Source organism: Salmo trutta, chromosome 1 (genome assembly GCF_901001165.1).
Source record: "Salmo trutta chromosome 1, fSalTru1.1, whole genome shotgun sequence".
Taxonomy (NCBI): Eukaryota; Metazoa; Chordata; class Actinopteri; order Salmoniformes; family Salmonidae; genus Salmo; species Salmo trutta.
This window is the reverse complement of record NC_042957.1, coordinates 15,888,898-15,959,389: the sequence shown is the minus strand read 5'-3', so window position 1 is coordinate 15,959,389 and position 70,492 is coordinate 15,888,898. Positions and strand designations below refer to the sequence as shown.

At 43.7% G+C, this 70,492-nt stretch overlaps 4 protein-coding genes across 10 annotated transcripts; 2 read left to right on the top strand and 2 right to left on the bottom strand.

The window, feature by feature from the left end:
* Window positions 1–19,540: 19,540 nt before the first annotated feature.
* Window positions 19,541–22,660, bottom strand: LOC115169840 (ADP-ribosylation factor 6-like). Of its 7 annotated transcripts, none has more exons than XM_029726315.1 (3): window positions 22,499–22,660; window positions 22,237–22,347; window positions 19,541–21,543 (listed from the first exon to the last, which is right to left on the bottom strand). In XM_029726315.1, the coding sequence occupies exon 3, from the start codon at window positions 21,513–21,515 to the stop codon at window positions 20,988–20,990; it is 528 nt and encodes a 175-aa protein (XP_029582175.1). In that variant the 5' UTR covers window positions 21,516–21,543; window positions 22,237–22,347; window positions 22,499–22,660; the 3' UTR covers window positions 19,541–20,987. The 7 variants fall into 7 exon arrangements, with proteins under 7 accessions (XP_029582175.1, XP_029582263.1, XP_029582094.1 ...); XM_029726403.1 differs by having other exon boundaries at window positions 22,237–22,324; XM_029726234.1 differs by having other exon boundaries at window positions 22,029–22,322.
* Window positions 22,661–25,773: 3,113 nt separating this feature from the next.
* LOC115169650 (pre-mRNA-processing factor 39) lies at window positions 25,774–35,781 on the top strand. The gene is made up of 15 exons (XM_029725523.1): window positions 25,774–25,910; window positions 26,929–27,062; window positions 27,275–27,859; window positions 28,340–28,465; window positions 28,678–28,796; window positions 28,973–29,140; window positions 30,398–30,578; window positions 31,114–31,221; window positions 31,526–31,690; window positions 32,154–32,280; window positions 32,502–32,770; window positions 32,925–33,109; window positions 33,771–33,845; window positions 34,007–34,121; window positions 35,205–35,781. The coding sequence occupies exons 1-15, from the start codon at window positions 25,898–25,900 to the stop codon at window positions 35,295–35,297; spliced, it is 2,463 nt and encodes an 820-aa protein (XP_029581383.1). The 5' UTR covers window positions 25,774–25,897; the 3' UTR covers window positions 35,298–35,781.
* A 312-nt stretch (window positions 35,782–36,093) lies between these two features.
* Window positions 36,094–41,161, top strand: LOC115169781 (ubiquitin-like protein FUBI). The gene is made up of 5 exons (XM_029725761.1): window positions 36,094–36,195; window positions 36,784–36,865; window positions 37,043–37,187; window positions 40,714–40,769; window positions 40,937–41,161. The coding sequence occupies exons 2-5, from the start codon at window positions 36,791–36,793 to the stop codon at window positions 41,060–41,062; spliced, it is 402 nt and encodes a 133-aa protein (XP_029581621.1). The 5' UTR covers window positions 36,094–36,195; window positions 36,784–36,790; the 3' UTR covers window positions 41,063–41,161.
* A 2,756-nt stretch (window positions 41,162–43,917) lies between these two features.
* On the bottom strand, window positions 43,918–46,156 carry LOC115169704 (peptidyl-prolyl cis-trans isomerase FKBP3). The gene is made up of 7 exons (XM_029725642.1): window positions 46,007–46,156; window positions 45,472–45,573; window positions 45,253–45,351; window positions 44,947–45,082; window positions 44,700–44,767; window positions 44,426–44,523; window positions 43,918–44,125 (listed from the first exon to the last, which is right to left on the bottom strand). The coding sequence occupies exons 1-7, from the start codon at window positions 46,109–46,111 to the stop codon at window positions 44,071–44,073; spliced, it is 663 nt and encodes a 220-aa protein (XP_029581502.1). The 5' UTR covers window positions 46,112–46,156; the 3' UTR covers window positions 43,918–44,070.
* Window positions 46,157–70,492: the final 24,336 nt, after the last annotated feature.

Sequence of the window (70,492 nt, the reverse complement as noted above, 5' to 3'; positions counted from 1 at the left end):
TGTGTGTGTATGTGTGTGTCTCATTAAACTAAAGTGGTTTCCTCTCCCATCAGCATTCATATGAAGGCACACTGGGTATATGTGAAATCTTGACTATATTGTAAGATTCCATGCTCAAGTGTCAGGATAAATGAAAAGAGATAGGAAGCTATTTTGAGTACTGAGATGCATCCTGGGTGATGTCACACCTGAACAGGATGGCAGGTGAGTAGAATGGGCAGATAATTACTAGTCATTGATCAGAATACCTGAAAGTTCTACAGCTGTGCCATCGATTGGAAAGCTGCCACGGTCATCCCCCTCTTCAAAGGGGAGACATTCTAGACCCAAACTGCTACAGACCTATATCTATCCTACCCTGCCTTTCTAAGGTCTTCGAAAGCCAAGTTAACAAACACATTACCGACCATTTCGAATCCCACCGTACCTCCTCTATGCAATCTGGTTTCCGAGCTGGTCATGGGTGCACCTCAGCCACGCTCAAGGTCCTAAACGATATCATAACCGCCATCGACCTGGCCAAGACTTTTGACTCTGTCAATCAGCACATTCTTATCGGCAGGCTCAACAGCCTTGGTTTCTCAAATGACTGCCTCACCTGGTTCAGAGTTCAGTGTGTCAAATCGGAGGGCCTGTTGTCTGGACCTCTGGCAGTCTCTATGGGGGTGCAACAGGGTTAAATTCTCGGGCCGACTCTGTTCCCTGTATACATCAATGATGTCACTCTTGCTGCTGGTGATTCTCTGATCCACCTCCACGCAGACGACACCATTCTGTATACTTCTGGCCCTTCTTTGGAAACTGTGTTAACTAATCTCCAGACGAGCTTCAATGCCATACAACTCTCCTTCCATGGCCTCCAACTGCTCTTAAATGCAAGTAAAACTAAATGCATGCTCTTCAACCGATCGCTGCCCACACCTGCCCACCCGTCCAGCATCACTACTCTGGACAGTTCTGACTTAGAATATGTGGACAACTATAAATACCTAGGTGTCTGGTTAGACTGTAAACTCTCCTTCCAGACTCACATTAAGCATCTCCAATCCAAAATTAAATCTAGAGTCGGCTTCCTATTTCGCAACAAAGTATCCTTCACTCATGCTGCCAAACATTCCCTCGTAAAACTGACTATCCTACCAATCCTTGACTTCGGCAATGTCATTTACAAAATAGCCTCCAACACTCTACTCAGCAAATTGGATGCAGTCTATCACAGTGCCATCCGTTTTGTCACCAAAGCCCCATATACTATCCACTACTGTGACTTGTATGCTCTCGTTGGCTGGCCCTCGCTTCATATTTGTCGCCAAACACACTGGCTCCAGGTCATCTATAAGTCTTTGCTAGGTAAAGCCCTGCCTTATCTCAGCTCAGCTCAATGGTCACCATAGCAGCACCCACCTGTAGCACGCACTGTGAGTAATTCCGCTCCGATGCCCATGGAGCTGGGAGGTGCTGCGCTTAGGGCGACCGGAGGAGGGGCCATTCCCTGCACCATCTGTGGCCGCAGAGGGCACACTGTTGGTCGGTGCTGGGGGGGTTCCTCAGGGAGTCGAGGCAGCAGGCAGGGCACTATCGTGTCACCCCAGGTGAGTCAGCACCAGGCTCACCCAGAGCCCCCTGTTGCTCACATGTATGTGTTTATTACATTTCCTGAGTTTTCCCCGCATTACCAGCATAAGGCGCCCGTAGATTCAGGCGCAGGTGGGAATTTTATTGATAGGGCATTTGCCCATTGTTTAGGGATCCCCTTTGTTCCTGTGGATATGCTCTTCCCTGTGCACGCCCTAGTCGACCATTAGGGTCAGGGCTGATTAGGGAGGCCACCACTCCACTAGACATGGTTACACAGGAGGGTCACAAGGAGATAATCAGTCTCTTCCTTATTGATTCTCCTGCGTTTCCCGTGGTGCTGGGCCTACCCTGGTTGGCCTGTCATGACCCCACTATTTCGTGGCAACAGAGGGATCTCAAGGGGTGGTCACGAGAGTGCTCAGGGAGGTGTGTGGGAGTTTCCATCGGTGCGACTACGGTGGAAAGTCCAGACCAGGTCTCGACCGTGCGCATCCCCTCAGAATATGCCGATATGGCTCTTGCCTTCTGTAAGAAGAAGGCGACTCAATTACCACCCCATCGACAGGGGGATTGTGCGATAAATCTCCTGGTAGATGCAGCACTTCCCAGGAGTCACGTGTATCCTCTGTCACAGGAGGAGATGGCGGCTAAGGAAACATATGTCTCCGAACATTCGGCCCTCCACTTCACCTGCCTCCTCGAGTTTATTTTTTGTAAAGAAGAAGGATGGAGGTCTGCGCCCGTGTGTTGACTATCAGGGTATCAATCAGATCACAGTGAGGTACAGCTACCCGCTGCCCCTCATCGCCAGTGCGATCGAGTCAATGCACAGGGCGCGCTTCTTCACAAAATTGGATCTCAGGAGCGCTTACAACCTGGTGCGTATCCGGGAGGGGGACGAGTGGAAGACGTCATTTAGTACCACCTCAGGGCACTATAAGTACCTCGTCATGCCATACGGGTTGATGAATGCTCCATCAGTCTTCCAGGACTTTGTTGATGAGATTTTCCGGGACCTGCATGGGCAGGGTGTAGTGGTGTATATCGACGACTTTCTGATATACACCGCTACACGAGCCGAGCATGTGTTCCTGGTGCGCATGGTGCTTGGTCGACTGTTGGATCATGACCTGTACGTCAAGGCTGAGAAATGTCTGTTCTTTCAACAGTCCGTCTCCTTCCTAGGGTACCGCATTTCCACTTCAAGGGTGGAGATGGAGAGTGACCGCATTTCAGCTGTGCGTAATTGGCCGACTCCCACCACGGTAAAGGAAGTGCAGCGGTTTCTAGGGTTTGCCAACTACTACCGGAGGTTTATCTGGGGTTTTGGTCAGGTAGCGGCTCCCATTACCTCACTGCTGAAGGGGGGGACCGGTGCAACTGCAGTGGTCGGCTGAGGAGGACAGGGCTTTTGGTCACCTGAAGGCTCTGTTTACCTCGGCTCCCGTGCTTGCTCATCCGTATCCCTCTTTGGCGTTCATAGTGGAGGTGGACGCGTCCGAGCCTGGGATAGGAGCCGTGCTCTCTCAGCGCTCAGGCACGCCACCAAAGCTCCGCCCCTGTGCTTTCTGTTCGAAGAAGCTCAGCCCGGCGGAGCGAATCTATGATGTGGGGGACCGGGAGTTGTTGGCTGTTGTCAAGGCTCTGAAGGCATGGAGACATTGGCTTGAGCGGGCTAAACACCCTTTCCTTATCTGGACTGACCACCACAATCTGGAGTACATCCGGGTGGCGAGGAGACTGATCCCTCGCCAGGCAAGGTGGGCCATGTTCTTTACCCGTTTTGTTTTCACTCTGACCTACAGACCAGGTTCCCAGAACGCTAAGGCAGACGCACTGTCCCAGATGTATGACACAGAGGAGCGGTCCATGGATCACACTCCCATACTTCTGGCCTCTTGCCTGGTGGCACCGGTAGTGTGGGAGCTGGACACGGACATCGAGCGGGCATTACGCACAGAGCCCACTCCCCCCAGTGTCCAGCTGGGCGACTGTACATTCCGTCTGCTGTCCGTGCCCGTCTGATCTATTGGGCCTACACGTCACCCTCCTCTGGTCATCCTGGCATCGGTCGGACGGTGCGTTGCCTTAGTGGGAAGTACTGGTGGTCCACCTTGGCCAAAGACGTGAGGGTTTATGTTTCCTCCTGCTCGGTGTGTGCCCAGTGCAAGGCTCCCAGGCACCTGCCCAGAGGGAAGTTACAACCCCTACCCGTTCCACAACGGCCATGGTCGCACCTGTCGGTGGACTTCTTGACGGATCTTCCTCCCTCACAGGGCAACACCACGATCCTTGTCATTGTGGATCGGTTTTCTAAGTCCTGCCGTCTCCTCCCTTTGCACGGTCTCCCTACGGCCCTACAGACTGCGGAAGCCCTGTTCTCTCACGTCTTCCGGCACTACGGGGTGCCTGAGGACATAGTCTCTGATCGGGGTCCCAAGTTCATGTCCAGGGTCTGGAGAGCGTTCATGGAACGTCTGGGGGTCTCGGGCAGCCTCACCTCAGGTTTTCACCCCGAGAGTAATGGGCAGGTGGAGAGAGTAAACCAGGATGTGGGTAGGTTTCTGCGGTCATATTGCCAGGACCGGCCGGGGGAGTGGGCGGCGTTCATCCCCTGGGCAGAGATGGCCCAAAACTCGCTCCGCCACTCCTCCACTAACCTCTCTCCCTTCCAGTGCGTACTGGGGTATCAGCCGGTTCTGGCACCTTGGCATCAGAGCCAGATCAAAGCTCCTGCAGTGGACGAATGGTTTAAGCGCTCGGAGGAGACCTGGGACGCCGCCCATGTGCACCTGCAACGGGCCGTGAGGCGGAAGAAGGCGAGCGCCGACCGCCACTGCAGTGAGGCCCTGGTGTTCACATCGGGGGCCCGGGTCTGGCTCTCGACCCGAAACCTGCCCCTCCGCCTGCCCTGCCGGAAGCTGGGTCCGCGGTTTGTGGGGCCATTCAAAGTCCTGAGGAGACTGAACGAGGTATGCTACAGGTTACAGCTTCCCCCAGATTACCGTATTAATCCCTCATTCCATGTGTTTCTCCTCAGGCCGGTGGTGGCTGGTCCACTCCAGGAGTCTGAGGTGCGGGAGTTTCCTTCGCCCCCTCTGGACATGGAGGGGGCCCCGGCGTATGCTGTTCGAGCCATCCTGGACTCGAGGCATCGGGCGAGGGGCCTTCAGTACCTCGTGGAGTGGGAGGGGTACGGTCCGGAGGAGAGATGCTGGGTGCCGGTGGAGGACGTCTTGGACCCTTCGTTGCTGCGGGAGTTCCACCATCTCCACCCGGATCATCCTGCGCCTCGTCCTCCGGGTCGTCCCTGGGGTCGGTGTTGGTGCACTGCTGGAGCCGCGCGTCAAGGGGGGGGAAGTACTGTCACGACTTCCGCCGAAGTCGGTCCCTCTCCTTGTTTGGGCAGCATTCGGCAGTCGATGTCACCGGCCTTCTAGCCATCGCCGATCCACTTTTCATTTTCCATTTGTTTTGTCTTTGTCTTACACACCTGGTTTCAATCCCCCAATTACTTGTTCATTATTTAACCCTCTGTTCCCCCATGTTTGTTTGTGAGTAATTGTTTGTCTTGTATACGGTCCGTTATTGTGGGCTCGGTATATTGTGTGGTATTTCTATATACTTGAGTAAATACGTTGATTACTCATATCTGCTGTCCTGCGCCTGTCTCTCTACACCAGCTACACACAGGCCGATTACACCGCCAGATCAGATGCAGTAGGGATGACCAGAGCTTTTCGCGAATTAGACCATTTTCCTGTCCTGCTAAGCATTCAAAATGTAATGAGTACTTTTGGGTGTCAGGGAAAATGTATAGAGTAAAAAGTACATTATTTTCTTTAGGAATGTAGTGACGTAAAAGCAAAAGTTGTCAAAAATATAAATAGTACAGTAAAGTATAGATACCCCCAAAAAAGACTTAAGTAGTACTCTAAAGTATTTTTACTTAAGTACTTTACACGACTGGTAAATCAGGCCTACTACTGTGGTGTCTTCTGCAAACTTGATGATTGAGTTGGAGGTGTGCGTGGCCATGCAGCCATCGGTGAACAGGGAGTACAGGAGGGGGCTGAGCATGCACCCTTGTGGGGCCCTTGTGTTGAGGATCAGCTTTGTGGGGGTGTTGTTTCCTACCTTCACCACCTGGGTGTGGCCTGTCAGGAAGTCCAGGACCCAGTTTCACAGGGCTGAGTTCAGACCCAGGGCCCCGAGATTAATGATAAACTTGGAGGGTACTATGGTGTTGAAGGCTGAGCTGTAGTCAATGAACAGCATTCTGACATAGGTATTCCTCTTGTCCAGATGGGATAGGGCATTGTGGAGTGCGATGGATATTGCATCGTCTGTGGATCTATAGGGGCGGTATGCTAGTTGAAGAGGGTCTAGGCCTAGGGTGTCAGGTAAGGTGGGGGTGATATGATCCTTAACTATCCTCTCAATGCACAGTTTGTTGTTTTGAAAGTTTTCAATGTCTCTGAAAAAGTGTTCTATTTAAAAAGTTTGGTTACTAGCTACCTTTAGAATTTTGATCCCGTGACGCGGTTACAATCAGTTGCTGGGACCACTAATATCTGTCCAGGGATCCTGCAAACCAAAAGTCTGAAGAGCTGCTTGGCGAAACAGCTAGCCTAGCTAGCCTACCAAGCTAGCAAGGTTTCCTGAAAGCTTGAACACAGCACGCAACGCGGTTAGACGTTTTGGCTGGGACCGCGGATTGTCCCTGGCTTGTGGCTGTCTAAATCCCTGCTGTTTGTTGTGGTTTCCATTGGCCCTGTAACCTGCCCTGTCTGGAACTGCATGGAGTTCCAGCGTTGGCATACATTCCTACCATGACATCCAAAACCAAAGCCGGTGGGAGTAACGGAGAAGATAGTGTTTCTCTATCACAGGTGAATGATCTTTTAAACAACAAAAAGGGTTCTACAAGCAGTTGTTACAACAGCTTCGTCCCCATAATGACTGACTCAACTAGCAAAAGAATGGACAATCTGAGTCGAGATGTCCAGGACCTTAAGAACAGTTTGCAGTTCTCCCAACGAGAGGTGGATGTCCTGAAAGAGACTTGCAGCAAGATGACAACAAACTGTAAGTCCACGGGAGATGACATAAGCACTGTCTGTGAATCATTATTAACAAAGACTGGGAAAACAGACTATCTAGAGCCCTCAAACTCAACTCTGGACCTCAAAGCCAGTTCCACTGTGTTTTTTCATTGTTCCCCTCCCACTAATCAGGGACTGATTTAGACCTGGCTCTGATTAATGATCAGGTAGAACAGAAAACCAGCAGGCTCCGGAACTTGTAGAGTAAGAGTTGAATACCCCTGATCAGGAGGGACAATCCATGAGGAATAACATCGTTGTGGATGGCATACCAGTCTTCGAGAACTGAGCCGAGTCTAAAAAGAAGGTAAGAAAAAGGATCACTGAAAAGCTGCAGATGGATCATAGGAGATTGAGGTGGAGCCACGCCCACAGGTCTGGAAAACCTGTAACCAGCCCAGGTGACAGACCCAGGCCGATAGTGACCAAGTTCCTCAGGTTTAAGGGTAATAGAAAATATATCCGTTCCGGAAAGCGCCAATAACTTGTAGAGGAACCAACATCTTCCTTAACGAGGACTACTTATTATCCAGTAACTGGAAGCTTATTATCCTAGCATTGAAAGCTGCCAGAGAGCATGAGGACATTGTTCACAGTTACTTCCACTGTGACTGGGAGGAGTGAGAGGGCTTAGTTCCAAAGGCTGGGCCTAAAATAGTGTACAAGAGATCCTACAAAACGTTTTGTACTGATTCCTATGTTTAATATGAAAAAAAATATTTGTTGGTCTGATGTGTGTAATGAGGAGCATCTGGATGCTGTAAATCAAATCAAATGTATTTATATAGCCCTTCGTACATCAGCTGATATCTCAAAGTGCTGTACAGAAACCCAGCCTAAAACCCCAAACAGCAAGCAATGCATGTGGCTAGGAAAAACTCCATAGGAAAAACTCCCTGGAAAGGCCAAAACCTAGGAAGAAACCTAGAGAGGAACCAGGCTATGAGGGGTAGCCAGTCCTCTTCTGTCTGTGCCGGGTGGATATTATGACAGAACATGGTCAAGATGTTAAAATGTTCATAAATGACCAGCATGGTCAAATAATAATAATCATAGTAGTTGTCGAGGGTGCAACAAGCACGTCCGGTGAACAGGTCAGGGTTCCATAGCCGCAGGCAGAACAGTTGAAACTGGAGCAGCAGCACGGCCAGTTGGACTGGGGACAGCAAGGAGTCATCATGCCAGGTAGTCCTGAGGCATGGTCCTAGGGCTCAGGTCCTCCGAGAGAAAGAAAGAAAGAGAGAAAGAGAGAATTAGAGAGAGCATATTTAAATTCACACAGGACACCTGATAAGACAAGAGAAATACTCCAGATGTAACAGACTGACCCTAGCCCCCCGACACATAAACTACTGCAGCATAAATAATGGAGGCTGAGACAGGAGGGATAAGAAGACACTGTGGCCCCATCCGATGATACCCCCGGACAGGGCCAAACAGGCAGGATATAACCCCACCCACTTTGCCAAAGCACAGCCCCCACACCACTAGAGGGATGTCTCCAACCACCAACTTACCGTCCTAAGACAAGGCTGAGTATAGCCCACAAAGATCTCCGCCACGGCACAACCCAAGGGGGGGGGGCGCCAACCCAGACAGGAAGACCACGTCAGTGACTCAACCCACTCAAGTGACGCACCCCTCCCATGGACGGCTTGGAAGAACACCAGTAAGCCAGTGACTCAGCCCCTGTAATAGGGTTAGAGGCAGAGAATCCCAGTGGAGAGAGGGGAACCGGCAAGGCAGAGACAGCAAGGGCGGTTCATTGCTCCAGCCTTTCCGTTCACCTTCACACTCCTGGGCCAGACTATACTTAATCATAGGACCTACTGAAGAGATAAGTCTTCAGTAAAGACTTAAAGATTGAGACTGAGTCTGCGTCTCTCACATGGGTAGCCAGACCATTCCATAAAAATGGAGCTCTATAGGAGAAAGCCCTACCTCCAGCCGTTTGCTTAGAAATTCTAGGGACAATTAGGAGGCCTGCGTCTTGTGACCGTAGCGTACGTGTAGGTATGTACGGCAGGACCAAATCGGAAAGATAGGTAGGAGCAAGCCCATGTAATGCTTTGTAGGTAGCAGTAAAACCTTGAAATCAGCCCTTGCCTTAACAGGAAGCCAGTGTAGGGAGGCTAGCACTGGAGTAATATGATCAAATTTTTTGGTTCTAGTCAGGATTCTAGCAGCCGTATTTAGCACTAACTGAAGTTTGTTTAGTGCTTTATCCGGGTAGCCGGAAAGTAGAGCATTGCAGTAGTCCAGCCTAGAAGTAACAAAAGCATGGATTAATTTTTCTGCATCATTTTTGGACAGAAAGTTTCTGATTTTTTGCAATGTTACGTAGATGGAAAAAAGTTGTCCTTGAAACAGTCTTGATATGTTCTTCAAAAGAGAGATCAGGGTCCAGAGTAACGCCGAGGTCCTTCACAGTTTTATTTGAGACGACTGTACAACCATCCAGATTAATTGCCAGATTCAACAGAAGATCTCTTTGTTTCTTGGGACCTAGAACAAGCATCTCTGTTTTGTCCGAGTTTAAAAGTAGAAAGTTTGCAGTCATCCACTTCTTTATGTCTGAAACACAGGCTTCTAGCGAGGGCAATTTTGGGACTTCACCATGTTTCATTGAAATGTACAGCTGTGTGTCGTCCGCATAGCAGTGAAATTTAACATTATGTTTTCGAATGACATCCCCAAGAGGTAAAATATATAGTGAAAACAATAGTGGTCCTAAAACGGAGCCTTGAGGAACACCGAAATTTACAATTGATTTGTCAGAGGACAAACCATTCACAGAGACAAACTGATATCTTTCCGACAGATAAGATCTAAACCAGGCCAGAACTTGTCCATGTAGACCAATTTGGGTTTCCAATCTCTCCAAAAGAATGTGGTGATCGATGGTATCAAAAGCAACACTAAGATCTAGGAGCACGAGGACAGATGCAGAGCCTCGGTCTGACGTCATTAAAAGGTAATTTACCACCTTCACAAGTGCAGTCTCAGTGCTATGATGGGGTCTAAAACCAGACTGAAGCGTTTCGTATACATTGTTTGTCTTCAGGAAGGCAGTGAGTTGCTGCGCAACAGCTTTTTCTAAAATTTTTGAGAGGAATGGAAGATTCGATATAGGCCGATAGTTTTTTATAATTTCTGGGTCAAGATTCGGCTTTTTCAAGAGAGGCTTTATTACTGCCACTTTTAGTGAGCTTGGTACACATCCGGTGGATAGAGAGCCGTTTATTATGTTCAACATAGGAGGACCAAGCACAGGAAGCAGCTCTTTCAGTAGTTAGTTGGAATAGGGTCCAGTATGCAGCTTGAGGGTTTAGAGGCCATGATTATTTTCATCATTGTGTCAAGAGATATAGTACTAAAACACTTTAGTATCTCCCTTGATCCTAGGTCCTGGCAGAGTTGTGCAGACTCAGGACAATGGAGCTTTGGAGGAATACGCAGATTTAAAGAGGAGTCCGTAATTTGCTTTCTAATGATCATGATCTTTTCCTCAAAGAAGTTCATAAATGTATTACTGCTGAAGTGAAAGCCATCCTCCATTTGCGAATGCTGCTTTTTAGTTAGCTTTGCGACAGTATCAAAAATAAATTTTGGATTGTTCTTATTTTCCTCAATTAAGTTGGAAAAATAGGATGATCGAGCAGCAGTGAGGGCTCTTTGATAATGCACGGTTCCCAGAGTGCTAAGAACCTTGGCGTGACCCTGGACAACACCCTGTCGTTCTCCACTAACATCAAGGCGGTGACCCGATCCTGTAGGTTCATGCTCTACAACATTCGCAGAGTACGACCCTGCCTCACACAGGAAGCGGCGCAGGTCCTAGTCCAGGCACTTGTCATCTCCCGTCTGGATTACTGCAACTCGCTGTTGGCTGGGCTCCCTGCCTGTGCCATTAAACCCCTACAACTCATCCAGAACGCCGCAGCCCGTCTGGTGTTCAACCTTCCCAAGTTCTCTCACGTCACCCCGCTCCTCCGCTCTCTCCACTGGCTTCCAGTTGAAGCTCGCATCCGCTACAAGTCCATGGTGCTTGCCTACGGAGCTGTGAGGGGAACGGCACCTCCGTACCTTCAGGCTCTGATCAGGCCCTACACCCAAACAAGGGCACTGCGTTCATCCACCTCTGGCCTGCTCGCCTCCCTACCTCTGAGGAAGCACAGTTCCCGCTCAGCCCAGTCAAAACTGTTCGCTGCTCTGGCACCCCAATGGTGGAACAAGCTCCCTCATGACGCCAGGACAGCGGAGTCAATCACCACCTTCCGGAGACAGCGGAAACCCCACCTCTTTAAGGAATACCTGGGATAGGATAAAGTAATCCTTCTAACCCCCCCCCCCCAAAAAAGATTTAGATGCACTATTGTAAAGTGGTTGTTCCACTGGATATCATAAGGTGAATGCACCGATTTGTAAGTCGCTTGCTTCAGAGCTCGTGTATTTTATGTATACCAGGGAGCTAGTTTCTTATGACAGATGTTTTTAGTTTTTAGGGGTGCAACTGCATCTAGGGTATTGCGCAAGGTTAAATTGAGTTCCTTGGTTAGGTGGTTAACTGATTTTTGTACTCTGACGTCCTTGGGTAGGCAGAGGGAGTCTGGAAGGGCATCAAAGAATCTTTGGGTTGTCTGAGAATTTATAGCACGACTTTTAATGCTCCTTGGCTGTACTTGATGTATTTATTAAATTGTTTCTTCCAGTTATTAATAAGCATGAACCTATTATGAAACAAACTGTTAGAACTGTTAAGGACCTGTGTATTGATGTGGAATTGAAAAGCTGTATGGTGGGACAAGGCAAACGGAGTGGTGAATAAGTCTGGCTGCACATCTGATTGGCAAACTTACTGTGAATTGAGACATTATGTGACTAAATTAAACAAAATAAATTGTGTTATGAAACCAAGATAAATGACAAAGTATACTTTAACTAAAATTATGGGCAGAAAGGCTAATTCATCTCCATCTTTCATTGAATCAGATGGCTCATTTATCACAAAGCCTTTTGATGTTGCCAATTAATTTAATGACTATTTCATTAGCAAAGAAGGCAAACTTAGGCATGAAATGCCAACAACAAATTGTGAGCCATCATTTTCATGCATAAAATGTCCTCAGACCTGGAGGGAAGCCAAAGTCATTCCGCTACCAAAGAATGGTAAAGCATCCTTTAAAGGTTCTAACAGCCAACCAATCAGCTTGCTGCCGACTCTTAGCACACTTTTGGGAAAAAATGGTGTTTGACCAGATACAGTACAATGCTATTTCTCTGTAAACAAATTAATAAAAGACTTTCAGCATGCTTATATGAAAGGGCAATCAGCATGATCTGCACTGTCACAAATGATTGATGATTGGTCTAAATACATTTAGAATAAGAAGATTGTGGAAGCTATACTGTTAGATTTCAGTGCAGCCTTTGATATTATTGAGCAAAACCGATTGCCAAAAACGTTTTTTCAACCTTTTCCATATCGTGGATTCAGAGCCATCTACACTGAACAAAAATATAAACGCAACATGCAACAATTTCAAAGATTTTATTGAGTTACAGTTTATATAAGGAAATCAGTCAATTGAATTAAATTCATTAGGCCCTAATCTATGGATTTCACATGAATGGGAATACAGATATGCATCTGTTGGTCACAGATACCTTGAAAAACAAGGTAGGGCCGTGGATCAGAAAACCATTCAGTATCTGGTGTGACCACCATTTGCATCATGACACATCTCCTTCGCAGAGAGTTGATCAGTCTGTTGATTGTGGCCTGTGGAATGTTTTTTTTTTTTTTTTTTTTAGGCATTTAGCAGACGCTCTTATCCAGAGCGACTTACAGTAGTAAATACATACATTTCATACATTTTTTCCGCATACTGGTCCCCCGTGGGAATCGAACCCACAACCCTGGCGTTGCAAACACCATGCTCTACCAACTGAGCCGCACGGGACCAATGTTGTCCCACTCCTTTTCAATGGCTGTGCGAAGTTGCTGGATATTGGCGGAAACTGGAACACGCTGTTGTCCATGTCGATCCAGAGCAATCAAACATGCTCAATGGGTGACATGTCTGGTGAGTATGCAGGCCATGGAAGAACTGGGACATTTTCAGCTTTCAGGAATTGTGTACAGATCCTTGAGACATGGGGCCGGGATCTCCAGCGTGCCAGTGGCCATCGAAGGTGAGCATTTGCCCACTGACATCGGTTACGATGCCGAACTGCAGTCAGGTCAAGACCATGGTGAGGACGACGAGCACGCAGATGAGCTTCCCTGAGAAGGTTTTTGACAGTTTGTGCAGAAATTCTTTGGTTGTGCAAATCCACAATTTCATCAGCTGTCCAGGTGGCTGGTCTCAGGCAATCCAGCAGGTGAAGAAGCTGGATGTTGAGGTCCTGGGCTGGCGTGGTCTCTAAAACAACATTGGATGTGGCTTATGATAGAGAAATTAACATTAAATTATCTAGCAACAGTTCTGGAGACATTCCTGCAGTCAGCAAGTCAACTGCACGCTCCCTCAAAACTTGAGACATCTGTGGCATTGTGTTGTGTGACAACTACATTTTAGTAGCCTTATATTGTCCAAGTACAAGGTGCACCTGTGTAATGATTATGCTGTTTAATCAGCTTCTTGATATGCCACACCTGTCAGGTGGATGGATTATTCTGGCAAATGGCAAATGCTCACTAACAAAAGAAACAAATTTGTGCACAACATTTGAGAGAAATAAGCTTTGTTTGCATATGAAACATTTTTGGAATCTTTTATTTCAGCTCATGAAACATGGGACTAACACTGTACATGTTGCGTTTATATTTTTGTTAAGTATAATAGAACACAGAGTTTTCTTTAATAATGGAAGCTCCTCCATTGCTAAACATGTAAATTGTGGTATACCGCAGGGCAGCTCTCATGACCATCTACTCTTTTCTATTTTTACTAATGACCTGCCACTGGCATTAAAACAAAGCCTGTGTGTCTATGTATGCTGAGTATTCAACACTATACGCGTCAGCAACCACAGCTATTAAAATCACTGCCACCCTAAACAAAGAGTTGCAGTCAGTTTTAGAATGGGTGGCCAGTAATAAACCAGTCCTGAACCTCTAAAACTAAGAGCATTTTATTTGGTACCGTACAAATCATCCCCTAAGTTCTAGACCTCAGCTGAATCTGATAATGAATAATGTCGCTATTGAGCAAGTTAATGAGACTAAATTACTTGGTGTTACCTTGGATTGTAAACTGTCATGGTCAAAACAGTATTGATTCAATGGTTATAAAGACAAAGCAAGTCCTGCAGGCTATAGTTTTAGTTTCTGATCTTGATTATTGCCCAGTCATATGGTTAGGTGCTGCAAAGAAGGACCTAGAAAAACTGCAGCTGGCCCAGAACAGAACGACATGTCTTGCTCTTCACTGTAATCAGAGGGCAAATATCAATACTATGCATGCCAGTCTCTTTTGGCTAAAAGTAGAGCAGAGACTGACTCCATCACTTCTTTTTATAAGAAACGTGTTGAAAATTCACATTTTTTGCATAGTCATCTTACACACAGCTCACACACACACACAGCTCACACACACACAGCTCACACACACACAGCTCACACACACACAGCTCACACTCCCCCACACGCCACCAGGGGTCATTTCAGTCCCCAAATCCAGAAAATAATCTGGAAAACGTGCAGTATTATATAGAGCTATGATTGCATAGAACTCCCTTCTACAGTGAGGGAAAAAAGTATTTGATCCCCTGCTGATTTTGTACGTTTGCCCACTGACAAAGAAATGATCAGTCTATAATTTTAATGGTAGGTTTATTTGAACAGTGAGAGACAGAATAACAACAACAAAAAAATCCAGAAAAACGCATGTAAAAAATGTTCTAAAATGATTTGCATTTTAATGAGGGAAATAAGTATTTGACCCCTCTGCAAAACATGACTTAGTACTTGGTGGCAAAACCCTTGTTGGCAATCACAGAGGGTCAGACGTTTCTTGTAGTTGGCCACCAGGTTTACACACATCTCAGGAGGGATTTTGTCCCACTCCTCTTTGCAGATCTTCTCCAAGTCATTAAGGTTTCGAGGCTGACGTTTGGCAACTCGAACCTTCAGCTCCCTCCACAGATTTTCTATGGGATTAAGGTCTGGAGACTGGCTAGGTCACTCCAGGACCTTAATGTGCTTCTTCTTGAGCTACTCCTTTGTTGCCTTGGCCGTGTGTTTTGGGTCATTGTCATGCTGGAATACCCATCCATGACCCATTTTCAATGCCCTGGCTGAGGGAAGGAGGTTCTCACCCAAGATTTGACGGTACATGGCCCCGTCCATCATCCCTTTGATGCGGTGAAGTTGTCCTGTCCCCTTAGCAGAAAAACACCCCCAAAGCATAATGTTTCCACCTCCATGTTTGATGGTGTTCTTGGGGCCATAGGCAGCATTCCTCCTCCTCCAAACACTGCGAGTTGAGTTGATGCCAAAGAGCTCCATTTTGGTCTCATCTGACCACAACACTTTCACCCAGTTGTCCTCTGAATCATTCAGATGTTCATTGGCAAACTTCAGACAGGCATGTATATGTGCTTTCTTGAGCAGGGGGACCTTGCGGGCGCTGCAGGATTTCAGTCCTTCACAGCGTAGTGTGTTACCAATTGTTTTCTTGGTGACTATGGTCCCAGCTGCCTTGAGATCATTGACAAGATCCTCCCGTGTAGTTCTGGACTGATTCCTCACCGTTCTCATGATCATTGCAACTCCACGAGGTGAGATCTTGCATGGAGCCCCAGGCCGAGGGAGATTGACAGTTCTTTTGTGTTTCTTCCATTTGCGAATAATCGCACCAACTGTTGTCACCTTCTCACCAAGCTGCTTGGCGATGGTCTTGTAGCCCATTCCAGCCTTCTGTAAGTCTACAATCTTGTTCCTGACATTCTTGGAGAGCTCTTTGGTCTTGGCCATGGTGGGAGTTTGGAATCTGATTGATTGATTGCTTCTGTGGACAGGTGTCTTTTATACAGGTAACAAACTGAGATTAGGGGCACTCCTTTTAAGAGTGTGCTCCCAATCTCAGCTCGTTACCTGTATAAAAGACACCTGGGAGCCAGAAATCTTTCTGATTGAGAGGGGGGTCAAATACTTATTTCCCTCATTAAAATGCAAATCAATTTATAACATTTTTGACATGCATTTTTCTGAATTTTTTTGTTGTTATTCTGTCTCTCACTGTTCAAATAAACCTACCATTAAAATTATAGACTGATAATTTCTTTGTCAGTGGGCAAACGTACAAAATCAGCAGGGGATCAAATACTTTTTTGCGCGGTGCACACTGACACGGTCACCAGGTGGACGGTGTTTCCTCCGACACATTGGTGAGGCTGGCTTCCAGGTTAAGTGTGAATTGTGTCAAGAAGCAGTGTGGCTTGGTTGGGTTGTGTTTCGGAGGAAGCACGGCTCTCAACCTTCGCCTCTCCCGAGTCCGTACGGGAGTTGCAGCGATGAGACAAGACCAACTACCAGTTGGATACCACGAAATTGGGGAGAAAAAGGGGTAAAAAAATAAATATATAAATAAGGTGTGTCTTGTAACAACTGCTGCTATGTTAATGGTAGTGTTGGAGTTGGGTTAATGTGTGTATAGCTGTTTCATAGGTAGGCTTGAATGAGGCTGTCATGTGATGAACATCATTAACACTTTTATTAGTTACCCCAGTGAACACAACAAACATCCCCTTTACCAATACTGTGTGATGTAAATGTACAGTCCATAAATAACCAAAGTAGCATTGCATTTGGTTGTGGTGTCTATAAATAGTTATGTTTTGTTCAAGAAAGAATTGTTGTGTGTGTGTGTGTGTGGGGTTCAACACAGCAGTACTAAGATTAAAAGCAGGGAGGGACGCCTGAGTAAAGTAAATTACAGGGAACTGGCAACAAGGTCCATTAAACATTTTTGTTTTAGTTCACGCCTCCAAAACGAACACAATAGATCGGTCCACCCCCACCCTGCAGCAGACAATGGTCCGGCTGGGGGCTAAATCCACTCAGCAAAACCCAAGCAGGTTCTCTTTGCCTTTCATTCAATCATACTAACTATATGTGCCTCTAATAACTTTCTATTCTAAACCCTTCTTTAAGAAATGAGAGGAAAGTGAGCAATTCAATAGTAGTTCCCCTAATCTTGATGTAAAAATATTAGAACCAGAAAAGCAGGGAATACAACTTCAATGTGTGTTTCGCAGACCTACATGTGTCTACTAACTTTAAAAAGAGGTCTTTCAGACAGACCTTCATGATAAAGTTCAGAAGCCTTACACTGCAGAACACAAACTCTTTAACATGTAGCCACAGGTGAGACAGACAGCAGAGGATGTTAGCTATTGTCTATTGTACATCCGGCACAGAGTGCAGTGACAGCTGTCGAAAAGCCTCTGACACGTGTGCTTCTGAGCCTCTCTAATCAAACACTATAGGGCTGCGCCTCAACAGTCTAAAATGGCTTCCTGTCCTTGGGTCCTCTCTTTCGTCTGAGCTGATTTGGAGAGAAGTGGACTGGTAAAAGCAAATACCAACACAGTGCTTTCGCATCTCATATGTTGTCAGATTATTGAAGTTGAAAGATGGTAGAGAAGGAGAGGATACAAGGAGAGTAAGCGACAACAGTCGACTGTGACGTAGCCAGAGTTCAACTCCCCTCACCGTGTATGCTGGGATCTCTAGTGTGCATACCAGGCAAATGGAGACGCTGCTTATTCAAACATTTGCCATACAGCTAGCGAGAGGGACAGCAGGGGGAAGTTTTACTTTGTAAGCTTAACTACATTGTAGAAAGACAGACAGTTGCAAAGGCATCAGCTGTGAAAGCAGGTTGATTTGGACGAGACAGCAGGCGGCTGCATTTGATCTCCCTGGTGTGGACTTGAACTACACGTCCTTGGTCCAGATAGCCTGAGTCACTCAATCCTTTCAACACAGCGACACCCAGGTCAAACTCCAAACCAACAGACGCAGAACAAACAACACAGCAAACACTGCAGCCATGCCTCCATTTAATCAGGGAAGGGAGTGAGAGACAAGAGCAGGACTGACATTCCTTCACAGACTCAGGGGTGGGCACTTGCTGCCTGATTAGTTTGAGTGGGTAATACAAACTGCCACAAACTGTAGAGTAGAATACTACAATTATATCCAATACCCTAAACCGCTCCTTGTTTTTTTCTTTATCAGAAAGGTCACACTGAACCTCATCTAAAAGCAAAAGTGAAGCGTCACACTTGGCTGGCTGTCTTAGCACTCGGGGACGGCCGGGCCACACCCCAAACAACAATCACACTGACGTGCATGGGAGAATCGCAATTTCATACTCCTCGCCTCCTTCTCAAAACCCATTGGAGGAGATCGTCAGAGGGGGGGACCTCTGGCTTTCTCGTCCAATGGGTTTTAAGATGGAGACGAGGAGAGCCGACAGGAGGAATATGCAATTGAGATCTTCCCTCTGTCTTCTTCTAGCATTTTCTGATTTCAGTCGCTGATGTCACACCAATAATTCACCCTGCCTCTCCATCTGTCAGAAGATTAACTTGCCCATAGACACTGACCTAAGATCAGTTTTGCAGTCCCCCACTCTAATGGTTAAGGAGCAGTAAACTCAAATCAAATCAAACTTTATTTGCCACATGAGCCGAATACAACAAGTGTAGACTTTACCGTGAAATGCTTACTTACAAGCCCTTAATGAACTGTGCAGTTCAAAAAGAAAATATTTACCAAGTAGGCTAAAATAAAAAGTAATAATAAAAAGTAACACAATAAGAATAACAATAACTGATACTAGATCAGGGCGAGTTGCCAGCCAGGCTGGTTGGGGCCTTTTGTGCGGCTGACACCCTATTCCCTATACAGGTCAGACAAGCATGAAGGATGACATCACCCTCCAGCCCAGTCGCCAAGCAAGTTCTCATTGGTGTGAACTGAAATGCATTACAGTACACTTGCCAACAGATTTGCCAATACAGTAACTTACTTTGAGCAACTATGAGAATGATCAAATGTGACTGACTTTTTCCCCCCTTGCCTTATGTATTATTTAAATCTGTGGATCTATATAGTTATACAGGTCAACATACATACTCAAACACACTGAGTTGTTTGTTCTTGAGGACAAAGCCTTGTTTGATTGACCCACATCAATTAGATTATCTATTCGCTATGTACACAAGTGTCAGTGAGTTTCATAGTCGATGTCTCTCAACTGTGGCCATTTGAGGGTAATCCCCTAAGTGGTGGGGTTCAATATATCAATCTGCCAGCAGTCTCCTATGTTCTCAAACCAACACCAACTTTAGGACTCACTTTGCTTAAAACTTCAAGTTTGACAAAGGATGAAGAAACAGAGTTCTAAAACAGAACCCCTTACAAATTCACAAAAGAACAACGGCTTGGGCATGATTAGCTTACACGTCACTAAATGTTAAAAAAAGCACTTTGGGTTGAATACACCAGAGACTCCTACTACAGTATTCTAATGATGGACTAAGAAATACATAGAGGTCTTGAGGTAGGCCTGGAAAGTTGGACCTAAGCTACCTGCCAATCACTACCCTGAAACCAGAGATCTTACCATCACTTATTCACAGCCGGTGACTCACGAGCACAACGGAAACACACCAAACTGACTTCACAGTTCACACATCAACTTTTTTCCCCCCTTCTAACTCTTATAAAAAGCCCAATTTCATTTCCTCTTTCGTGACATTTCAAATCCTTTAGGCAAGTACATGCTCATTGATAATGTGAAATGTTGCAGGGTTCATATTGAAAAATCTCCACTTCCATGTTGATCTGGATACATATTTTTATTATTTCATCAGCATAGCAAATGGAACAAAAATAATAAAACAAAGCATTTTCATATCTATAACTTATGAACAGAACATGTAGTCTTGTCTGACTGCATGAAGAGCTGTACAACTGATGTGAATGGATTAAACGAACTGAGCAGGAGGCCCCATTTACCGGAGAGCAGAGCACCATGAAAGTGGTGTTGGGTTGAAAAGTAAACACTTGCTTACTTGGGCCCAAGAGTCAGTCAGAGAGTCAAGTGTGCACTTTTAGTCAAGGGGCCCTATAGTATTGTGTTTCTCCCACCCCCTTGTGGATAGGGTAGTCCCCCCACCCCCTTGTGGATAGGGTAGTCCCCCCACCCCCTTGTGGATAGGGTAGTCATTCCTTACCCCCTTGTGGATAGGGTAGTCCCCCCACCCCTAGTGAAGACTTAGCTATGAGGGTGCTTTCCACCACGCTGTCTGTCTTTCTGTTGGTGCACCTGTAACTCAGGGCTTCCCAAAAGGCAGCCGGAACTACAAATACTCAACTGGAAATGGAAGCGCTTGGAAGATTAGAGGCAAAAAGAGATCAGTGGTAACAGACTCTGACCCGAAACAGAACAAAAATACAATGACATCCATCCATGTCGCAGTGTCCATAGTGTCTTCTCAGAAAACCTCCCTAGCAGACATGGGATGGAATCACTGTTTAAGGAATTAAGTACTAACACATTTTCCTCAATCATCTCAACAATTTTGTACAATCAATCAAAAGTGAAAACAGTACTTCTTCATGAGGTCCTTACATGTCCGTAATACATATTCTTAACTCTTTAAAAACCATGGTGGCAGTTTGGAACCATGAGAACTGATATTCTGAATCTGGCCCTTGGTTTCCGGTGCAGATATGAGCGGGTAACGTCCACACAGGGGCATTGGCCTTTCCCATCCTTTGGGTGGAAATTGGGTCATGAGAATACTGTATGAAAACTGAATAGAAGGCTGTCTGTAATGTATCTATAACTGAGGGACAAAAAAATAGCACAGCCTAACCCTGCCACCGCAGAAATAAATCATACAAGAGAAAAAAAATGTTATCTGCATCTTTCAGAGCTTCTGAAAATAATATTTTGTGAATTATTAAGTGATTAGACTGTGAGTGAAGTATACTAGAGTCAAAGCGAACAAAAAATGAAAGAAAAGCCAGCCAAAAAGAATTGTATTTTGTTTATAAAAAAACATGGGTTATAGGGGCGTCATTCACCATAATCAAAAAAAAAAAAAATGGAGGATTATAATCAAACTTCTCTTTTATATAGGCCTACTCATCTGAGAAGTCATGTTATTCATTCATTGCCTCAGGTTGTCATTTTTTCCCATCTGTTGTTCATTTCACTTCTTCTCTTTTGCTTGTTATTGTAACTAAACAGTCCAGGCTGAGCGTAGAAGTGATGAACATTAAGACTTGTAGTTTGAGGTGAGCCAGGTGAGACCCTCGTATAGTCCATCACCGGTGGAAGCACACGAGGGCTGTACGTACCAATTCCTATCTCTGATCCGGGTCAGGCCCAGCTTCTCCTGGATCTCGTGGGGCTTCATGGCGTCGGGCAGGTCCTGCTTATTGGCAAAGATCAGGATGATGGCATCCCGCATCTCCCGGTCGTTGATGATCCGGTGGAGCTCCTGGCGGGCCTCGTCTATCCGGTCCCTGTCGGCGCAGTCCACCACAAAGATGAGGCCCTGGGTGCCAGTGTAGTAGTGCCTCCACAGCGGCCGGATCTTGTCCTGGCCCCCCACGTCCCACACGTTGAACTTAACGTTCTTGTAGGTGACTGTCTCGACGTTGAAGCCGACTGTTGGGATGGTGGTGACAGACTGGCCCAGCTTCAGTTTGTAGAGGATGGTGGTCTTGCCAGCAGCATCAAGTCCAAGCATCAATATCCTCATCTCCTTGTTGCCAAAGATCTTCGAGAGCATTTTCCCCATCTTGTAGGCTGTGCATAAATATTACTTCCTTGGGGGGGGAAAAGTAAATTACTTCCCTGTGATTTCAAGAGAGCAGAAATGGTTCTTAAAAATCAAACATAACAGATTTTTGTTTCTAATGCTGAAGCAGGTTGCCTGACAGCATAAATCCACGTGAGTCTATCAGTGGTGGCTTGACAAGTATAAATTAAGGTAGCAGTTACAAAAATTAGTTCCAGATAACGTTTCACTTGTGTCTAGAACGACGGTCAGTCAATGGAAAATGATCCACTGAAAGATATAAATATCCCGTTACACTAACAGCTGTCAAAAATAGCTGGGTGCTAGCATATTCGAGAGGATTCAAAGGGAAATTGAAGTGCTCAAAAATTGGGCGTCTCAGTGCACGGGAGAGGGTGGGGAAATATTTTCGTAATCAACAACACTCCGATTCAAACACTGTCTCTTTGATTAAAACGATTAGTGCACCGTCATCTTTAAATCCCAATGTCAGTTCCCGGTGCGTAGGCCTACCTTTGTGTTTTTAATAATGTAGACAGAGAAATACAAAAAAATATATAGCCTAATAGTTGCGTTTAAGAAATTAGGCCCTCTCAAAAGCCCGTGGTAAATCCGACTTCCTCCTTGTCTGCCGGCTGTCCACTTGCCCTTATTCCAATCGGCGGATTCAAAAGAACGATTCTATTCGGTAGTTCATTGTAACAGAGACAGATAAGATCACCCCCGGTCGTATCTTCGCCGAGACATCCAGGTCTGGAATGCTCAAAAGGTCATTGATTCCTCCGACTTTCAGCTCTTCCTCTCTCTCTCTCTGTAACACAGGAGCGGAGCGCTTCAGAAAAGGGAGGGGTGTCAGACAGACAGAGTACAACTTTAATCGGCTACCGTTCTGTCTAAAGCGCATTATTCTAGGCTGAAAATAGCGCGTAATATAAATCAAAAGCTTACACAAAAAGAGCCACGTTGGAAAATGCGATAGGTACCTGCAACTTCGGCAACCCCCCGGTCCCCAGGTTAGTTATCCCCGCTCTTGCCTCTCTACCTCTCTACAGTCGTTCAGTCACAGCGGTGGCAGTGCTGTGTTACCGGAAAAGGTGCGGACCCAGATCACCCGCCACTTCCTCTCGATTGCTCATGCACAGATGCACTACGCCATTTGGCATGCGCACACAGAGAGACTCAGCAGCAAACCGATCATATGATAGTTGAAATGGACGCCATTTGAGCCCTGTGTCGCTCCGGGTTTTGTCTGTCTCGAAACTAAATAAAAAATGATTGAGTTGCTTTGGTATTATTTAGGAATATCTCGTGTGTAATGATAGAAAACAACACGTTTTAAAATAGTCTTGTGATTCTGTGTTTTACACATCGAGAAACTGATCTCCCTATTGATTACGTCATTTTCATTGTCTGCTCATTATATGACGTCGTGATTGTTCATTGGCTGTAATGTGAGAATTTGCAATGCCCAGATTGAGAGAATGCAGGTAATTTTTCCATCTGTTAACTTGTTTTTAAATACTGTATTTGAGCCCTTCCTTTTACAACAGCAACGGCATCAATAATAAGGCAACAATAAACAAAATAGTATGCCATATATATCACGGGCGGCTGGTGGCACCTTAATTGGGGAGGACGGGCTCCTAGTAATGGCAGGAATGGAATCAATGGAATGGTATCAAGCACAGTAAACACATGGTTCCATGTATTTAAAACCATTCCGTTCTCTCCATTCCAGCCATTATTAGCCATCATCCCCTCACCAGCCTCCTGTGAATTAGAATTTTCTTAACATTACAGTACAAACAGACAACTTGTGGATATGAGATACATTTAGTATTTGGTTCATAAAGCCTTTAGAATTATTTTTAATCATGATCAGAATCAGAATCCATTTTATTCACCAAGTACATTTACACATACCATACTCAGAATTGTACTTAGTGATATGGTGCTGCTAGTGATAGACTAAGAGACAGAATACAGACAACAGAGTTTAAACAAAGTTTACATACATTATATACAACTAGCTAGAGTGAGCATAGAGCTATAAGAATGAGCAGATATACAAATATACAGTGGGTATACGGTTGATATACAGTAGATGTACAAATTTACAGTATCAGTATGAATCAGTGGAGGCTGCTGAGGGGAGGATGGCCATTACCATGAGCCCATCCTCCCCAATTAAGGTGCCACCAACCTCCTGTGGTATGAATATATCTAAATGCAGAGAGATTAACAGAGTGCAATTGCAGTATAGCCCGGGGGAAGAAACTTTTAAGGTGGCGGGAGGTTTTGGTCATGAGTGACCTGAACCGCCTGCCAGAGGGGAATTTTTGGAGGAAGGGGTGACTGGTGTGGGATGGGCCGGCAGTGATCTTTGCTGCACGCTTCCTTGTCCTGGAGTCGTGCAGGACCTCGATGGAGAGAAGATGGCAGCCGATGACCCTCTCTACAGCTAAAGTCCACAAACAATATCCTTGCATATATACATGCATATATACACCAAAAATATATACTAAGAATGCTATGTACAGCAGCAGATATATTACAGTGAGCTATGTCAAGAATCCAGTATTTAAATATGCAGTGTGTATAAACAGTGTAACAAAATGCAATATATTGAAATGAGCTATGTGAAAAATACAGTATACACAGTAAAACTTTTCACTGTAAATGTACTGCATTATAGTGGCACCAGAGTTGCCAGCTTAATGCTGTCATTTTGATTTAGTACTATTTTTCTTACTGTAAAAACATATTACAGCATCACTGCTGTAAATGTACAGTGGTTTACAGTGTGAAGAACAATGTAAAGAAACGGTCCAGTGTTTAATGTCTCTATAATGTCTGTGTGTGTGTGTGTGTGTGTGTGTTTGTGAGTATGGGAGTATGCGTGTGTATGAGTGCATATGTGAGTACAGGGGTCTGCTTGTGTATGAGGTGTGTGTGTGTATCTGTTTGTGTGTGTGTGTGTATCTGTTTGTGTGTGTGTGTTTGTATCTGTTTGTGTGAGGGAGTCTATCTTTGTCTCTTACTACAGGAGATTGTGTGATGGCTGTTCAACAGGCTGGTGGCCTGGAGATAGAAGGTGTTCAACAGGCTGATGGCCTGGAGATAGAAGCTGTTTTTCAGTCTTTCGGTCCTGGCTTTGATGCACCTGTACCTTCTCTGTCTGCTAGATGGTAGAAGAGCGAACAGACCGTGACTCGGGTGGCTGAGGTCCTTGATGCTTTTCTTGGCCTTCCTTTGACACTGAGTGCTGTAAATGTCCTGGAAGGCAGGCAGCATGCCCCTGGTGATGCGCTGACCGCACCACCCTCTGGAGAGCCATTCGTTTGAGGGCGGTGCAGCTGCCATACCAGGTGGTGATGCAGCCAGACAGAATGCTTTCAATCACACATAGGCTATTGTTGGATTTATATGTTGCCTACATTTACATTATTCAACACTTCAATGTTAAATTCAATGTTAAATGATGATGTAAAATAGTGTCAACTATTTACAGGAAGGTTATTCTCCTATCCTCTTATTCTGAATGGCAATGGTAACTCTCACCTTTTGCATAAATCAGTGACTGCAGCCTCTACTGGATTCATTACAGACAGACACAAGTAGCTGGATATATTTAAGAAATAAGGCCAGAGGGGGTGTGGTATATGGCCAATATACCACGGCTAAGGGCTGTTCTTATTATGCACGACACAATGCAATGCGGAGTGCCTGGACACAGCCCTTAGCCAAGGTATATTGGACATATACCACAAACCCCCAAGGTGCCTTATTACTATTATAAACTGGTTACCAACATAAATAGAGCAGTAACAATACATGTTTTGAAATACCTATGGTATACAGTCTGTTATAAACTGGTGGTTCGAGCCCTGAATGCTGATTGGCTGACAGCTGTGGTATATCAGACTGTATACCATGGGTATAACAAAACATGTATTTTTACTGCTCGAATTACATCGGTAACCAATATATTAGGTTGGTAAGCCATGGTATATTTAAGCAATAAGGCACCTAGGGGGTTTGTGCTATGTGGCCAATATACCAAGGCTAAGGGCTGTGTCCAGGCACTCCGCGTTGCGTTGTGTTTAAGCACAGCCCTTAGCCGTGGTATATTGTCCATATACCACACTTCCTCGGGCCTTATTGCTTAAATATACCACGGCTTTCAGGCAATCGGCTTTCAGGTCTCGAACCCAATTTATACCATTCTTGGTTACTTTATAGTGGACCCGCCCCCATGACACTACAGTACGCATGTGCGTCTTCTGTGCCCTTCCTCGAAGTTGTCGCTGGAGAATGAGAGTAGAAACGCGGTTACATAAGTTTGAAGTATCTGAAATACACATTTGTCTCATCTAATTTCCATGGAAGATATTGGTAAGTTGTCGCAAACCTCCTCTTTGCGCAAATGTTGTATTTCATTTCGCGAATTTACCAGTTCGTTTACTGTAACAACGTGAAGATGGTGGACGTGTGCGGTCTGGCTAGCTAGCTAGCTAACTAGGCCTAAACCGAGGCAAGGTTGAAGCCCTAACTTTAAGACAATTATTTGGGATTAGAATTAAACGGTCACCTTTCCCTAGTTACAATCTTTATCACAACACGCAGTAACGTTACTAACGTTTTATTTTCGAGGATGCCTACAGAGTGGGTAGCTAGTTTGGTAATTCAAACATCTCTAACTACGCTAGCTAGCTAACATCATTGAGTGTGTACTGACCAATAATGTAGCTAGTTAGTTAAATACTAACCGACTGCAGTAGGTTGCTAAGCCAATTTTACAATTGTGTGCCGTTCGTGAATGATGACCAAAAGTTCTAGCTAACTATAAAAAAAAATAGTCTAACTAGTTAGCTAGTTATTTCAGTAGCTAACTAGTTGATTGACCGGATTAAATGTTGTTTAACTAGATACATAACGTGCTACTATCACCAGCATGCGCACCTGTAGTCAGCTAGCTAGCATGCTATACAACTCACTGCTCTTAACAAGTCAACAGATGCGGTAAGAGTGAGGAATCTTTGGCTCACAGTTATTTGAATAATCGCAGTTGAGTTTGACTTGAATGGTTTAAGTTAATATCTGGAGCACGTATGATAAATACATGTATATACGTTACCTATCTAGCCATATCTGGATATGTGGGCACATTTGGATCAGCCATACAGATTTTATTGAATGTCAAACCTTGGTTGATAAGGATTTTTTTTCGTGCACTTGTAGATATGCCCAAAGAACCCACAATAACCCAGTTATGTGAATATTGTCTGGATCCACTCCAGATTCTAAAACACTTTCCTGTAAGCCAAAGCTAATAGTTACCCTCAACCCTTTTTGATGTTGTGTTGTCGATTGATGTGCAACTTGTGTCCCTTTCCAAACCTGCATCTCTCAGACGAGCCCATGACGGGGATGTTGGACACAGACAGCTCTGAGAGTGGGGACTCCCCAGCCATGGAGGGCAACGGAGATGGTTTCCTCCCAGACCTGCCTGTCCTCACGCACCCTGCTGAATGGACCATGGACCAGGTCAGTGGTGAAAATAGACAGGTTTGCTCTAGGAAATTGAGAAATGCCTCTGAGCGTAACCATAAAGACAATGCCCTGTCATCATTACTCTAAACACCACATAGCCAATGTCATGTTTTTTTGCTTGCAGTCCGAGTAAACCACAATGCTTTCAACTTTAAATAATGTTGTCGTTTCAAACAGTGCCCTTTGCCTACTTTTCTTCCCACCAGGTTCCTCCTGACAACCTCACCACAGTTATCCACGACACTGACTCAGAGTCAGATCAGTCGTCACCGGAGGTAATCAAGCAGCACCAGGACCAGCAGTCTGATCTGGGATCAGTTGAACAAGCAGTGCAGCACTTCCAGCTAGCGAGTGCCAAGCTCTTCCAAGAGGAGGATTCAGATGATCAGTTTTGTTCTCCCCCGGTAGAACAACAGAACCAAATGGATGCGTCGTCAGAGGAAGAAAGCAAGGATGGACAGAACAACCAAGCGAATGCCACAGAGTCTTTGATGCAGGGTGAGTCTTTGATGCGGGGTGAGAAGATGTCAGAGGCTGTAGAACAGCAACGAGATCCAGCCCAAGCCCAGCCACCAATTGTTGCAGAAGATGGAAGCCCAGCTAACATGGAGCTGGAAGAATCCAAAGAGATGACCGAGCAGGGGGAACCTGTTGAGGTACCAGCTGAGGAACCGGCTGTCCCCACAGAGCCCCTCATCCCTGCTGAGTATGAGAAGCTGGTTAAAGGGTGTGAGGAGAACCCTGAAGACTTCAATGGTTGGGTCTACCTGCTGCAGTATGTGGAGCAAGAGGTGAGCATGGAGAAGTCCCGGAATCTTTATGTGGACCCTTGTATTGTGAATAGGTGTAATCTGCTCTCATAGTCTTCTGTATTGAAAACTACATTTTAAAATCTCAATGCGACTAAACCTGATTGATTAAAGGGTTAGATCAGGGCTCCAATCCTGTTCCTGGAGAGCCACCATTTTTTCCCCCTCCAACTTTAATCCATCACACCCGATTCTAAAAGAATTAGCTGCTTTAGTCAGTGCTATCAAGGACTCCTTGATGTCCCTACCCTAACTTTAACCCTTACCTAACCCTTTTACCTTTCAACTTCAATGTGGTAGGGACGTCCTACGGATCGCAGATAGCACGGATGGAACAGGAGAGTAGCTCTCCCGGAACAGCATTGGAGAGCCTGTGGTTCGATGAATATGTGGTTTGGTTAAATTCACATTGATAAAAATTGTCTGGCAGGAAGCAAGTTATAATTGATATTTTTTCCTCAGAATCATCTTGGTGTTGTGAGGAAGGCGTTTGATGCGTTTTTCCTGCACTACCCCTACTGCTACGGCTACTGGAAGAAGTTTGCTGACATGGAGAAGAAGCATGGCAATGTGCAGGTGGCAGAGGAGGTAAGTGTGAAATGAGCTTGTCTTTCGCCGCTGATGTAGTCAATAGTGTAAATGGACTTCTCCACCTATTCTCTGTGTTGATCTGAAAGGATTTGCCAGGGTTAGTTTGTTCTGTCTGCTTTGTTCTCTCTACTTTTTGGGTCCTTGCTGTGGCAGTCATTGGCTTTTCAGTCCGTCTCATTCATCAATGTCCTTTTGTCTCCTGTCCCCAGGTGTACCGGCGAGGTGTGCAGGCCATCCCCCTCAGTGTTGATCTGTGGCTTCACTACATGTCCTTCATCAAGGACAACGCTGACCATGAAGACCCAGAGACACCAGGACGCATTAGAGCGTGAGTAAAGATCCTTGTCTTCACTGAAAAGTGAAAGACCGAATCTCACTCACCTCAACACACACTCCTGTAAAAGCTTTGTGCATGGTGACACTTCAACAATCAAAACGACATGTCTTACTGATCTATTCAGGTCAGACTACATGATTAACAGTGCCCTATGTTCTTTCCCACAGTGCGTATGAGCATGCTGTGTTGGCAGCAGGGACAGACTTCCGCTCTGACCGTCTGTGGGAGGCCTACATCAACTGGGAGACGGAGCAGGAGAAACTGGCTAACGTCACGGCCATCTACGACCGCATCCTGGGCATCCCCACCCAGCTCTACTCACAGCACCTCCAGAGGTACGAGGGGTCAGCTCATTCACAATGGGTTTTGATAAATCATCCATGAGGGTTATGGTTATAGAATTAATACAAAGTGCTTGGAGACACTAACCGTGGCAATTCAATTTGTAAACTCATGGCTGCCTGGTATTATGATGCAATAATTTCCATGGTCATTTGGGATGCTCGCTACTGATGCTGGATTGTCATGGAAATGTATAACGATGTTAACTGATCTAGCTCATGGAATCTATTTGTTTTAACGTCATTTGAGATGACTCAACCAGTCACAGATTGAAGGGTCTATGCAAACTCCGCGTCCTTGGGACCCCCCCCCCCCCCCCCCCCATTGAAGTTGACATTTTAAAATGTTAAGGTAGGGAGGTCCCAAGGATCCCAGAAAGTACTGACTAGATTGAAGGGTATACCTGCTTTTACTTTCTGGCATGGGTACACTCAAAATGGCTGCCAGTCCGCCCATTATGCCATCATTGACTTGAATGGGGACGTCCGTTCTATTCATTCTATTTCTGTTATGGTCAACATCTTGGGTAGTGGGTAGCTAAGAGAAATCAAATACTGAACACTGGCAATAGTTGTACCCTTGTCAGCCACACTCACTTTCGGGCATGCTATGGCAACTGCTTAGCTTTCGATGGCAAGGTGCGACAGAGGGTAGTTCGTACGGCCCAGTACATGGCTGGGGCCGAGTTCCCTGCCATCCAGGACCTCTATACCAGGTGATGTCAGAGGAAGGCCGTAAAAAAATTGTATCCCCCCAGCAACCCAGGTCGTAGACTGTTCTCTCCGTTACCGCATGGCAGGATTCTGAACCGCTTCTACCCCCAAGCCGTAAGAATGCTGAATAGTTATCCAAATACCTACCCGGACTATCTGCATTGACCCTTTATGCACTAACTCTTTCGACTCATCACATACGCTGCTTTTACTGTTTATTATGTATCCTGTTGCCTAGTCACTTTACCTCTACCTATATGTATACATCTACTTCAATTACCTCCTACCCCTGCACATTGACTTTACTGGTACCCTGTGTGTATATAGCCAAGTTATCATTACTCATTGTGTATTTATTCCTTGTTGTTATTTTAAATATATTTCTATCTACATTTTTAGTAAGGGCCCATAAGTTAACCTTTCACTGTTTGTCTACTCCTGTTTACGAAGCATTTGACAAATGCAATTTGATTTGATTTTGACTTCTCTGGTAGTAGTTTTGGTTGTCCTAGTGATGTATTGAATGTCTCTTCGCAGGTTCAAAGAGCATGTGCAGAACAACAACCCCAAACACTTCTTGTCAGAGGAGGAGTTTGTCCAACTGAGGGTGGAGCTAGCCAAAGCCAACGTAGCAGCTGCAGCCAATGGGGAAGGAGAGGAAGCAACACCTGCTGAGGAGCTCCCGCCAGGCACCGAAGACCTCCCAGATCCTGCAAAGGTACGACTCTACCTCCTCACCCTCGAGGAGGGGTTGATATGCCACAACATGCCAGAGAGTTAGGAAAGAGGCCCTCGCCTCATCATCATCCTTGGAGAGAAACACAAATCTGTGCAGGTTTGAAGAGGTGTCTTTCCGTCAGCAGCCAGGCCAATGAGTACGTGGGGGATTCAAGTTGGCATCATCCAGTCAGGGACTCGACTTAAAGTGGGTCAGGAATGGATGGATCGTGGGCTGGCTGGCCAAGTCGAGTGACCCCTCGTCCTTTCCGGTCCCCAGCACCAGGGCTGGCCTACAGGCAGGGTGCATACGGTACATACCCTGCCCCGGGTCGGGTCTCGTTCCCTGGGTCGGCCCCCTCGCCTTCGACAGGCAGGGCCCCTGCTAGTCTCTGGCTCTCTCGGCCTCATGGTGATGTAAATAATCTTGGCAGCTGGACATGCAGTTTGCACATCAGTGGAGAATGAGATTGTAAAGGAGATTGTTTTAAAGTGAAGTGAGGAGGTTAACATTGAGTGTCTTGTGTTCTGTGTAGAGGGTGACGGAGATTGAGAACATGCGACACAAGGTGATCGAGTCGCGCCAGGAGGTGTTCAACCAAAACGAGCAGGAGGTCAGCAAACGCTGGGCCTTCGAGGAAGGGGTGAGTACTGACACCTATCTTTTTAATGATCAGAATATCATCCAATTTATATTTCATATTGCTAAAAGGAATAGTTCACATACCTCTAAAGTGGGCTTTGTCAAGCTGGGTTGAGATTGGATGGTGCCACTCTTTCCCATTCATTTGGGATTGAGGCCTGCAGATGTCTACAAAATAGATGGAATAGGATGTATAAAAATATCGGACAATTGTGGATTTTGGGGTAACTATCCCTAATTCTCCAAAGTGGTTATTTTTGTCCTTGCATCATTTTGAATGCTCTGTTTCTCTTCTCCCCCTGTAGATAAAACGCCCCTACTTCCATGTCAAAGCCCTGGAGAAGACCCAGCTCAGCAATTGGAAGGAGTACCTGGACTATGAGATCGAAAACGGCACTCCCGAACGTGTGGTCGTTCTGTTCGAACGCTGCCTCATCGCCTGTGCTCTTTACGAGGACTTCTGGACAAAGGTAACCCAACCCTTAACCTTTGACACCACAAAAATAATGAACCCCCCCGCACTTCCCCTATCAACGATTTCATCACTTCCTGACAACAGTAAATCGTCCTGCACATCTCTTCTTTGCGTGTATCGTTGATCTGTGACTCACTGTATCTGTTGTATTAGGGGATGGCCAGCTTTGCCACACAAGATTTGACTCCAGCATTTGCCAACTACTACGTTGCATCTTCTCCGTCTCCCACTACCTTACAGAAACTTATCTTATTGGTTCCATGAAGGTGCTGATGGGTTTACAAAGAACATTTCTAAAAACACGATCTTGTCAATGAAGAAATTCACTGGTTGAGTAAACTGGAAATGGGTGTTTAAAATGTTGTCGTCCCCATCCTCTCCTCGTCTTCTCTCTCCACCTTCTTTCCATCCACCCCGTCCCCCTATTCCTCCAACCCTCCTCTCTTGCTTCTCTGAAGTATGCAAAATATATAGAAGGCTACAGCATTGATGGAGTGAGACATGTGTACAAGAAGGCGTGTACCATCCACCTGACCAAGAAGCCCAATATTCACCTGCTGTGGGCCGCATTCGAGGAGCAACAGGGTGAGTGGTGTTTCTAGATCCCTCTTGACATCACATTCACGTCATTGGACCTTTAGCAGATGCTATTGTCCGAAGTGATTTACAAACAGGTACATTCAAATGAGGCTGAGCCAATCACGTAATACATGTTCAAAAGGATTGGTAGCCTCTGTCTACAAAAACTAGTTAGAAACATTCAACCCAGAAGTGGAACTGAGTTTCTGTCATTTGTTTCCTTGCAGGGAACATAGCGGAGGCGCGCCGCATCCTGAAGGCTCTGGAGGCTGCGGTACCAGCCCTAGCTATGGTGCGTCTGCGGCGGGTCAGCCTGGAGCGGCGCCACGGCAACCTGGAGGAGGCGGAGGCCCTGCTGAGGGAGGCGATTGCGTCGGGGAAGAACACCAGCGAGATGTCGTTCTACGCCGTGAAGCTGGCCCGGCAGCTGCTGAAGGTGCAGAGAAGCCTCGCCAAGGCCCGCAAGGTGCTGCTGGAAGCCATAGACAAGGACCAGGTAAGAGCGCAAAACTAGATGAGGAATGGAGTCACTTGGTACAGGATCTTGATATTGAGATGTGTTATTGAGACGCATGGTGCCGAAGGGAGTTTGATTTGGAGAAACCATTTGAGTTCATCATTAATCTGCTTTGTGTGTGTGCCTCTCCTAGGCGAGTGCTAAACTGTATCTGAACCTGCTGGAACTGGAGTACAGTGGGGACGTGCAGCAGAACGAAGTGGACATCTTGGCCTGCTTTGACCGTGCCCTGAGCAGCCCGCTGCCTCTCGACTCCCGTCTCACCTTCTCTCAGCGCAAGGTCGAGTTCCTCCAGGACTTTGGCAGCGACATCAACAAGTCAGTTCACCTGCAGTACCTACTTTCAAATACAATGAATGAATGTTTCAGGACCAGTGTTCAAATTAGTCTGTGAATGACTGAGCCCTTTCCACTTGGAGCTACAATATGTACGTTTCTGGGCGACCCGACCAAATTCACATTGATCTTTGATTTATAGGTCTGTCATTCTCATGGAAAGCAAGTCTAAGAAGCGGTAGATCTGTTGCATTTGCTATGCTTCCTGTTTAGTTTTTGTGTCGTGTTACTTTCGGTTTAGTACACCAGCTGAACTTTATTATTGGTTATGGAAAAGATATTTCACAGCGGTTTTGGATAGTGCAATGATTCTTTACACCACGCGTCAAACTCATTCCACGGAGGGCAGAGTGTCTGCGGTTTTTGCTCCTCCCTTGTACTTAATTGATTAATTAAGGTCACTAATTAGTAAGGAACTCCCTTCACTTGGTTGTCTAGGTCTTAATTGAAAGGGAAAAAACAAAAACCAGCAGATACTAGGCCCTCCATGGAATGATTTTGACACCCCTAGTCTACACTAGACTTGTTTTGTCACAAACTGAAATTAGGCAAACTAGAATTTTTGCAACCAGGAAATGGCGGAGCGATTTCTGCATAGTGAGTCTTTTTAATCTCAACCATGTATTATTTTTAACCCTTACAGGTTAGTGACTGCGTACGATGAACACCAGAAGCTTCTGAAAGAAAACGAGTCGGCAAAGAGGAAAGCAGAGAATGGGTAAGATTTTAGTTCACTTCCCTCAGCTTAACATTGACGTCATTGAGTACAAAACAATAGGATTGGTAGAACACTTCATAGCTCGTTGTGAATCACCATGCTTGAATTGGTTATTTGGGTGCTCTTGATTGACCTGAACCTGTTCCTTTGTGTCCCTGCAGCTCACAGGAAACCGAGTCGAAGAGACAGCGTACAGACGAGCACTCAGGCTCAGGGCACATGATGCAGGGAGATGTGCAGGGTAACAACTCTGCCTACAACTACAACTGGTACCAGGTGAGTCCTATGATAAAGAGCAGTGTCAAACACTGTTTTACACCCAATTTGTTGCAGTGAGCGATATACCCAATTTATTAGGTGTACCACCCCGTTCATGAAAATGGTTCGCTCCGGCAGACAGTCATGTGGCCGTGGCTTGCTATATAAAGCAGGTAGACGGGCATCAAGGCATTCAGTTACTGTTCAATTAAATGGGCAAAACGAGTGACCTAAGGTACTGAGCGTGGTATGATCGTCAGTGCCAAGCGGGCCTGTTCCAGTAAATCCGAAAAAGGCCGGCCTCCTGGGCTTTTCACACACGACCATGTCTAGGGTTTCCTGTGAAAACCTTCCAGTCAGCAGCAGTCCTGTGGTAGAAAACAGCTTGTTAATGAGGGAGGTCGAAGGAGAATGGCATGAATCGTGCAAGCTAGCAGGCAGGGCACAAACAGGCAAATAACGGAGCAGTACAACAGTGTTGTGCAGAACGGCATCTCGGAACACACAACTCGTCGATCCTCGTCACGGATGGGCTATTGCAGCAAGCAGACGTCCACACCGGGTTCCACTCCTATCAGCTAAAAACAAGGACATTTGAGGAAAGGAAAACATTGCCTCGTCCGATGAATCCCAGTTCCTGTTGCGTCCTACTGATGGCAGTCAGGATTTGGCTTAATAAGCAAAAGGAGTCCATGGCCCCATCCTACCTGGTGTCAACCGTATAGGCTGGTGGTGTAACAGTGTGGGGAATGTTTTCCTGGCACATGTTAGGTCCCTTGATACCAATTGAGCAATGTTTGAATGCCACACCTTGTAGAATTCAGGCTGTTCCGGAGGTGGGGGGGCTGACCTGGTACTAGATGGGTGTATCTAATTAACTGGCCTCTTGAGTATTTTCACCATACTATGCCTAGGTGACAAATGTCATACCATCCCTGACACAAGACTCGAGGCAAAATTTGCTTCTCAATGAGTAAAAAATGGGAGAATGATAGTGTTGCACTCTATTCTCTTCATCTGGTGACCCTAACGCTGGAATGAGATTCAAAGTATTTGAAGGAATGCCAACTAACCCTGTCTTTCTTTGCTTTCCTTCTCCAGCAACAGTACAACAACTGGGGACAGAACTCCTGGGGACAGTACAACCAGTATTCCCAGCAGTATAACCAGTACTACCCCCCTCCACCCACATAAGGTCTTGCAGACAGAAAGAGAGATGAGAGGAAGCATCCTTTCTACCCAGCCCAATTGCTCATCTCAGCTAGCCCCGCCTTCTGTATGATGTCATTTGTTTCAGTTGGCCATTAGATTGCCACATTTACTGTCATCACCATTGTCATTCATTCACTGGCCGGCTGCTTTTTGTGTTGCTTGCGCATATGTGTTGATGCGGACTTCATATGAATTTTATTTTCTCAGTTGAAAAGACTCAATGTTTTCAATTTTTTGATTGACTGCATAATTTGGTTCCTCTTTGAAATCTCAGTGGGTGGAATCTAGTTATGTTTGATACAGATTATATATTTGTATGGAGGTAGTGGTACCAGCTATGCTCCTCCCTGAGCCTCTTCTCTGCTTTCCTAAAATGTGAGCTTTTTAAGATGGTTTTTGTTTCCTGGGACAAAAACAGAAATGAATGAAAATGTTTTTATTTCATAATAAAGAATGAATATCATGTCATGTTTGTTTTGTAATTCCCTGAATTAACCCATATTTGTACGATATTAACGTCACCGCCATTGCGGCGAAATTAAACCAAACGGGAACATATTGAAGCGTATTCACATGTAGATACTCATGGAGTGTATAAGGTGTGGTCCAGAGCTAAAAAGCTGATTCTGTTTACTCTCTAGATCCAGCGGTTGAAACAGCATGATGTATCATATCATTACATGTTTCCGTATGACAGGCAAACATTTACAATGATATTTGTATACAAAATTATAGAAAACTTTTATTCATGAATACAATTCCCATAGGATTTTATGGTAGTGCCCTCAGCCTTATCTGCGTCACACGTCGACACATGCGCACCGCCTACGCTCCGAAAGTCCTTTTTTTGCATAGTGTTGAACGACTAGCATCAACCGAGGTAAGGCCTGTGCAAATGTATTTAAAATATTGCATATTATACACATTAGAGACTATAAGCTCGGAATAAGTACTTCACCATCCACGACGAATAATTATTATATTGCCTTATATTGAGCATTTTTTTTATATAGTTTTTCCGGAACCGCGTGCACCATGTGGCTAGCAAGTTGAGTTATATGGCTGACTAGTTAATCAAACGACCATGGATGCGTAGCTATTAGTTATGGTCGTAACTATAATACATCCTCGTGTTGCTGATTTGCAAACATATTGCCTGCTTAGGTATGTCTAAATGCAACTTTAGCTAGCCAGTCAACTTCCAAACCTTACAGCTATGTTAGCTAGCATTGCTCTGTCTTTGCTGCGTAGTGGTAGTTATTGGTTCCTAAATTACTTATTTCTATTGGTATCTAACATATGTGCCACCTAGGCAGGCAATATGACAATGCGTCGTCATCCCTAGCTCAGTCGTCGTTGCTTTTTACAGCGGATTCAAGATTCAAGTCACATGTGGACCAATGACACCCCGTTTGCTGCCAACTGTTCTCATACTAAAAGCTAACGAACCATCTCTTCCTATCCACAGCATCAAGATGCAGCTCTTCTTGCGTGCCCAGAACACTCACACCCTTGAGGTGACCGGACAGGAGACCGTCAGAGAAATAAAGGTGAGAGGCCACGCTTGGATAAATCAATGATTATTGTGGTGTAATTGGTTTACTGTCTTGAGTCTACAGTTCCACCTGGTCTTGTTACATTGTCTTGATTTGTCACATGCATGTAAATTGTTTGGATGTATCCATGTCTGGAGCAAACCAGTAAGTGTGTCTTTTGGGTTATTTCAGCTCCATGTCCAGACTCTGGAGGGTCTCCTAATGGAGGACCAGGTGCTATTGCTGGACAGTTCCCCCTTGGAGGACTCTTCCTCTCTGCTGGACTGTGGCATCTCTGAGTACTGCACCTTGGAAGTGGCTGGCCGACTTCTGGGAGGTCAGTACTCGGGCAGCAGGTATCCTAGCGGTTAAGAGCACTAGGCCAGTAACCAAAAGGTTGCTGGTTCGAATCCTTAACCTCTCTGGGGTATGTGGGACGCTAGCGTCCCACCTGCGGGACATACTATTCAACAGCCAGTGAAATAGCAGGGCGGCAAATTCAAAACAACAAAAATCTCATAATTCAAATTTCTCAAACATACAACTATTATATCCCATTTTAAAGATACACTTCTCATTAATCCAAACACATTGTCCAATTTCAAAAAGGCTTTACGGCGAAAGCATAACAGATTATGTTAGGACAGCACCTAAACAAGAAAAACCACACAGCCATTTTCCAAGCAAAGAGAGGCGTCACAATAACCAGAAATACAGCTAAAATTAATCACTAACCTTTGATCTTCATCAGATGGCACTCATAGGACTTCATGTTACACAATACATGTATGTTTTGCTCGATAAAGTTTATATTTATATACAAAAACCCCATTTTACATTGCCGTGTAATGTTCAGAAATGTTTTGCCTCCCAAAACGTCCGGTGAATGAGCACATCAATTTACAGAAATACTCATCATAAACGTTGATAAAATATTCAAGTTATTTAAAGAATTATAGATACACTCCTCCTTAATGCAACCGCTGTCAGATTTCAAAAAAGCTTTACGGCGAAAGCAAATTTTGCAATAATCTGAGTACAGCGTTCAGACAGGAAACCAAACCCGCCATTTTGTGGAGTCAATAAAACTCAGAAATAATATTATAAATATTCACTTACCTTTGATGATCTTCATCAGAATGCACTCCCAGGAATCCCAGGTCCACAATAAATGTTTGTTTTGTTCGATAAAGTCCATCATTAATGTCCAAATACCTCCTTTTGTTCGCGCGTTCAGTCCACTACTCCAAATGCAGGAAGCGTGCGCAAATGTCACGATGAAAAGTAAAAAAAAGTTACATTTACGTTCGTAGAAATATGTCAAACGATGTATAGCATCAATCTTTAGGACGTTTTTAACATAAATCTTCAGTAATATTCCAACCGGACAATTCCAATGTCTCCAAAAAAGAAAAAGGAACACAGCTAACTCTCACATGAGCGCGCGCCTCTGCCCCCTCTTGTTCGCTCCATATTCACAGTAGAAGCATGTAACAACGTTCTAAAGACTGTTGACATCTAGTGGAAGCCTTAGGAAGTGCAAAATGAACCCTAATTCACTGTATACTGGATAGGGAATCACTTGAAAAACTACAAGCCTCAGATTTCCACACTTCCTGGTTGGATTTTTCTCAGGTTTTTGCCTGCCGTATGAGTTTTGTTATACTCACAGACATCATTCAAACAGTTTTAGAAACTTCAGAGTGTTTTCTATCCAAATCTACTAATAATATGCATATCCTGAGCCTGAGTAGTAGGCAGTTTAATTTGGGCACGCCTTTCATCCGGAAGTCAAAATACTGCCCCCTACCCTAGAGAAGTTAAGCTGCCTAGGTGAAATCTGCCGACGTGCCCTTGAGCAAGGCACGTAGCCCTAATTGCTCTTATAAGTGGCTTTGGATAAGACTAAAATGATGGACAACCAAATACAGCATGCTACAATGGTTTATGAAGTCCTGTACATGATCTCAATATGTGTCCTGATTTGAATACTTTGAAAATGTATCCTTCCTCCATTGAATATAATCACAGCTATGAGAGGATTGGATTTTTGAAAGAAATAGGGTTGGAACCCTTGACCTTTTCCACATTTTGCTATGTCACAGCATAATTCTAAAATGTTTCCTCTTTTTTCTACACACAATACCCTATAATGACAGAGCAAAAACCAGTTTTTAGACATTTTTCAATAATAAAAACATGCCTTATTTACATAAGTATACAGAACCTTTGCTATGAGACTCGAAATTGAGCTCAAGTGCATCCTGTTTCCATTGATCATCCTTGAGATGTTTCTACAACTTGAAGTCCACCTGTGGTAAATTCAATTGATTTTGAAAGGCACACACCTGTCTATATAAAGTCCCACAGTTGACAGTGCATGTCAGAGCAAAAACCAAGCCGTGAGGTCAAAGGAATTGTCCGTAGAGCTCTGAGACAGGATTGTGTCAAGGCCCAGGTCTGGGGAAGGGTACTGAAACATTTCTGCAGCGTTGAAGGTCTCCAAGAACACAGTGGTCTCCATCATTCTTAAATGATAGAAGTTTGGAACCATCAATACTCTTCCTAGAGTTGGCTGCCCGGCCAAATTGAGCAATCGGGGGAGATGGGTGTTGGTCAGGGAGGTGACCAAGAACCTGATGGTCACACTGACAAAGCTCCAGAGTTCCTCTGTGGAGATGGGAGAACCTTCCAGAAAGACAACCATCTCTGCAGCACTCCACCAATCAGGCCTTTATGGTAGATTGGCCAGACTGAAGCCACTCCTTAGCAAAAGGACCGCCTGCTTGGAGTTTGCCAAAAGGCACCTAAGGACTCTGACCATGAGAAACAATATTCGCTGGTCTGATGAAACCAAGATTGAACTACGGTGAAGCATGGTGGTGGCAGCATATATGCTGAGGGGATGTTTTTCAGCGGCAGGGACTGAAAGACTTGTCAGGATTGAGGGGTAAGATGAACAGAGCAAAGTAAAGTACAGAGATCCTTGGTGAAAACCTGCTCCAGAGCGCTCAGGACATCAGACGGGGACAAACGGTTCACCTTCCAACAGGACAATGACCCTAAGCACACAGCCAAGACAACGCAGGAGTAGCTTCAGGACAAGTCTCTGAATGTCCTTGAGTGGCCTAGCCAGAGCCCGGACTTGAACCTGATCGAACATCTCAGGAGAGACCTGAAAATAGCTGTGCAGCGACGCTCCCCATCCAACCTGACAGTTCTTGAGATGATCTGCAGAGAAGAATGGGAGAAACTCCCCAAATACAGACGTGCCAAGCTTGTATCATCGTACCCAAGAAGAATCGGGGCTGTAATCGCTGCCAAAGGTGCTTCAATAAAGTACTGAGGGTCTGAATACTTAAGTAAATGTAATATTAAATTGGCTTTATGTTTAATACATTGGCAAACATTTTTGAAAACCTGTTGTTGCTTTTTCATGGGTATTGTGTGTAGATTTGATGGGGGGGGAAACAATGAATACATTTTAGAATAAGGCTGTAATGTAACAAAATGTGGAAAGTCAAGGGGTTTAAATCATTTCTGAATGCACAACTCCATTCAAGATCAGCAGTTAATAATTTTTTTTATTTTTTGACCTTTTATTTAACTAGGCAAGTCAGTTAAGAACAAATTATTTTCAATGACAGCCTAGGAACAGTGGGTTAACTGCCTTGTTCAGGGGCAGAACGACAGATTTGTTCCTTGTCAGCTCGGGGATTCAAACTTGCAACCTTTCGGTTACTAGTCCAACGCTCTAACCACTCTGCTACCTGCTGCCCCAATGCTCTGTGAAGGTCTTTTATTGTCATTTCCATTGCTGTATGTTCACTTGGGATAATCTCTTTGCTTTCTCTCCCCACCAGGAAAGGTCCACGGCTCCCTGGCCCGTGCCGGTAAAGTGCGGGGACAGACACCCAAGGTCAGCAGATACTTTCTGCATATTTTTAAACATATACTCTTTATGACATTATGGTAGTTGGTTTTGTGGCCGTTGTTTCAAACTTGTTATAGTTCCTGGATTAGTGTCTGCTAAATAATGTATTTCTGCATAGTAAGGACCAAAGCACTGTCCCTCTATCGCTCCAGGTTGACAAGCAGGAGAAGAAGAAGAAGAAGACTGGTCGTGCCAAGCGTCGCATCCAGTACAACAGGCGCTTCGTCAATGTTGTGCCCACCTTCGGCAAGAAGAAGGGCCCCAACGCCAACTCCTAAGAACCCTGTCCCCCCCTCAAGAGAACGCTGAAAGGTTTTCCTCCTGTACAGAATAAAGATTTGGCTTGGACTAAATAAAGATCTCATGTCTTGGGTGTTTATGAATTTGAGATAGGATTTTTTTAATATAATTTACTTATTAGAAACTTGTTTGAACAACACATTGACAAATTATTTGATACTTTCTTGTTCAGGGGTTTTGAATCTGAGCCTGCAGTTCTGCTGGTTTTCTGTTCTACCTGATAATGGCTATAAATAGTCGCACACTCCATATAAACTCCCAGTGATTTATTGGGTGAATCACCAATGTTTCAGCATCACTGTGCCTTCTTCAGGGTAATGTCATGAATACTTGAACCAGGTTATGTAGACAATTAGTGCAAGCAATGACAATAGTGAGGGGTGTGTCATTAAGTTAATTAGAATTGAGTGAAGCCGTTAAACAATAGTTTATGGCATATTGAATATATTAGGTTATCATATGGAAACATTGTACATATTAGTGTCAACATTGTTTAATTCAATTTCACATTTGTTTCTTTTTTCATTTTTCTCAGGTTCAACTATAATGTGTAATAAGCATCACCAGGGTGAACATATTGGGTGTACACTGATAAGCTGTAGAAAGAATATAATTTATAAGACTTGTTCATAAGGGACGGATCAAAGTCAATATTCAGACCACATGCTCAATGCCTGTGTATTTGAGGGAGGAGATTGGATGGTTAGCTTTAACAAAGTGAGCTGCTACTGGATAGTCAATGTACTTACACCTGATTGAGCTGCGGTGTTCAGCTATGCTTTGTTTTAATGGTCTTTTTGTTTGTCCTACATAGGCTTTCCCACATGAACAGGTGATGAGAAAGATTTCTCCCTTGGCCTTGCATGAGATGATACCGCTAACGGATTTTTCGACCTGTATGTGGATGTCTGAAGAAGGATGTTTTTATAGTATTATTGCACTGCGCATGAGCCACATTTGTAGTTCCCATTTGGAATGGGTGTCAAGAGTGTCTGAGTGGGCTCGGGGCAGGTCAGATCTCACCAAGCTATCTCCAATATTGCGACCACACTTATAAACCAGCAGTGGAGGTTCCTTGAAGAGGTGTGTGATATTTTTTGTCTGATTGCAGAATATGCCAGTGCTTTTTCAGGTTCGCTTTCATTTTCTTTGTGTTCGGAGAACAGTTTCACTCAATTCATTCTAATTAACTTTGATCCACCCCTCACTATTGTCATTGGTTGCACTGTTTGTCTACATAATCTGGTTCAAGCATTCATGATATTACCCTGAAGAAGGCAGTGATGCTGAAACATTGGTGATTTACCCAATAAATCACTGGGAGTTTATGGAGTGCGTGACTATTTGTATAGCTTATTTGCCGTTAGTCAGCACCTCTACATAAAATAATTCTCTGGGTGTGTGCCAGCTCATGTTTTTTTATTCAACTACCTGATAATGGCACCCACCTCGGCTGCGTTGACAGGCAGCCCAATTCATATGTCTTCACTAACTGGTATTTTGACCAATGTAAATCAGCTCTGAAAAAGATCTGTGATTGGTAAAGACCAAATGGTGGAACAAAATATCAGAATTGGTCTGCCGGTCTAAACGCAGCCATTGTGTACTAAATTGGTCCTTGATTTGAGGGGAAAAAATGTAAGTGGAACTGACTTAAAGGTCATCTAATGGCATTTGGAAATTAATAAGGGATGTGGTCAAAACTGGTAATACCAACATCATATGTTAAGAGTTCTGACAGCTGTCTAAAGTTAAGTATACATGAACTGGGCTGGTTCAACAGAACCGGTGCGGTTCTGACCGACCATTTGTGTTGTACTACACACCTTCAGGTGGGTGTTTGGAACCCCTTTTAGATGGCTGGGAGGACTGGTTCTGATTAGAACAAACATGTCTGATTTCAAGAGGAGGAACTTACTTCCAAACCATTCACTAAACACACTGAAAGCACCCAATAAACAAGACCTGATGTACGTGTCAATTTAGTCTCCAAAATTGGTTTATTCATCTTTAAAAAAGGACATGCATGCAAAAGAACAAGAATAAACAGGAAGGCTTTCCTCTGCGGTGTGTAACTGTCAGGCAGGATGCCCCGTCTGTACAGTGTTGTCCGGTCATCACTATCTTGCCATGCTGGGAAAGGACAGAAGCATGGCACCTTCTCAACTCACCACAAATAACCCTGGTCTGTTCCTGCTTCAGACAATATGCAAAAACAATGACAAAAGGACTTGACTTAAGCAGAAAAAGACAAACAACCAGACTAACCTTAAAAAGGGTTACTTCGGGATTCTGGCAATGAGTCAGATGAACTGGTGGATACCATTTTATGTCTCCGTGTTCAGTCATCCTACCATTCCAGTGTTTAATTGCTATATTGTAATTACTTTGCCACCATGGCCTATTTATTGCCTTACCTCTCTTATCCTACCTCATTTTCACATGCTGTATATAGATTTTTCTACCATATTATTGATTGTATGTTTATTTATTCCATGTGTAACTGTTGTTGTGTGTCGAACTGCTTTGCTTTATCTTGGCCAGGTCCCAGTTGCAAATGAGAACTTGTTCTCAACTAGCCTACCTGGTTAAATAAAAATAAAACAAAAAAAACTAAGTTAGATGTAGTTTCACGAGCCAATGCTAACTAGCGTTAAACGCATTCTAGTAGATACCCAAAGAATTCCAGTCATTGTGCCAACACTAGTTAGCAGTGGCTCGAGAAACTACCTTTAACTTCCTTCATACTGGACACAGACAATAAATGGTATGCAAAAGTTCATCTGACTCTGGGGAAGTAGATAAAGAGCCTCATTGCCAAAATCCCAAAGCATCCCATTAAATGTAAATTAAGACAATATATCACACTCCTTCAATGGTTCTGGCAATGTTACAACCACTTCTGTCCTTTCGAGCATAGCCATCTAGTGACTACCGTGTTTTCCCCGTCCACGGAGAGAAGGGCATGCTGGGTAGGTATCTGCCATTAATCAACGGCCACCAGCTCGACCTCGAAGATCAGCTTTGCGTTTGGTGGGATTCTGGTGGTGGGAGAGTTAAAGGGAAGCACACAGAAAACATTTGCATATCGATTTAATGAGAGACATTCATTTAAGTGTTACAACTAAGAGTAAGTAGTTATAAATCTGGCTCAAATTCAATGAGTATCAACAAGGCTATGCTAGAGCCATTGTACAGGAGACGACTACGCTGAGGCTTGGCAATCTTCCTGACCACCACTGGTGGTGTAAAACATACCATTAAAGCCAAGAGGGGTCACTTTCTGCCATCTAATTAAAAATTAGCCCATGGTTCCCATGATGTTCCAATGTAAAGGATACTTTGAATCAGGAAGTCCCTTCTTCCCGTAGGCCCATTCTGGTTCAATCTCCAGTTTGGCTGTCTCGCCTTTGCTCATCGTTAAGATACCTTCATCCCACTGTGGAAACAACCATTTCTCATAAGACAATGAAAACTGGTGCTTTCCATTTAACTTGGATTCTTCAAAACCCACAAGGAAATCAGAATTATTGCTAAATTGATTAAATAAAGCAAGCACCTTTAGCCATATAAATCAATATGTTATTAATATAATACATTATCTCTATGTCTTACCCCTTTGATGACCCGGCCCAGGCCAACTTTGAAGCTCAGTGGCTTGCTCTGTTTCTTCTTTCTGGCAGCTGCAGAGGAGAGGACAGAGGAAACAGTAGAATCACTATTGGTATTACTGAGAGAAAGGTAATTAAAGTGACAATACGTGTGTGAGAGAGACCAAGAGGATGAAATTGTGTGTCAGAGATAGTAAGAGAGTCTGAATGCATCTGAGTAAGTGTGACAGAAGTATGAGAAGAAAACATACTTGCAGGGATGTTGGTGTCGAACACTGTGCCGTCCTCCAGGGAGCCAGTGTACCAACAGCTCACATTGTCTCCCTTCTTAGGGAAGTTAGTCTTGTCACCTTTCTTCAGCACAGACTTGAAGAACTTAGGAGGACCCTGGGAATTGCAATACATAAGTGACCATTTTAACAGTACAATTCTGACAAACTGAATATAGTGTTGCAGTAAATTGTAGACTTGTTAAACTTAAATGCAAAACACAGGACTTTTATCCTGATGCTTATTTCAGTGGAACGTGCTTAATCAAACATGGATTGTGTACATACCTCATCAACGACTTCCACAAATTCTTTGGGCTTGTCGTCGATCTTCACATTTTTCACATGCTCCGTCACATCTTCAATGGGTTCTGAACCTAAAAATCGCTGTTGGATGCACAAACAAAATAATACATTACAGGCATTCATTATTTAAATGCGAAACCTCGTGTCATTTGCTTTTGAAAATAGGTATCACATTCAATCCATTCATGTGGTCCACCCTACCTTGCTCTCAAACAAATCGTTGTATGCAATAATCAGTTGCTCCTTCTTTGCCGTTTTTGCAACATTCTTGATATTTCCCATCAGCTTGTGTTCTGCAAGAAACTGGAAGAGAGAAGTCACTACGTCAGAAGAGAGTAGTAGTTTTGCCATGAACGGAATGAATGACAACTTTGTCATTTTGTGCACTTGCATTATTTCCAAAATCTGTCAACACTTTCATGCGTAGCCACAATAATATATACTTCACATAGGCCCAAAGGCTGGAAAATGTTTTACTTAAAATATGTAGCCTTTTCCACGTGAACTTGACACGGCATGGTGATAAGCACAATGAATGATACTAGCTAGTAAAGACCTGCATACAACGCTGAACTACTACATGCTAGGCTAACAAGCTAGCGTCAAGCTAACTTGGCAGCGGTTCGCCAATGCGGAGGTAAACTGATATCACCATGCGTGCGCCCTAAAAGTAAGCAATGGCATTTCAGTGAGCGCTGTCACACCAATGGATGGATGGATCAAACATAAAACATACCGAATGGGCAGCATTGTCCTGAATGAACTTAATAATGTCTTTTTTGGGTAGATCATCACTTTTTAGTTGTTCATCGCTCCACTCTCTGGTCAATTCAGCCGCCATTTTACAAGGCGCACTGCTGAACTTTCACCTCCGCTATGTAAGGATTGGGGAGGCGCGATGCCTTTACCGTTTTTCCTTGCCTTGTTCAGAGGAAAGGGAGAGCGATAACTGGGCCCAAAATCGATCTTCTCCAACAGGTGGCGTTTTTTTTTCTCTCATCAAGCGAGAAGTTTTTGTATGGAGGTCAATGACAGTGTCGAATTTGGTTAACAAAAAAAATTAATGACTTATTTGCTAGGTGTGGCTTATTTGATAGAATATAAGTTTCGTAATGCTTAGGTTGTTACGAGTGTACTGGTATAAATAGGACACGTGGCATCCCGGTAACTTTGAGAAATATACACTTTATATCGGAGTTGTGCCTGTCGTTCACATGTCTATCTGCCCTCTCATCTGCTAGAATGGTCTCACCAGATCTCGCCTCCTCCTGACGTACCTTCCATTTTTAAGACATTTCTAATTTCTTCCATCCTAGCCAAATTTCCTCATCTGCTTGCATGCGCCTCCCTTATACCAAAGTGTTTTTACTATGCTTTTCCACTCGACGTAAATTGAGTATGTAGTATGCTTATTGGTCATAGTATGGATAGAGTTAGTATGCCAAAAGTTCCCGAATGTCGTACTAAATTCGCCAAAATCCGAAGTATAAAAGCAGTGGACACGATATCCGTGCTTTTAGGGCCCATAAATGAAATCCTTCAGAAAATGGGCGTAGCTTCACAACGTTTTCAGATTTGAAGAAAATGGCGGAAAATATTGCTTTAACTAATTATGACAAATGACATGTTGAGCAATGTAATAAAGTTATGACATTTCAAATACGTTACGTTATGTTGGCTGACAATTTGTTAGCTACACTATCCTTACGAACTGCATAGAATTACAGTAGTATGTTAGTTCCTAATACATCGAACTTGCCAGGCAGTAACGTATATTAACTATAATCTAACTAATTACCCAACATTTATTTTCTTGATTATTCACGTCATTCTTAGCTAAGTGGTATAGTCGTTGTGCGTTCTCAATGGACTCCGATTTCAGAGCACTCTCGTCTGTTTGCCAGAGCGCAGAATAACTGATGAATTTACGAATGCTCAACACCCAATGAATATGTGAACGTCGGTTAAAAAAAAGAGAGTAATTAAACTGTTGCCAGCAACACAGATACAGTCACTAACGCTCTGGATAACATGAAAACAGCATAACCAGCTCTGCTAGGGTGAGTAAAATGGTCAGAGTGAGGTGTTCTCTCATTTATGTCTACAAATAGCTAGCCAACGGTAGACAGTTGGCTTGGATGCTTGACTGCCGTTGTGAGGTCAGAACGCTCGGATCAATCCTTCTCCTTCGAGGGTGGCTGTTGTCGATGTTTGCCGAGGGTCCCTGGTTCGAGCCCAGGTAGGGGCGAGGAGAGGGACGGAAGCTAAACTGTTACACTCTGAACACTCAGAGAGAGAAACGCTTTGAATTTAGGAATGGCCAATCTGACAAAACTCTGGATTTACGAACACTCAGAGCATACTCTTAGCGTGCTCTGGCACTCCAGATTGAATTTACAACACATCCGAAATCGTAAAATGTCTAGCTATTCATTTGTTATGCTAACAAGAGGTTGCATAGCAACAGCATCAACTTCCGGTAGACAGTCACCGCGGTAGTATGCTCAAATGAAAGCATACTGTTTGTTTATAGTATACTAAAATTAACTAATATTATGTAGTATGTTAGTATGGGTATTTAAACACAGCTTGTATCCTGCCCTCTATCCACCATTCCTAGAGACAACAATATTGGTAGGTGAATCGTTTGTCTAAATCTGCACACATAAAATCTTTCAAAGCTGCATCAGTTTTTAATAGTAATCCAAAAAACAAATAGGAATAGCTGATAGGCAGCGGAGAGGCCAGGTGCATCATTGCGCATATACTGGACTCGCTAAATGTACAGTAGCCCTTATCCAGCTATCCAGTTAGCTAAACACTCATTCAAATAACTCTGTGGGAAGCAGGGTGCCGTTTTGGAAGTTTACTTGAATCGCAGTGTGAAACTGCAACAAACACAAAAGTACATGTTTTCAGTTACAGTAGTATAGAGCACAGAATGTCTTCCACAATAACTGCACTAAATGTATGAAATAAGAAATAAGACTACTCAATCTAGAGCCAAATATAAAATAAAGTTACTAGAATGCAACTGTATGCTTGATATTACTCAGCTAGGTATCCCTAGGGAGATATAGTATTGAAGCTAATGCAAAGTAGCTAACAGCTAACTCAATTATTCATCTTTTACATTTATCTTGTGTTAATAAACAAATGTACTTACAGACATTGCATCATACAAAGCTTATAAAGAAGGATGTTGAAGGATTGTAACTACTCTGTCACACTTGCACATCTTACACATTGCTTCACTTCTGAAACTGCTTCCTGTCACATGACACAAACAGGTAAAAATCTAGACTGCCGAACTTAAACTTCCACTAGGGGGTGCTAAACAACTAACAGGTCCAGAACACTCCCCGCCTGTCGTCTTTAACGATCCCACATAAACCTAACTCTGACCACTGGGGTCTTCCGAAGAAAGAAGGAGAACCACTTCGGAAATAGGCAGAGAGAAGACCTTTATCGTTTCCTCCTTGACAATTCTCACGTTGACTTTCCTCACCATCCTATCCCGGCTGGGAAGGGTCTTTACATCGATGGCCATAGGCCATTCATTTATTTTAGCCTGACTGTCCTTCATGAAGACAACATCCCCTTCTTTAAGATCTGGCCAATTGTCCTGCCACTTGTGTCGGCTCTGCAGCATGCAGAGATACTCCTTCCACCACCTGTTCCAAAAGGTGTCCACTAGACTTTGTACCTGCTTCCACTCTTGCTTGTAGAGTTCTACTTTCCTAAACTTGCGGGAGAGGGGAGAGGGGACGCCAGTCTTCTGGGTCAAGAGCATAGCTGGAGTGAGGAGGAGGGGTGATTCCGGGTCTGAAGATACTGGGATGAAAGGCCTGGCATTCATCACAGCAGTGACCTCTGCCATCAGTGTTGTCAGGACTTCATGTGTAAGGCGTGACAATCTACCTTGAAGGAGCATGCAGTTGAGGACACGCCGTGCAATGCCAATCATCCGCTCCCATGCACCACCCATATGGGATGAGTGAGGTGGGTTGAACACCCAGGTACATTTCTGTTCTTGGAGATGCCTCTCCACGCTCCTTGGAACTGGAGCTTGATCCATCCATCCTCAGGTCTTGGCAAGCACCAATAAAGTTTGTACCACAATCTGCTTTGCTATGCCTCTGAGAAGAACCTTCTCAGGGCGTTTATGAAGCTGGAATCACTTGATTCAATTACTTCTATGTGTACAGCTCTTGTGCACATGCATGAGAACATCACCTGCTCCTTTTACTTTCTATTCTGGGTGTCATAGACGACCAATTCTCATAGCTTTTAGCCGTACCCTTATCCTACTCCTCCTCTGTTCCTCTGGTGATGTAGAGGTGAATCCAGGCCCTGCAGTGCCTAGCTCCACTCCAATTCCCCAGGCGCTCTCTTTTGATGACTTCTGTAACCGTAATAGCCTTGGTTTCATGCATGTTAACATTAGAAGCCTTCTCCCTAAGTTTGTTTTATTCACTGCTTTAGCACACTCTGCCAACCCGGATGTCCTAGCTGTGTCTGAATGGCTTAGGAAGTCCACCAAAAATTCTGAAATCTTCATCCCTAACTACAACCTATTCAGACAAGATAGAACTGCCAAAGGGGGCGGTGTTGCAATCTACTGCAGAGATAGCCTGCCGAGTTCTGTCCTACTATCCAGGTCTGTACCCAAACAATTTGAACTTCTGCTTTTAAAAATCCATCTCTCTAAAAACAAGTCTCTCACCGTTGCCGCCTGCTATAGACCACCCTCTGACCCCAGCTGTGCTCTGGACACCATATGTGAACTGATTGCCCCCCATCTATCTTCAGAGCTCGTGCTGCTAGGTGACCTAAATTGGGACATGCTTAACACCCCAGCCATCCTACAATCTAAACTTGATGCCCTCAATCTCACACAAATTATCAATGAACCTACCAGGTACCACCCCAAAGCCTTAAACACGGGCACCCTCATAGATATCATCCTAACCAACTTGCCCTCTAAATACACCTCTGCTGTTTTCAACCAAGATTTCAGCGATCACTGCCTCATTGCCTGCATCCGTAATGGGTCAGCGGTCAAACGACCTCCACTCATCATTGTCAAACGCTCACTGAAACATTTCAGCGAGCAAGCCTTTCTAATCGACCTGGCCCGGGTATCCTGGAAGGATATTGACCTCATCCCATCCTGGTTATTTAAAAAAAAATGCCTTCCTCACCATCTTAAATAAGCATGCCCCATTCAAGAAATTTAGAACCAGGAACAGATATAGCCTTTGGTTCTCTCCAGACCTGACTGCCTTTAACCAACACAAAAACATCCTGTGGCGTACTGCATGAGCATCGAACAGCCCCTGTGATATGCAACTTTTCAGGGAAGTTAGAAACCAATATACACAGGCAGAAATTTGCTTCCTGCAACACAAACTCAAAGAAGTTCTGGGACACTGTAAAGTCCATGGAGAATAAGAACACCTCCTCCCAGCTACCCACTGCACTGAGGATAGGAAACTCTGTCACCTCCGATAAATCCACTATAATTGAGAATTTCAATAAGCATTTTTCTACGGCTGACCATGCTTTCCACCTGCCTACCCCTACTGCAGTCAACAGCACTGCACCCCCCACAGCTACTCGCCCAAGCCTTTCCCATTTCTCCTTCTCCCAAATCCATTCAGCTGATGTTCCGAAAGAGTTGCAAAATCTGGGCCCTACAAATCAGCCGGGCTAGACAATCTGGACCCTTTCTTTCTAAAATTGTCTGCCGAAATTGTTGCAACCCCTATTACTAGCCTGTTCAACCTCTCTTTCGTGTCGTCTGAGATTCCAAAAGATTGGGAAGCAGCTGCTGTCATCCCCCTCTTCAAAGGAGGGGACACTCTTGACCCAAACTGCTACAGACCTATATCTATCCTACCCTGCCTTTCTAAGGTCTTCGAAAGCAAAGTCAACAAATAGATTACCGACCATTTTGAATCCCAACGCAAATCTCCGCTATGTAATCTGGTTTCAGAGCTGGTCATGGGTGCACCTCAGCCACGCTCAAGGTCCTAAACGATATCATAACCGCCATCGATAATTAACAATACTGTGCTGCCGTATTCATTGACCTGGCCAAGGCTTTCGACTCTGTCAATCACCACATCCTCATCGGCAGACTCAATAGCCTTGGTTTCTCAAATGATTGCCTCGCCTGGTTCACCAACTACTTCTCTGATAGAGTTCGATATGTCAAATCGGATGGCCTGTTGTCCGGGCCTCTGGTAGTCTCTAGGGGGGTGCCACAGGGTTCAATTCTTGGTCCAACTCTTTTCTCTGTATACATCAATGATGTCGCTCTTGCTGCTGGTGAGTCTCTGATCCACCTCTACGCAGACGACACCATTCTGTATACTTATGGCCCTTCTTTGGACACTGTGATAACAACCCTCCAGACGAGCTTCAATGCCATACAACTCTCCTTCCGTGGCCTCCAACTGCTCTTAAATACTAGTAAAACTAAATGCATGCTCTTCAACCGATCGCTGCCCGCACCTACCCGCCCGTCCAGCATCACTACTCTGGACGGTTCTGACTTAGAATATGTGGAAAACTACAAATACCTAGGTGTCTGGTTAGACTGTAAACTCTCCTTCCAGACTCACATCAAACATCTCCAATCCAAAGTTAAATCTAGAATTGGCTTCCTATTTCGCAACAACGCATCCTTCACTCATGCTGCCAAACATACCCTCGTAAAACTGACCATCCTACCGATCCTTGACTTCGGCGATGTCATTTACAAAATAGCCTCCAATACCCTACTCAATAAACTGGATGCAGTCTATCACAGTGCCACCCGTTTTGTCACCAAAGCCCAATATACTACCCACCACTGCAACCTGTACGCTCTTGTTGGTTGGCCCTCGCTTCATACTCGTCGCCAAACCCACTGGCTCCAGGTCATCTACAAGACCCTGCTAGGTAAAGTCCCCCCATATCTCAGCTCACTGGTCACCATAGCAGCACCCACCTGTAGCACGCGCTCCAGCAGGTATATCTCTCTGGTCACCCCCAAAGCCAATTCCTCCTTTGGCCGTCTCTCCTTCCAGTTCTCTGCTGCCAATGACTGGAACGAACTACAAAAATCTCTGAAACTGGAAACACTTATCTCCCTCACTAGCTTTAAGCACCAGCTGTCAGAGCAGCTCACAGATCACTGCACCTGTACATAGCCCATCTATAATTTAGCCCAAACAACTACCACTTCCCCTACTGTATTTATTTATTTATTTTGCTCCTTTGCACCCCATTATTTCTATTTCTACTTTGCACTTTCTTCCACTACAAATCTACCATTCCAGTGTTTTACTTGCAATATTGTATTTACTTTGCCACCATGGCCTTTTTTGCCTTTACCTCCCTTATCTCACCTCATTTGCTCACATTGTATATAGACTTATTTTTCTACTGTATTATTGACTATGTTTGTTTTACTCCATGTGTAACTCTGTGTTGTTGTATGTATCGAACTGCTTTGCTTTATCTTGGCCAGGTCGCAATTGTAAATGAGAACTTGTTCTCAACTTGCCTACCTGGTTAAATAAAGGTCAAATAAATAAATAAAATAAAAATATATAATTAAATGGTGTTTTCTTTGAAAAGATGGGCCTGGCTGAGAATAGAACATTCCGTTTTCTGCCTGAGTGTGGCGAAGTTGACCATAATTTGCGGGATTATTTTGTGACCAGAACAAAACAATTTATTTTACTCAACTAGAGATTTAAATAAATTGTGTTTCTTTAAAAATATGGGCCTGGCTGACATGGACAGTTTCCTCACCTTATTCTCCCTGTGGTTATCCATGGTTGATAGTTATTTACGAGGTAAAAAGATGTGAAAACGAAACAAGGTTTGAAGCAATAGACTCCTTATTTTACTCAACTGTAGATTTAAATAAATTGTGTTTTTTTAAAACTTGGACCTGTCTGGCAAGAAAAATACATTAAGGAGAAAGGATCTACAGACACTGAGGCTGATCAACTTTCTGCACATCTCTCTATTTCCAATGCTGGCTGCCATGGTTTACACAAACGCAGGACATTGAATGCAACCTGAATTGACTCAGAAAAGTAACATAAGTAGGCTTACAGTATCACAATGAGGTGTGTGTGTTAGTCAGATTATCCAGTGTCCACAGCAACACTATTGCTTATTCTCTACCCCCAGTGCATGTGGTGTACTATGGTCTTAGCCATGCTCTCACTAACCCTCCTCATCTTTTCTCTTTCTCTGTCTCCCTTTCCGGAGGGACTGAGGACACCCTGGCCTGACACCTGGAAGTGCCTGGCCCAATCTTACCTGGCTCCCCTCTACCTGCTACCTGCCTGTTACTTGAAAGTCCATAATGAACCTGTACAGCTCTGGATCCATTGTCTTACCTACTACTGCAACAACTTGTGTTAATTATAATGTATCTTTCATCTCTCAGTGTTTCATCATTTTCCTTCGATTCGCAAGAGGCTGAATGTATCTCACCAGAGAAAGCATCCGAGCAAGCAAAACAGCACCCCTCTCTCTGTTTATGTGTAGGCCATTTATCTGATGCTGTCTGGTCCAAAAGAGTATGACATTATTGCTGCCCATAGCATTGAATGCAAGCGAAGCCAGCAGCATTTGGCCTCCCTTGATAATAAAAATAATAGCCAATCAGCGTTGAGCTAAACTGAGTGAGCTCAACTGTGAATGGTCCTGGCGCATCAAAAAAAGTGTCAAGGTAAACCAATTTAGATTTGGCATCACTCTAATCACATCGCATCAAGAGCTTACTTCATTGGCAGAAACTCGCTGTGCATCTCGTTGTTGTCCTCCGGTGACTAGCTAGCTAAAATTGACCCTTTCCTAAATTAGCCATGGATGGAAATAGGGATTTGGACTTGTGGTTTTACTTAATTATCCGTACTGGCCAATGATTATAACGGCTATTCTGATTCAACCATAAATTCATATATTGTGCCCCTGGCCTGAGAGGATAAAGTTCAATATATAGCCACACGCGCCTGCGCACGTGCGCGCGCGCACACACACAGAAATCAGTACCATGGACAGCCACATCATATTTAGCTTATGTTGATTGTTCTAAATAGTTTTTGGTATATTTTTAGCTGTCACTGTATTAGACTAAGCATAGGTGATTTGATATATATGTTGAAATGTTTAAGTTGAAATGATACTGAAATAGTGGAGGCAGCTCCTGCTTTCTTTGCGACTTGCGGTAACTCTCTGTGGTTCTAAATCAATAGTTGTTTAGTGGTCTGAAATGTAAAAAACATGAACTTTGCTTGACATGTCATGTACAGTAACTGTTTTTTACATGCAATATGCTTTGTGGACTTCACCGGACAGAGGTTGCTCTCTGGTTTTATACTGCAACTGTGTCTTCTTATTGTCTCGGCTTTAGGCCTATATATCACGGTGGCAAGGGATATGAACTAACAGATTATAGAGCAAACAACACAATTATCACAACACATACAGTAGGTTGTAATATGGCTATTTTTTTCTGGTTTGGCTTCCCCAGTGATTTTACCCTCGCACCGCTACTGATTTGCTATTTAATGCAACAGTTTTTGTGACAAAACTATCGGTAGAGTTGAAAATGCGATGGAAACACAATGAACTTTAGATTTTTATTTGGTACATGAAAACTTAAGCGAAAAATTACATTTTGTGTGCAATATGTCATCATGCACTGATTTTTATCCGCAACGAGATTTTAGAATATTCGCATGAAAATCTGTCACCAATTGTATGGAAACCTAGCTACTGGTGGTAACCAGATAAACCCAATATTTTAGGTAGTAAATGATACCCACCTCTGGTATACCCATCTCTGGTATGCAACGTTGTTGTTTCCTTGTTTACTACTCAAAGATAATTTAATGACTAAGTCAAAGACGAAATTATCTCAAATACAGTATATTAGCATAACTGGGCTACACAGAACCATGGGGGACCTATACTAAAATGTGATGCTTTTCCTCCTATTAAAACACGTCCCAGTGCGACATGCCTAGCTCTGCCCACTGGGACGTGGTTTACGGAGCGCTCTCTGAAATAAGCGCTAGTATCGCCGTATTCCAACGGATCGAGTTATCTCTCCACGCTGGTCTAGCAATGGTTCTGTACTGCTGCTGCTCATATCATGGCAAAGTTTGCAAATAACAAATAGTAGATACAAATAATATACTTACTCATGATAATCCAACTTTGCAGTTTACATTTAATTGAGAAGGTTTTCAAACCACAAGATGTTTATCACATCAACTGGCTACACACGGAGTCATAGACAAATGTGCGCACCACACAGACAGGTGCAATATTACAGGAAATTAATTAGAAAACATTGAGTTAGGTTTGGCTTTTTAAGCCAATAGTGACTAACCAGGGGTGGGATAATGTCAATGTTGCATTGATTATGTGGACACCTCTTCAAATTAGTGGATTTGGCTATTTCAGCCACACCTGTTGCTGAAAGGTGTATAAAATCGAGCACACAGCCATGCAATCTCCATAGACAAATATTAGCAGTAGAAAGGCCATACTGAAGAGATCAGTGACTTTCAACGTGGCACCGTCATAGGATGCCACCTTTCCAACAAGTCAGTTCATCAAATTTCTGCCTTGCTAGAGCTGCCCGGTCAACTGTAAGTGCTGATATTGTGAACTGGAGAAGTCCAGGAGCAACAACCACTCAGCTGCGAAGTGGTAGGCCACACAAGTTCACAGGACAGCCGAGTGCTGAAGCGTGTAAAAACTGCCTGTCCTCGGTTGCAACACTCACGACCGAGTTCCAAACTGACTCTGGAAGCAACGTCAGTACAATAACTGTTTTTTGGGAGCATCATGAAATGGGTTTCCATGGCCGAGCAGCCGCACACAAGTCTAAGATCACCACGAGCAATGCCAAGCGTCGGCTGGAGTGGTGTAAAGCTCGCCGCCATTGGACTCTGGGGCATTGGAAACGCGTTTTCTGGAGTGATGACACACTTCACTATGGCAGTCCGAATGATGAATGTGGGTTTGGCGGATGCCAGGAGAATGCTACCTGCCCCAATGCATAGTGCCAACTGTAAAATTTGATGGAGGAGGAATAATGGTCTTGGGCTGTTTTTCATGGTTGGGGCTAGGGCCCTTAGTTCCAGTGAAGGGAAATCTTAACGCTACAGCATACAAAAACATTGTAGACGATTCTGTTTGTCCAACTTTGTGGCAACAGTTTGGGGAAGGCTCTTTCCTGTTTCAGCATGACAATGCCCCTGTGTACAAAGCAAGATCGGTGTGGAAGAACTTGACTGGCCTGCACAGAGCCCTGACCTCAACTCCATCGAACACCTTTGGGATGAATTGGAACGCCGACTGCGAGCCAGCCCTAATCGTGCAACATCAGGGCCCGACCTCACTAATGCTCTTTTGGCTGAAAAGGAAACAAGTCCCCGCATCTAGTGGAAAGACTTCCCAGAAGAGTGGAGGCTGTTATAGCAGCAAAGGGGGGAACCAACTCCATATTAATGCCTATGATTTTGGAATGAGATGTTCGACTACCAGGTGTCCACATAATTTCGGTCATGTAGTGTATCTGCTGGGATGGTGTAAATAAAACTAGGCTGCATTACACACTGCAATGGATATTCCAACCCTGAGCCCCGGCTTGCTCTGCTGTTGCTGATCAAAAACGTTTTTGTGTGCTGCTTAACCAATGGCTGTGCTGTGTAGGTTTACTGTGGCAGTTCAGGAGGAGAGTCAAAGGCTTCATTCTGATTTTTTTGTTTGTTGATTAGGCCTAGTCTTGCTTGCGGACCAGCCTAACCTATGTTTGTTCAGTTTGAGGAGAGCGCAAAGATGAGGAGGACCAGAGGTCAACTTTGAAAACTTGCTACTACTATAATAGATTTGATTAAAAACAATATGTTTCTTGCCCATGATGTAGGGCCTATTTATCATAGTTATTGATCTCAAAATAAGCCAGATTCAAGTAACTTACATTGTGGTGCTGACACTTGAACCAGCAGCCGTGGCACAATCAATCGGAAATTCACAGCTCATGGTGCTGAACGTAGGCAAATTCGAGGAAGGCCTATCTGTTTGACAGACAGACATAGGCTATAGGATCCTATATCCATAGATTTGTCAGCCATTTCCCTCACCCACCATGCACTCTCAGAGGTGGAAAAAGTACTAAATTGTCATACTTGAGTAAAAGTAAAGATACTTTAATATAAAATAACTAAAGTAAAAGTGAAAGTAACCCAGTAAAATACTACTTGAGTAAAAGTCTAAAAGTATCATATTTTAAAAGTACTTAAGTACAGTGGTGGAAAAAGTATTCAATTGTCATACTTGAGTAAAAGTACAAAGTAAAAGTAAATACTATACATCAAATTCCTTATGTTTAGCAAACCAGATGGCACAAATTCCTTTTTGATTCCTTTTTTTTTTTTACATTCAGGGGCACACTCTAACACTCAGACATAATTTACAAAGGAAGCATTTGTGTTTAGTGAGTCCACCAGATCAGAGGCAGTAGGGATGACCAGGGTCGTTCTCTTGATAAGTGTGTGAATTTGACCTTTTTCCTGTACTGCTAAGCATTCAAATTGTAACTAGTGTACTTGTGGATGTCAGGGAAAATGTATGGAGTAAAAGTACATCATTTTCTTTAGGAATGTAGTGAAGTAAAAGTAGTCAAAAATATAAATAGTAAAGTAAAGTACAGATACCCCCAAAAACTACTTAAGTAGTACTTAAAATTATTTTTACTTAAGTACTTTACACCACTCTACCTCCGTGTCAGTGAAGGTGTTAAGTTAAAACCAAGACTCGTATTAAGCGGGTATGAGATGGTATGCCATAGGCCTAGTTTTTTTATTTTTAAGAAATTGGCTAAAATCACAGGCCTACCCCTTGTTAGCTTAAGATTTAGAAGAAAATAAAACTGATCCGATTATATAAAGCAGTGGTCACCAACCTTTTCTGAGTCAAGATCACTTTCTTTGTCAAAAAGCAAGTCTAAATCTAGCATTCAGATTTAGAAAAAAAACATGACTTAAAAACGTAAGCCTTTGCAACATTAACCAATTAGAAACAGTTCTGTAGCAATGAGGTTTGTGCAGTAAGCTATAGGCCCAATACATTATCACTGCATATTGGCTATGCTTGAATTGCCCTGAAGATGTTGTTTTTCTCAGACCATTTTGAAAAGAAAATGGTATACGATCACAATAGTAATAGATCATTTGTCGGGGGGGGGCAGTGCTCCTGTGACAACAATTTTGGACCCCCTTGTGGCCCCCCTAAATGTGGAGTATGAAATCATTTTTACATAACACATTTTTGCTATCGTTCTTTTTTACATCCGTTATTAGACAGTGGCAACGATGATGATTATGAACATGGTCTTTTGCCTGCTAATGCCTGCAATGCAGTGAAGAAAACTATATGACAACAATAACGTCTAATGTAACTGGCCCCTCTAACAGTACAACTGGCCCCAGTTTGGCCCCCTCCAGTTTAAATGGTCTAGAACCGCCACCGGCTACAGCCTTCTATAGCCGAGCAGACACAAAATGTACTTTGCTTGGGAAGTAAGTAATCTAATTCTGTCACTATCAATTGATTAAGCTATTCACTTTCTGTAAAATAGAATATGTTTAAACCCAGACAGCTTTCAGGAAAACTCTTGTAATCTTCTCAGTGGCAATTTTAGAATGTAAATCTTGGCGGTGCAAACTCACTACACAACACAAAATAAAACATTAATTGCACTATAACGTGACAAACAGTGCCCACAAACTGTTAGGGCCTACTTAAAGCTGTCCCAATAACAGAGCTTTCTTTTCAGCACCATGGAGTGAATCCTTACCACTGTTACACCTGGCTATCAGAGGAGCCTTGACTGGCAGCGAAACAGTTCATTCAGCCTCATTTACTGCCTTTGAAAAAACATAGCTTATATGTCTGACTTGCTTAAACAAATGTGATTTTTCACTGACAATTGAGATGTACAAACTATGGCATAAGGGGACAATGAGCGGATTAGGGGCAATCCGTAATTTTTATTAAGACATTAATGAGTGAGCTAGGATGGAAGTAGTCAACATAACTATTTATTCAGCACTTTTGAAATGTACAGCGACAATTCAGAACATGGGCGTTCTTAAAGTATTCTCCCTGTACACCAAGTCAGAACCGTAGGGTAAATAAAGAGGGCATATAAGCAGACAATAAAAGCTCTTTCAATATTCGATCACTACATTTGATCTAAAACAGGCCATAGGCTACATGTGCACCACCAAGTCAGAACAGTAGGCTATGTTATGAGGGGGAAAGGGACCTAATTATTAGGGTGAGGCACATGGGCTACTAACAGCTTACTACACAACATACACTTAGTATTACATTCTTAGCTACAGTATACATATCTCCCTGGCATATAAAATCATTTATGCAGTACCTTGTGCCATGTTTACTTGAATAGGAAGGTGGCACGGCGGTCCTTGTGGGCAAATTTAGTCATCAAACTTTGTCATCAAAGTCTGGCATTCTCTGGATTTATGGTGCTTTCAAGACAACTAGGAACTCTGAAAAAAACAAGGTCAAATCATGACGTCAGTTATCTTTAGGCCAGAGCTATAGAAAGAGGCCAGAGTTCCCAACATGGAATTCGGAGTTAGTTTCCCCATGAGTGACAGAACACTGAGCCAATCACGGGGTAACTAGAGAACATTGCCAACCCCTACACTCTGTATTTTCCGCTAACTGCCCCACCTCCACAGAAAGCACTGAGCTAGGCGGAAACACCTGCATTTTGGAGATGCCTTACTCAAGAAAGCAAAAAGAGACCATATTTGGATGCGGCTTTATTAACTCAATGATATATATTTTTTTACATTGTTTGCAAACTGATATGTGACACGTATTAATGCCAAAATAACATGCAAAACAGGAAATTATTATTATTATTTGCTAAACAGGTGGGTCTCTAAACAGCTGGGGCTCTGCCCCACCTGCCCTGAATGACGGGTCACCACTGGACATTCTCTCATTAGGTTAAGCCATGGAAGAAGAGTACCCAGCAGTTAAAGGTGCACTATGCAGAAATCGCTATGCCATTTCCTGGTTGCAAAAATTCTAATAGTTTTCCTAATTACAGTTTATGTGACATAACAAGCAGTCAATCTGGAGAGAATCCCTGTGAAATATATTTTACATAACCAGAAATATTGTATTTTCAGCTGTTTGTAGCTGGTGTGCAAAACCGAAAGTAAAAGACGCAAAAATGAAACGTAAGCACAGGAAGCATAGAAATAGCGCACATATAACAGATATACAGCTTCTTAGACTTGCTTTCAATGAGAAGGACATATCTATAACCCACATTTCTATGTGAATTTGGTCGGGTCGCCCAAAAGTTACATATTGTAGCTATAAATCTTACATTTCTCTGAGTAGGTAGGTCTAACTTTTGAAAGTACCATGCTCAGATTCCTAATCACATCTCAGATTTAATTATTTGCAAACATCGACATTTTCGTTGCAAACAAGACACACTGATTTGGCATTGGATAAATATGATAAGATGAACCCATAGGCCTATCTCCCTGTCCATTCTGAGCATGTAAATTCGGTAATTTGTGTGGTATTAAAAAAATATTCTGCTAATATGTAAAATGACGTATAATTGCATGAAATGTTTATAAAAGGCAATTTTTTCTCGGACCTGCAAATACAATGATAGATTCATGCATGCAATTATTTTATTATAAAAGGGATCTCTCCACCCCTACTCTTGTCTACGGTGGTCTGCGAACCCACAACCTTCTGGCCCACAGCCCTGTGTGCTATCAAAATTCCTGCATTGCCATATAATACTTACAGATCCAAGAGCAGCTTCTAAAACTGCATATCTAAGGCTCTGGTCTGACCAAGAAGTAAGGGTAAACATTAGACATGTTCACTGCTACCCACTTTATGTTTTAATTATTATTTGGGGTATAAGGGCAGGAGGGTCACTTGTTTTCTTTCAAGCGTTCTGGGAGGGTTTAGGTAAAATATATTTTGCTGAAGGGAGGGACATTTTAATTTAAGAGGTCTGATTTTCTCCATGTAACCCTTATTATAAATAACGTTCACTCCCTAACTTTCCTGTCAGTGGGCTAATTTAGTTAGCTCCCTCACGAGCCTAACCGCACTATTCATAGTCGGTTGGTCTATTTTTCCATTCAGTACCTCCTTGGTTTTATATGTACCGTGTGACTCCATGCTCTCTGAGGGGTCTAAGGGCCACTCTTGGCCTGGATGCTCTGTCTCAAGAGTGTCCTAAAGTGTTGTTGTACGCTTTTCCCTCGTTGCCTCTGATTTCAGGTTCTTCATCGGATAAAGCATCAACACCACAGGGTCCTACCAGTAGCGCTGAGATGGCCAGGCAGACCTTGGTTCTTGGAGCTCTTCAACTGGTGTGGGGGTCACTCTGGCCTCTTCCAACCAGGCCATACCTCCCGTCCTTGGTGGATGGCCTGATTTGGCACCCCAACCCCACTTCCCTTCAGCTGTGGGTATGGCCAATGACGAGCCTATCTCTCAGGAGCTAGTTGTGGCTGTTCATGAGACTCTTAGAAAAGCGAGAGCCCCATCCACTCAGTCGCTTTATGCTCTCAGATGGAGACTATTCTCCTCTTGGTGTGACGCTAGACAGCTATACCCAGTTACCTGTCCTGTCTCTCTTGTCCTTTGTTTTCTCCAGTCCCATCTGGACATTAGCAAGATAGGCCTCCATTTCAACTTCTCATGACATGGTGGATGGCCACAAGCTGGGCAGTCATCCTCTTGTGTTGAAGTTTCTGAAGGGTGTCCGGCGGCTACACCCGGGCCGCGTTCTGCATGCCCCTGCTTGGGAGATGCCCCTGGTCCCAAGGGCCCTGGCTAGGCCTCCATATGAGTCGATAGCTCAGTCTGACTTGAAATCTCTCTCGCTAAAAACTGCTTTTCTCCTGGCTCTCTTTGCGTGTAAGCGAGCTACATGCCCTCTCTGTAAGTGTGGACTGTTTGAGATGGAAGGCTGAGGACATAGGCGTGTCCCTGCTGCGGAACCTGTCCTTTCTACCTAAAGTGCTTTCCTCTCAGCACATTAATCAGTTGGTGGAGATAGTGCAAGCAGAGGACAGAATGCCCCAATCTGGCTAGGACGAAAACTTGCTTTCCCTGTGCCTGGTTAGAGTGCTACAGGCATACATGTCCAAGATGCAATCTCTGAAACGCACCCAACAACTGTTTGTGTTTTACGATGGCAAGAAGCTTGGCCTGCCGGTCTCTAAAATGCGGCTCTCCCATTGGATGTTGGATACCATCTCCCAGGCCTACATGGGTCAGGGTCAACTAGCCCCAGGAGACATGGCCACATCTTGGGCGGCCCTGAAAGGTGCTACTTTATCTGCCTAACGGTCCTCGCCATGCACATTTACTATGTATTACCCTCGCTCTTCTGAGCTCTGCCATCTTGCTCGCTGCTGAGGTGTTGGAGATGGGGAATCCTCTGTTCCTCGCGACATTGTTGACACAATCATCCACGGTAAGGACTATAACACTTATCAGTGACGGTCTGAGTGAAGTCGAAATAGATTTATGTACATACCTATGGATTTATGAGACCGGAGGATGACTGTGACTGTCGTTTTTTCCAGCTCGGGAACCTGTTTCCAGCATTCCAGGCAAAGAGGTTGAGGTAAATCCCACTTCTAGGTCATAGGGCATTACTTTTTTGATGTGGTTTCGATGATTGGCTGATGCAAGGCATCATTTACTGTGAGGACTGTAAACACTTACTTGTCACTGTCATCCTTCGGTTTCATAGATCCATAGTTATGTACATAACTTACGTTCTCTGCTAAGTCTGTCTCAATTAGCTACTAAACTGATTGATGGGAAATCTGTCAAGCAAGACCACTGGTCCGCTAGATGACTTTTGGCACCAAAAACAAAGGCAGGATAGAGACTTATGCAGCGGCACCTGCGGAGGCACGCAGAGGCCAAATTGAGCTCCGTACTGGATCGTTGTGCGCCTCTCAAATTCTGTAACAATGCAGATGGCTCCGTATAGCGCTGCAGTGACATGATTGGTTGACAGTAGGTGAGGGCAGGTGGTCCTGTATAAATACAAACTCACTTCCTTGAAAACGTCTTGCTCCGCAAAGCGCAAAAGGTATGAATGCCCTGACTTCTCCAGAGGTCGTATCACTGTAAATGCTGCACTGCCAATGCAGACGTTGGATTGACCATGCAGCGCCTTTTCAGTGACAGAGGGACCATCGATGTGTGGGCTAAACTGAAGCCTTTTATCATCTGATTCTCATCCCCCTTTTCTCACCAGATCCCCTCTTAGACATCCCCGTTTTCCTCAGCCCCATTGTGTATTTGATGGAAGCACATTTTAGTTTGTATAATCAGTGAATCCCTTTAAAAAATATTTGCAACATTTGGGTGCTGATCCTCCGTATTGCAGTGCATAAATCATTGTATTCAGTGAAAAAGAGGCACAGATAGACAACTTTTTATTTATTTATCTTTTGCAATAATTAAAATAGACGTGTTACAGTGTCCACTTTTGCACTGGTTCCTTGTAGATGAAATCTATACAGCTTGTAGCTGAAATAGTCAAGAAATACATATAACAGAACACATTACTTGAGGTTATAAACACCTGGTTTAGGCCCAAATGATATAGCGTGTCTCTACTGATGAAAATATAAAACACTATGAAAACAGGAATGAGAACTAAACTTTGAGCATCAGAGTAAAACCATAACTGACTACTAGCTGTGTGTCTGTCTGGGGGGCGGGGGGGAATGATAAATCATATTGTCAGATCATATAATGATTGCATTTAAACACACATTGGAACACAATGTAATGAGGAAAGTATTACAGGTACACAATGTGACGTTTTGACAGGACACTCAGGAAACCTCATGTTCCTCCTGTCAGAAGACTCACATATTAAAATGACCAAGACTTGGCCAAATGAACGCTTACAGTAGGTTGAGAACTACACTGTTTAAGGCAGTGCTTTACTTGGACTGGAATAAGTGCCGGTACTCATTTTGGGTGCCTATACTGTTTATATTTAGGTGCAGGAGCTCCACAATACTTTTGAGCTAATATTCTATAAGAGGAACAGGAGCTCAAGAAGCAGAACATTTGAGGTGCCGGTACCTAGCTCCGGTGAGCTCCTGCCCAAGTCAAGCACTGGTTTAAGGCAAGAAAACGATAATAATGACAACCAGGGATATAATGAATGAAATGTGAAGACTTCTTTAAAACAGAGATCAATCAAATCTACTGCCAACAACCAAGTGACAAATACAAGGTTATATAATTCTGTTAGTCTTCATATGGCCACCCAGTTCCCATTTATTATAGAAAATATACATTTATCTTTCACCAACATCCATATCACAAATGCATTGAGAACGACACCCCAAACCACCGAGGGTTATTTTTCTATCAGATAAAACCATTACATACAACCTGATGAGGTTCTAACATCCTGCCCATTCAACCGGAGTAAACATTTCATCTCATATCCATAAAACATACATATTTAAATTAATCAAATCAGATGTATCAGTCTTTACGCATCACTTCACTGTCAGTTTATATGGTAGAGTGAAAATAATTAATTGTTGAATAATAAACCAGATATGTATACAAACTGTAGATACTGTATGTGTGTGTGTGTACACACACACACACATTTGTTGGTACATCTCCACAAAAAACAAAGAATTCACAATCTCCTCTGTAATAACTTGAAACTGACAAAAGTCATTGGCATCCACCATTGTTTATTCCATCTTTAATAGAAATCAGACTTTGCTTTTAATTTTTTATTCAACATAATATTGTAAGTAATAACACAAATGAAAATGGCATGGACAAAAATGATGGGACCCTTAACCTAATATTTTGTTGCACAACCTTTAGAGGCAATCACTGCAATCAAACGTTTTCTGTATCTCTCAATGAGACATCTGCACCTGTTAACAGGTAGTTTGGCCCACTCTTCCTGAGCAAACTGCTCCAGCTGTCTCAGGGTACCTTCTGCACCTGTTAACAGGTAGTTTGGCCCACTCTTCCTGAGCAAACTGCTCCAGCTGTCTCAGGGTAACTTCTGCACCTGTTAACAGGTCGTTTGGCCCACTCTTCCTGAGCAAACTGCTCCAGCTGTCTCAGGGTACCTTCTGCACCTGTTAACAGGTCGTTTGGCCCACTCTTCCTGAGCAAACTGCTCCAGCTGTCTCAGGGTACCTTCTGCACCTGTTAACAGGTCGTTTGGCCCACTCTTCCTGAGCAAACTGCTCCAGCTGTCTGAGGTTTGATGGGTGCCTTCTCCAGACTGCAAGTTTCAGCTCTTTCCATAGATGTTGATAGGATTCAGATCAGGACTCATAGAAGGCCACTTCAGAATAGTCCAATGTTTTGTTCTTATTCATTCTTGGGTGCTTTTAGCTGTGTGTTTTGGGTCATTATCCTGTTAGAGGACCCATAACCTGCGACTAAGACAGAGCTTTCTGATACTGGGCAGTACGTTTTGCTCCAGAATACCTCCAGATTTCATTGTGCCCTGCACAGATTCAAGGCACCCTGTGCCAGGCGCAACAATGCAGCCCCAAAACATAACTGAGCCTCCTCCATGTTTCACTGTAGGTATGGTGTTCTTTTATTTGAAAGCTTCAGTTTTTCATCTGTGAACATAGAGCTGATTGATGTGACTTTCCAAAAAGCTTGTTTTGACTCATCTGTCCAAAGGACATTCTCCCAGAAGGATTGTGGCTTGTCAACATGTATTTTAGCAAATTCTAGTCTGGCTTTATGTTTTTCTTTCAAAAGTGGAGTCCTCTTGGGTCTTCTTCCATGGAGCCCACTTTCGTTCAAAAAGTGACGGATGGTGCGATCAGAAACTGACGTACCTTTACCTTGGAGTTCAGCTTGCATCTTTTTGGCAGTTATCCTTGGTTCTTTTTCTACCATTTGCACTATTCTTCTGTTCAATCTGGGGTCGATTTTCCTCTTGCGGCCGCGCCCAGGGAGGTTGGCTACAGTTCCATGGACCTTAAACTTCTTAATAATATTTGCAACTGTTGTCACAGGAACATCAAGCTACTTGGAGATGGTCTTGTAGCCTTTACCTTTACTATGCTTGTCTATTATTTTCTTTGTGATCTCCTCAGACAAATCTCTCCTTTTCTTTCTCTGGTCCATGTTCAGTGTGGTGCACACAATGATACCAAACAGCACAGTGACTACTTTTCTCCATTTAAATAGGCTGAATGACTGATTACAAGATTGGAGACGTGTGATACTAATTAAAAAAACAAATTCGTTTGAAATATCAATATAATCCAATTACCAACAAATGTGTCCAGCCATTTTAGAATATCTTTGTAGAATAAGCAATAATTCATCTCTTTTCACAGCTTCTTTGCTTTATTCTATGACATACCAAAGGCATGCAAGTATACATGATAAAAATAGCTCTTAATTTCATCACTTTTCAGAAGGAACGAAGCATTATGAGCTGTAAGGGTACCAACAAATTTGAGCACGTCTGTCTGTCTGTCTTATAATACACACACACACACACACAGTGTGGACATACCTACTCATTCCAGGATTCTCTTTATTTTTACTATTTTCTATAATATAATAATATTGATGACATCAAAACTATAAAATAACACAGAGTCATAGTAACCAAAAAAGTGTTAAACAAATCAAAATATATTTTATATTTGAGATTATTCAAAGTAGCCACCCTTTGCCTTGACAGCTTTGCACACTCTTGCCATTCTCTCAACCAGCTTCATGAGGTAGTCACCTGGAATGCATTTCAATTAACAAGTGTGCCTTGTTAAAAGTGAATGTTGAATTTCTTTCCTTAATGCGTTTGAGCCAATCATTTGTGTTATGCCAAGGTAGGGTTGGTATAAAAAAGATGGTATTTTACCAAATAGGGCTAAGTCCACATTATGGCAAGAAAAGCTCAAACAAGCAAAGAGAAACAACAGTCCATCATTACTTTAAAACATGAAGGTCAGTCAAATAAAAGCTTCAGAGTTCAGGTAACAGACACATCAACTGTTCAGAGGAGACTGCGTGAATCAGGCCTTCATAGTCAAATTGCTGCAAAGAAACCACTACTAAAGAACACCAATAAGAAGAAGAGACTTGCTTGAGCCAAGAAACACGGGCAATGGACATTAGACCAGTGGAAATCTGTAATTAGGTCAAAATTTGAGATTTTTGGTTCCAACCGCCGTGTCTTTGTGAGATGCAGAGTAGGTGAACGGATGATCTCTGCATGTGTGGTTCCCACCGTGAAGCATGGAGGAGGTGTGATGTTGTGGGGGTGCTTTGCTGGTGATGCTGTCTGTGATTTATTTAGAATTCAAGGCACACTTAACCAGCATGGCTACCACAGTATTCTGCAGCGATACACCATCCCATCTGGTTTGCGCTTAGTGGGACTGTCATTTGTTTTTCAACAGGACAATGACCCAACACACATCCAGGCTGTGTAAGGGCTATTTGACCAAGGAGGAGAAGGATGGAGTGCTGCATCAGATGACCTGGCTTCCATAATCACCCGACCTCAACCCAACTGAGATGGTTTGGGATGAGTCGGACTGCAGAGTGAAGGAAAAGCAGCCAACAAGTGCTCAGCATGTGGGAACTCCTTCAAGACTGTTGGAAAAGCATTCTTCATGAAGCTGGTTGAGGGAATGCCAAGTGTGCAAAGCTGTCATCAAGGCAAAGGGTGGCTAATTTGAATAATCTAAAATCTATTTTGTTTTGTTTAATACTTGGTTACTACATGATTCCAAATGTGTTATTTTATAGTTTTGACATTTTCACTATTCTACAATGTATAAAATAGTAAAAATAAAGAAAAACCCTTGAATGAGTAGGTGTCCCAACTTTTTACTGGTACTGTGTGTGTGTGTCTTACACACACACACACACACACACACACACACACACACACACACACACACACACACACAAAGAAATGTCCTTGTTTTTGAAAGAAAAACACCTTTTGTCCTTTAAAATAACATCAAATTGATCAGAAATACAGTATAGACAGCCTTTTAAAATGCTAAACTTGGATTAGCTAACACAATGTACCATTGGAACACAGGAGTGCTGGTTGCTGATAATGGGCCTCTGTATGCCTATTTTTTTTATTTATTTAACTAGGCAAGTCAGTTAAGAACATTCTTATTTTCAATGACGGCCTAGGAACAGTGGGTGTCGGTCTGCCTTGTTCAGGGGCAGACCAACAGATTTGTACCTTGTCAGCTCGGGAATTTGAACTTGCAACCTTTCGGTTAGTAGTAGGGCTGGGCGATATATCGATATAAAAAATATATCGATATATATTTTAAATGTGATATGAAATTAGACCATTTCGCATATATCGATATAGTTCAAATTTGCGCTTTGATCCTTGCTCCAAGCAAGCTGCAGACCCGGAGCTCTCTGCGCTGCTCCCCGCGCCTCCTCTTTCATGCACAGAGGGGAACAGACACTTCAACAAACATGGAGGAAGCAACAGCGTCTGCGGAGCGTTTTGAGGAGGAATTGGTTAGTAAAAGAAAAAGCATTGGCTCAGTAATTTGGAGATGGTTCGGATTCAAAGTATCAGATGAGCAACAAAATCACGTTATATGTAGGCAGTGCCATAAAAAAGTTACAGCCAGGGGTGGAAGCACTACAAATCTTTTTCACCACCTAAAACAGTGGCACAAACTGCCATAAGAAGAGTGTGTGAAACTGCGCGCTGCAGAAGCCCCAGCCGCAAGCCGTCGACAACCCGAAAAAGCTCCAGCCCCGAAACAAAGCTCACTGCAAACTTCATTTTCCCGCAGTGTGCCTAATGTCTACCTCAAGACAGCATTACTGTTTATCAAAGTAAAAAAAGAGGGGAAATGTTTATTGAGTTGATAGTCTGTTTCTTGTGCAACTGGTTGAGGCTGTTCAGATAAGAAATTGAGTTAACAAAAAGCAAATGGTAATCTCAGGCTGATGTTTAAAAAACATTTTCTCAAACTGAGCACTTTATTTTGTTCTTTATTTATATATAATTGCTGCCCTTACTAGGGTTTCTCATATTTTATTATTTTGTAATGTTCGTTATTTGCATCTGTGGATTTGTTAGAAAGGAGAAGAAATCTGTAATTTGATTTTAATAAGCCATTTAAAGTTGTCAAACTAAACAAAAGTTGACTTTTCTCATAAATATATATAATATTTATTTCAGAAAAAGATAGCCTATAAAATAAAATAGGCCTATTTTTGTTTAAGATATTTTTATTTATTTAAATGTGCACCTTACAGAGCTTTGATTTCAAAAAAGGTACTCCTGTTGTTATACAGTGTTTATGTTTACATGTTATTGTTATTTGAACAGCTGAGCATTTAATCTGAACCAGGTGAAGAGCCCTGTTTATTATTTATTCATTAGATTTTTCAACTGTTCACTGAAATAGCCGGTTTCAATAAAACTACTTGAGACATGTCATATCTGGCTTTGACTTTGACTGAACATTTGCTCTCACTTTGCGGAAAAAATATCGGGATATATATCTTATATTGATATTCAGCCTAAATATATCGGGATATGACTTTTGGTCCATATCGCCCAGCCCTAGTTAGTAGCCAAATGCTCTAACCACTAGGCTACCCTGCCGCCTATGTAGATATTCCATTCAAAAAACAGCGGTTTCCAGCTACAATAGTCATTTACAACATTAACAATGTCCACACTGTATTTCTGATCAATTTGATGTTATTTTAAATGGACATTTCTCAGTGACCCCAAACTTTGACCGGTAGTGATATAGATATCTATATCTCCTATGATTTCATCATATATAGATTGATAAAAATGGCAAAGTGAATATGACATCTTTCCAAAGTATTTACTGTGCTCTCCTCCACATGCAAAACCCTGTATCTCATGGGAATATCTTCTACGTCACACACTGAACTGTCTAGAACACAGCCACTCTGATTTCCATGTGAATTTGCCTTCATTTAGTCATTTACAATGATGAAAGCACCATATTCCATCCACACAGCGTAGTCGGTACGCTATGTACAACCACTCCTGTATCTAACAACTGAAAACTGTTGCCTTGCC

Bases quoted from the DNA above. Each gene is read 5' to 3' on its own strand.
- LOC115169840 (XM_029726315.1), bottom strand. From the start codon at position 21,515: ATGGGGAAAATGCTCTCGAAGATCTTTGGCAACAAGGAGATGAGGATA.
- LOC115169704 (XM_029725642.1), bottom strand. From the start codon at position 46,111: ATGGCGGCTGAATTGACCAGAGAGTGGAGCGATGAACAACTAAAAAGT. The intron at 45,352-45,471 runs GTAGGGTGGACC...TGCATCCAACAG, and splicing joins ACGATTTGTTTGAGAGCAAG to CGATTTTTAGGTTCAGAACC. The intron at 45,083-45,252 runs GTATGTACACAA...TGCAATTCCCAG, and splicing joins TTGTGGAAGTCGTTGATGAG to GGTCCTCCTAAGTTCTTCAA.
- LOC115169650 (XM_029725523.1), top strand. The intron at 27,063-27,274 runs GTCAGTGGTGAA...TCTTCCCACCAG, and splicing joins CTGAATGGACCATGGACCAG to GTTCCTCCTGACAACCTCAC. The intron at 32,281-32,501 runs GTGAGTGGTGTT...GTTTCCTTGCAG, and splicing joins CGCATTCGAGGAGCAACAGG to GGAACATAGCGGAGGCGCGC.
- LOC115169781 (XM_029725761.1), top strand. From the start codon at position 36,791: ATGCAGCTCTTCTTGCGTGCCCAGAACACTCACACCCTTGAGGTGACC. The intron at 36,866-37,042 runs GTGAGAGGCCAC...GGGTTATTTCAG, and splicing joins AGACCGTCAGAGAAATAAAG to CTCCATGTCCAGACTCTGGA. The intron at 37,188-40,713 runs GTCAGTACTCGG...TCTCCCCACCAG, and splicing joins GGCTGGCCGACTTCTGGGAG to GAAAGGTCCACGGCTCCCTG.